This window comes from Lynx rufus, unplaced genomic scaffold (assembly GCF_022079265.1).
Source record: "Lynx rufus isolate CCGP_SWC_20201006 ecotype Redwood Valley unplaced genomic scaffold, mLynRuf1.p SCAF_12, whole genome shotgun sequence".
In the NCBI taxonomy this organism is placed as follows: domain Eukaryota; kingdom Metazoa; phylum Chordata; class Mammalia; order Carnivora; family Felidae; genus Lynx; species Lynx rufus.
Window position 1 is genome coordinate 3,777,654 of NW_025814826.1, and position 72,089 is coordinate 3,849,742.

The 72,089-nt window shown below is 44.0% G+C and overlaps 1 protein-coding gene and 1 pseudogene across 1 annotated transcript; both read right to left on the reverse strand.

Moving 5' to 3' along the window:
• Positions 1 to 6,529: 6,529 nt before the first annotated feature.
• On the reverse strand, positions 6,530 to 22,903 carry LOC124507940 (negative elongation factor E-like; annotated as a pseudogene).
• Positions 22,904 to 28,381: 5,478 nt separating this feature from the next.
• On the reverse strand, positions 28,382 to 30,895 carry SNAI2 (snail family transcriptional repressor 2). The gene is made up of 3 exons (XM_047073715.1): positions 30,817 to 30,895; positions 29,465 to 30,010; positions 28,382 to 28,563 (listed from the first exon to the last, which is right to left on the reverse strand). Exons 1-3 carry the CDS (start codon positions 30,893 to 30,895, stop codon positions 28,382 to 28,384), a joined length of 807 nt encoding a protein of 268 aa, XP_046929671.1.
• Between the last annotated feature and the right edge of the window lie 41,194 nt (positions 30,896 to 72,089).

Here is a 72,089-nt window from a genome sequence, read left to right on the forward strand (position 1 = left end):
GCAAGCTGTGATTGTTCCATATTATTCTTTTAGTAGGGACCACTTGGGAAAAACCATTTAGCATTACCTACGAAAACTTAGAAAGTTCTCTCCTTTGTATATGTACCGCACAGTGATGCTTACACATGGCCCTGGGAGATTTGTTCAAGAATATTCATGGCCACGTTATTTATACTAGCTCCAAGCTGGAAACAAGTCGGATGGCCATCACAGCAAAATAGATATGTGTTTTGTGGTTCATGTGTGCGATGAGCTCTAAAAAATGCTGACGTGAAGTGAACAATAGTTACATTCAGCAGCAGAGTGAGTCACAAAGTTGATGTTGAAATAAGAAGCCAGATACAAGAGAACATATACACTATGATTCTATGTATGTAAGGTTAAAAAAAACCAGACAAACTGGTGTTAGAAATCTGCACTGTGGTTGCTTTTGGTGAGAAGGGGGGTCAGAGTGATTGGACGAATCACGGCCGGAGTCTCTGGGCTCCTGAGCCCCATTCTTGATGTGGTCCTGGTCACATAGGTTCTCATTCTCCTCCCTCCTCCCCTCCTTCCTCCATCTCCTCCCTCCATCCCTCTTTCCCTCTCTCCTCCTTCCCCCCTCACCGTCTCCCTATCCCAATCTCTATCTCTATCTATCCATGTTTTTTCACTCATCTGTGCCTTATTTCAACAGGCCTTTTGAAAAGAGAATACTCTAGGGGTGCCTGGGTGGCTCAGTCAGTCAAGTATCTGACTTCATTTCAGCTCAGATCATGATCTCAGGGATCATGAGATCGAGCCCTGGGTCTGACTCTGCGCTGACAGCGTGGATCTGGCCTGGGATTCTCCCTCCCTCTCTCTGCCCCTCTCCTGCTCACGTGCGCTCTCATTCAAAATAAATAAATCAGCATGTAAAAAAATAAATTAAGGGTAATACTCTAGTGTTTTGTGCATATTTTTAAGATTATGAAAATAAAACATATATAGAATGTTAGAAGATTAGGAAAAACAGCCATAATTATCAAGCTAAGAGAATATTTCAACATTATAGCACAATATAAATTGTCAGGTCTGGAAGAGTCATGATGTGCTGTAATTACATGAGAATTTTAGAATTGTAACAAGACAACAGTGGGCTCCTATCGCTTTTATTTTTTAGACAGCATTCTTCAATAGAAAGGAAACACAGTGAACTGCCAGTGACTCTATTACTTTTTAAGTAAATGGAATAAAAACTATGAAAACTTTCATTGCTCAGAGCTGAGTCATACTGAACTCTTTCAATCTTTGAAAGTCCTAAAGGACACATTAATATACAGATCTATGATGTATACAATGTGATAACAAGGTCAAGGGTCTGTGCTATGTCACAGATACATGCTTATCAGCAAGTTTTGGCCTAGCTTCATGTAATTTTTGGCCTAAGCCAAGTTAATCGTGTCTAGAAAGGATAGCAGGATATTCATTTTGTGTAGCCAGTTTTGCATACACACACACACACACACACACGAACATATTCTCCAAATAAATGCACACATGATTCAAACATGAGCGCTTGTCAAGCACACCAAGATTCAGGCTTTGGAAGAGATAATAAACCCATAAAGTTTCTAGACAATCCACGTTGGAAACATGTCGGCTTCACTATGAAGGGTTTCTGTCTCCAAAACAGATTTGAGTTTTGAGACCTCTCAGACACAGTTGGTATTATCGGTCTTTTTTTACGGCCATTCTGATGGGTAGATGATAGCATCTCCCTGAGTGGTTAGTTTTGTTTGGTTTTGCATTATTTTTTAAATATTTATTACGGAAAATTTGAAAGAGACACAAAAAGTAAAGAGAAGAGTAGAATGAACCTGATTTACCTAACATGTAGTGGCAACAGTTCTCGGTACATTGCCCGTTTTATTTCCTGTACGTCACTACCTGCTTGTTGGCCCCTCCTCCCCCTCCAGGGTTATTATGAAGTGTCTCGGACATCAGGAGTGTCACATACTGTGACACATACTAGTGTCACATGTACGGCATGCTAGGGACGTGCTGGAGGCTGTGGTTTTGTTACTTTTAAGTAATCTAAGAAATATTTTTAAAAATCTCCAACATGCACAATTTCAGATCTATATCCACCTACGGGAAAATACAAGTCACAGAACTTTACAGACCTCTAAAAATACTGGGATCTTAACTTTTTTTTTAGATTTAGAGCTAAAAGATTTCAAAAATCTTTTTGGATTTTTGCTTGGAAACTTGATTGCTAAATTCCGAATGTCATGTCGAAGGGTATTCCTGTATTGTTGATATACTTTTAAAGTTTACATTTCTTTTCCCTAGGATAAAAGTCAACCATACACACTTTATAGCATGAAAATAACAAATTGCTCCCGGCTCCCTTTGGAAATATCCAGTGTTAGCTATTTATTATGATTCTTTTCAGATTTTCCTGTGAATACCTTTTACGTAGTTAAGGTCGTACTTAGTGTTTCAATATTTTTCAAACCTTGGATAATATCCAAGTTTTTCCTTTTAAAGGAAAAAATGTGAGCAACCCATGGTTTGCGGATCCCCCAGGCACCAGGACCTAATTATTTAAAAAACTAATTTGAGAATAATTTATTTAAGAAGGTATATTTTTTATACTAGGAGTATATCAAGTCAAAATTTCACTTTGACAGAGACGTTTTTATAACCGATAAGATACACATCTAGATTATAATTAAGAGTGAAATACGTTGCAGGGTTCTAGAACTCATATCTGCGAGGGATTGACAAAGCCCGTTTTGTAAAAACAAAACAAAACAAAACAAAACAAAACAAAACAACACTGGACTACCAGATTGATCGTTCATAATCACGGGCAATGAAACTCCTTTGAGCCTTGAATTGGACATTGCTGTCAAGTACCCCCTTATCCAGGAGGATAACACTTAGCAACAGGAAGGAGTGAGAAGGATGTGACCAGCCCTGGAGGCAAGGGGCAGGTGGGGCCCCCTGAGCTGAGTCCTGGAGGTGAATCGGGGCTTACGGACGGGGCGGGCCAGGTAGGAGACGGCGTGACCTGAGGCACAGAGGAGGGTCTTGTGTTCACATGGGAGGGGGTACTAGGTGAGTGTGTAGTGTGTGCCCGGCGGGGCACAGTGTCCCGCTCCTCGCCCTAAGCGGTCGGGAGCCGTTGAGGAGCTGTACGCAGCATTTAGTGGCACCGTCAAAGTCAGAATGGGCCTCCATGTAGCGGTCATGAGGAAGCTTTCAGCAGAACAGAAGCATCTTTTCCAGCAGACTCTGATGGTGTTAGCCTTCTTCCTATCTGGCCTTGGTCTGGCGGTTCGGACGAGTCTTAGGGCGTGGGCTCTGCTCTTCTCCTGTCAGGCGGAACGACAGGTGCACAACTGTCCGGAGGGCATGTCTGCGTGTCGGCACATCTCCGCCCCCGGCCTTCTCTCCGATGGCTGGTTTTCCCCAGAAGGCTCAGGACCGCGTTGTCTCAGGTCTTTCTGGGGGGCACACGCTGCCTTTTGGTAGATCACAGCTTCACACCTGGCCAGGGGCTGCCATGGCCAAGAAGAGCCCTGCTCTGTCCTGCCTGTCATGGGGCAACAGAAAGCTTTACTCTTGGTTTTCCGTCGAAGAGAAATAAATATTGTTAGTTTGTGCCTACAAAATTATAACCTCCCATATGTTTCCCCCAAAACATCTCCTGGGTTACGGCGTAGCCCTGGGGAAAGGAGGTCAAAGGGGGAGACTCTGGGTGGGGGCCACACCCTTGCCCCTTGGCACTCACAATAGCAGGTGGGAAGGAAGGGCTGGCCCGATTTCGGTGCTGGTTCTTCCAAGGTCCTGCTGGCCAGCCGGCCACATGGGGAGGGAGCCTGAGGTGCAGGGAATGGGGCTCTCCCTCTGCTTCTTCTAGTTGTTTTAGCTCCGTGGCCTGGCAAGTGACTCAGTCAGCATTCAGTTTACCCGTCTGTATAATGGACATAATACCAGCTCCACCTCTGAGGATTTTCGTGAGAATAAAGCAAGTCATTTTATTAAAGTGCTTTGAACCATGTTTGAAAATTAGCACATTTATTCCTTCTTTATTTTGAGGTAGCCCCTCCCTTCACACGTATTTGCTGAATAAGTGTTCGAATAGACACACGAGTGAATACATGAGTGGAACACATGGTTCCGAAGACACGTTTGGCTTCTGCCTTACTTTATAGTCCGTAACTGCACAGGCTGACACACTTTATCAGTACGCGGCATATAAACCCGCCCTCCCACACTCGCACGGATACCACACGCACGTCCTGCTAGAAGCAACCCAGTCACTTACTCGAGTGGGTAAGTGGGCACTCTGCCCCATTCTGACCGCTGCTGTGCTCTGTCCTGTGCTTCTGTTCTTAAATGAGCCCATCATGGGGAGGTAGCCGCCACTGTTTTCACCATAAAAAGTCCCTCGGAAAAAGACCACTTGCAGCGTTCATGCAAACTTAACTTGAAGGGTTCTGAGGGTTTGTAGAAATTGCTTTCAGTCGTATAAATCTGGAGTGTGTGCATCTGGGGTGGGGCGGGGTAAGGTTTGATTACTCTGCTTGTAATTTGTGGCTGAATGAATTGGCACCCACCTGTGTTGAATGTCCCGTTGGTGCCGAGTCGTCGATGTGACCCCCTTCCTGGCTACAGCCCCCGAAGTGAAGATGCTATGAGTCGGTGTGTGGGTAAGCACGCAAGAACACAGGCGGGTGGCTTGGAAGCTCAGAAACAGGAAAGCTTCCACTGGTTCTAAGGGGAGGAACCGTCCCTGTAGGGGGCTGGCGGGAGGGAGGGAGCAGGGAGTTGGTCAGAGATCTTTTCCCCTTCGAGGCAGGTTACTCTATCACTTCTAGATGAAGCACAGGGCTATACTTGATAATGCAAAATGTCGGGCTGGAGAATAAGCGACTCACTTTATGCAAACAGATTAGCATATCACGTATACAGTTAGGCCTTTGTTGTTTCAGGCGTGGGGCCCACTGTGGAAGCTCACCCATCACCGTCTGGCAGGGTGCTGCAGCCAGGTTCCAGCCTCTCTGGTGGGGACAAAACTCGTAGCTTGAACACTACCTTCCGAATCATTTTCAAGGTCGTTTGCTTCTGGAGACTTGAAAAAGGTCTTCTGTTAGACCACTGGGGTCATTTGATGCAAAATGGTGTCAGCAGAATCAGTAGCAGGGCTCTTTCTGTCCACGGGTAGCCCTCCTAGCGGGAGTGAAAGAAGTTCCCGGCAAACAACATGGTCATTGTAAGTGGGGCCCCTCTAGGGCCGCACGGTGGGGGATGACGACCACTGGTCACACAGTGGATAATTGAATCGGTTCCACTCACCGGTCACAGTGGCACGTGCTGGTCAGTCATGCCCCAGTCGGCAGGCGTTGGAAGTTAGGAACATCCGTGCCAGCATGCGCTATCTCTTGTCTTTTTGAGGATGGTCATCCTGACAGTGGGCGTGGAAATTGGTTCAACTATGGAAAACGGTATGGAGACCTCTCCAAACATTAAAATAGGAGCTGCAGCCATGTTCTATCATCTCTTGTGGGGACAAAAACCCTAGTGTGAGCACTGCATTCCGGATCATTTTCAAGGTTGTTTGCTTCTGTAGACTTTAAAAAGATCCTTGGTTGGATCCTGGGGGTGATTTGATGTAAAATGGTGTCAGTAGAATCAGTAGCAGAGTTCATTCTGTCCGTGGGTTTCTTTTTCACTTTTGGGAATATATGCAAAGGAAAGAAACACACGACTCCAACAAAATATCTTCACCTTATGTCACTGTAGCGTTTCCAACAGCCAAGACAAGGAACCAGTGTCCATCAATTTATGCATGGGTAAAGAAGTTGTGGCATCTCTCCCTATGTACAGAATGGAAGAGAGCCATCACAAAATGTGGAAATCTCACCATTTGCGGCAACGTGGATGGACCTTGAAGACACTATGCTGAATGAAATAAGTCAGACAGAGAAAGATGCTTTAGGATCTCATTATACATGGAATCGAAAAACAAAAGCAAAATGAAACAAAACCCCAAACTCAGGAAAAGAGATCAGACTTGTGGTTGCCAGAGTCAGGAGACGGGGAGAGGGGGAATCAGAATAAGGTGGTCAAAGGCACCAACTTCCCTTTGGAAGAAAACTAAGTACTGGGGATGTAATAGAGAGTGTGAGGACCACGGCTAGCACTGCTGTATGGTATATAGGAAAGTTGTTAAGTGGGTAAATCCTAAGACTTTTCATCATAAGGAGAATTTTTCTCTTTTCTTTTCTTTTTATTGTGTCCACATGAGAAGACAGATGTTAGCTGAACCTACCGTGATGACGATTTCACCATATATGTAAAGTAAACGCTCACCTCAAGCTGTAAGTCTTAAACATATACAGTGATGCATGTCAATTATTTTTCTGTAAAACTGGGAGGAAAGAAAGAGCTCCCGTATCTTTTTAATTTTTTTTTTTTACTTTTTGAGCTTGCATCTCAGTGTTTTACTGAGACCAGTGTTGGCACAGATGAGGCACACAGAATCCAGCTGAATTCCCTAGAAGCCATCCACAAGGTTTTCCTCGGAGCCGTCATCACTGTAGACAATCCTGACCATCTTGTCCCAGTGGCAACCCTTAAGGCTGTTCCGGACAGCGGGGCAGCCCCAGACAGACTTAGCAGTGGCAGAGTCCAGCACCGGCCGTTTGCCTGCGATGCTGACTTTGAGCTGTACCGACTCCCCCTGGGCCCATTGAGCCCAGCAACCGCCTGATCTGCTGGCTCCACCTTTTCCTAGATAAGGAAGGCACAGTTTCTGGATGGGTCCATGGAGAGGCCAATGGTGTTTCCAAAGGCAGAGAAGGTCCCACAGAAGAGGGTGGGCATCATGTCCTCTCTGTACACACACAGTATTCCCCTTCTGAGGGGCTCTGTGTTCAGGAAATGAGTCCCACCTGGGGAAAGGACCCTTGCATTCACGGTCCCTGTCCCCAGTGTGGTTCATCTCCAGATCATGGTCACTGTCCCCATCGTGCTTCCTGTCCCCATAATGGTCCCTGTCCCTATCGCAGTCCCTGTCTGGACCATGGTTCCTGTCCCCATCATGGTCCCTGTCCAGATCAAGGTCCCTGTCCCCATTGTGGCCCCTCTCCAGATCATGGTCACTGTCCCCATCGTGCTTCCTGTCCCCATAATGGTCCCTGTCCCTATCGCAGTCCCTGTCTGGACCATGGTTCCTGTCCCCATCATGGTCCCTGTCCAGATCGAGGTCCCTGTCCCCATTGTGGCCCCTCTCCAGATCATGGTCACTGTCCCCATCGTGCTTCCTGTCCCCATAATGGTCCCTGTCCCTATCGCAGTCCCTGTCTGGACCATGGTTCCTGTCCCCATCATGGTCCCTGTCCAGATCGAGGTCCCTGTCCCCATTGTGGCCCCTCTCCAGATCATGGTCACTGTCCCTATTACAGTTCCTGTCCAGATCATGGTCACTGTCCCCATCGCAGTCTCTGTCCCGGTTCCACTCACGACTAAGGTCCTGGCTGAGGCTTCGAGGTGGGGAGGCTGAGGAGCCGCCCCACCACACTTTTCAGAACCCCAGTCAAAGCTTCAAGGGGGACTTCACCAGCCCCTGGGCCCTGTGCCTCTTCCCCATTTGGCCCCAGTTCCCAAACCCAGTCACTGGAAGACACAGAACTCACGCAGAGGTTTCCCCTGCGGGTGTGTGCACGACTCCTGCAGATCACTGTTGCAGATATGCAACTTTGGAACAGCTGGTAAGTGGGCACTGGCCCCTTCTCAGGGTCTTTTAACTTCCCTCGAGGGTTTGAGAGTGCCGGAAGCCCGGGTTCTTGAGCTGCCAGCTCCCAACTTCAGCAGCCGCTTTGCTGGTTCTGCTGCGGTGGCCCTGTCCACCACGCTGCTTGGACAGTGAGCCTGGGACACCGCCTCGACTGGCTGTGCTGCTGCTACTTGGCTTTGTCAGAGCCAGCGATGCCTTTTTCTTCCTCTTGAATTTGCTGAATTTGTTCTGCAGAGCTGCCCCCTCCTTGCTCAGCTGGGGGTATCACCAACCTGGTGGCTCCCCAGGGGGCGGTACCAGGGGTCCCGTGGGCTCGGGCAGTGCCCGCGTGGGCCAGGAGCTCCTGAATCTTAAGCATCTTCCTGTGACATGTAGTGGCAAAGGCCTCCGCAGTCTTGGAGATGCCAAAGGCACCACTACCCCTCGATTTCCACACCACCCAGAGTAAAGCAATATAGAAAAGGAAGCTTGCTCTTCTGACGGCTTCCAGTCATCACTGTAGAGAAGAAAATGGCCAGCGTAATGCATAGTACAGATTCAAACTAGACTGCAGAATCTAAGGCCAGGGAAATCACTGGAGACTTGGGTATTATTATTGGAGAAATTCTTTTGCATGAGGTATGGTGTGAAGAGTCATTTAATATTTGCAAATGTGTTGACATTTTATAATTTCATCATCCTTTTCTTGTTTTGTTTTGTTTTGTTTTGTCATGGAGAGGTTTTAAGCTACTTGTGCATCAAGATATATAATTCAAAATTAAGTGGAAAAAAAAACCCTATCTTTTGGTATCTGTATACAAAGAAAGATCATCACTAAGTATTAACCTTTAGAGTATTTGTATGGAAAAAAATACATGTTATAAAGAACAAAAGTAGACCTGACTTGAGATTTTTCCCATTAGGTGAATAATATGTGAAACGTAGGGTGAACATGATGTCAGGATGGACACGGTGGTCTGTTTTTATAGAAAATGAAAGTATAGCACAACTTCCTTTTTAATGATTTACAGAGACAGAAGTTCAGTTGTTGTATTATCTTGAGCTTTGACAGCATTACTGCTTTGGGGGGGGTTATGATTTAATCCATGTCACATGTGACTGTGTGGAAACATGACATGTGAAAACAGTCTGTTGAAGCACTTTGGTATGGCTCTGTGCCGTCGCTTATTATCAGCACTTTACAGAGAGCTCACGTTCAAGGCGATCAGGTGAATGGAGGACAACCTCCAAACTTCTAATACCTGCTCGGAATTATGCTAGTCGAAAATTTCAGGAAATCCCTGAAAATTTTTCTCAGAATTCGAATGGAGATAAGAAGAAGGGATATGGTGATAATGATGGTAGATTTCTCATGAAGTTAGCTTTGCTCCTCCTAATAAAAAAATGCTCGTAAGGCGCTGGCTGTCTCCGATCAGCAGGGTTTCCACGTTAACATGGAGGCACCTTTGAAGGTTAAGGGTTACACACAGAGATTGCCAAACCCCCAAGCCCCCTGTTCTGTTTATATAGGTCCTTGGCGGGATAGTCAGTTCTGTTTCATAACTAATAATACCCCCCCCCACAAAAAAAGAACTAAATTACTGTGCAAAAACAACAGTCCTGTAAAAAATACTGACAGCAATAGGAATCTTCAGAAAACAGATTTTATTTCTTTCAAGTAATAACTGGGAGTGGTTGTGTATGTATCATTCATTTCTGAGCCCTTTTCTCAAATCAAAATTTAGATTTAGAGACATATCTCCCAGATGGGATGAACATTCAGCAGGTGTCAAAAACTCTCCATTATACTGAAGTCTCAAACTATGATGGTGAAACCTCCCACGGAGGGTTTTTTTGTTTGTCTGTTTGTTTGTTTTGCTTTTACAATTAGGATTTTTAACATGTTTGTCTCTGGCGCAGATCTGTTTGAACAAGGTAAGAAAATATTTCTCAAGCAAATCCAAATATTCACCAATCTGATGGGAAAATGTAAGGGTTAACTAAACCTTCTCCATTTGTATCTGAGGCAAAGCTTTGGTACATAATTAGTTTTTCTTTAAAATGTTTCCTAGAGATAATTTTCTCCTTCTCCAGCTTGTGTGGGAGGGCAACGTGGCCTTCAGGCGAATCCTCCCCACCACCCTGTGCTCCGCGGGGCAGGAGCCAGGAGACCACAGGCAGGTGTCGGGCTCACCCCCTGCCTTTGGTGGTGTCCCAAACTCCACAGGGTACAGAAGTCCAGGAAAAAATGTGAGATCAGCCACCCAAGTCGAATGGAAAATTTCAAGATGTTAGAAAATGTGGGGACAGCTGACGGCTGAGGTCATGGCTCAGAATGATTTTTTGGTTTACCTGTTTACCCAATGCATTTCATCCATTCCAAAAAAAAAAAAAAAAAAGAAAGAAAGAAAGAAAAGAAAAAGGAAATGAAAACTCACAAGAAGAAAAAAAAACGGTTGTTAATCTATTTTGACATGCAGGATAACGAGTATCATTTTGTAAAATTTATATTCATGGATTTAGCACGATCTGTGTGAGCCATATGACAAATCTCTCTAGAGTTTTTTGATTTTTTTTCACTCTTTGTTCTTTGTGTCATTTCTCAGAAATTACTTGAGTGTATATATTTGTAAGGAAATCAAAGCCATTATAGAGCTAGAATTAGACTAATAGATGAATATTTAAATTCATTTGAGAATTTTTTTTTTCAGAGAGGCAGACACCCCTCATTTGGTTGATATGCTTTGCGTCTATGCCTTAGGGTTTTCAAAGAGGTTGCTGAGGGCTCCTGGAGGAAATGGAAGAATGTCAGGAGAGGGTTCTCCATTGAATTTTTGGTCTACACAGAGAGAAACAGAGAGGATATGGAATTTATTCCACTTGACTTCATTTTTGGAAACTTGACCCAATAAATGCTGGTCCCTTTCTTCTTTACATTCTCCACTTCCCTCTCATGGGCCCCATTGAATTTGTGCCTCTCCACCATGCCAGGCCCTACTCAGCTCTGTCACCCTGTAGAAAGTAGTCAAATCGGTCATGTGGATATTCTCCCCAAGGGTCTTCCCCCAGTGAGTGTGTTTCAAGGGAATGAGGTGAAACGCCAGGGGCTGGCAGTCTAGAATATATGACAATGCCCTTGCCCTAAAGATTCCATGTGGTGTTAAATCCGTTAGTGTAAGATCTCCCTGGAGTCTTCCTATGTTAAAGTAAACTTTGAGACTGCTTGTGGCGGGGTGGGGGGTGGGGGTGGGGGGTTAGTATACACCATGTGACAGAATTCTGACCAAAAAAATCTTTGGGAAACATCTGAAAAGATTCATATTTTCTGGAGCACAGTTTGGAAACCGGAGCCGGGCACTGATTTTCAAACTTGCTCAATGAGTGCCTTGGAGGAAGTTTGAAAGGAAGCAAAGAGGCAGAATTCAGGCCTGTTTCAAGAAGAGTCTTTCTTACTCATTTCTTTTATATATCTGGCTTTTCAGTGACTAAGGTTTTCTTTGAAGAAAGGTCTCCTTGACCAAAAAAAAAAAAAAAAAAAAAAAAGATTCTAGAAATATTTGTGGATGTTCAAGACTGAATCTCAATGTCAGCTATTTTTTCCCCCTGGCTTTGCTACTCCTCAGACTTTCTTATGGTATTTTTGGAATGAAACCACATATTCAAACTTGAGTATGAAATCCAAAAGCCAAAAATGTCTGATATTTTTTCCCACAAGTGCGTTAGAACCATGAGCAAATGAAAGGACTCCTCTTAGTGGGAGATCACTGTGGTGGCTCAACAGAAGGAAAGAAAGATGAGGGCAGTTCTGTTGATTTATGTATAAATTCCTCATGTAGTTCATTAGCTGGACACTCTCAGCGGAGCACCAGGCTGTCCTGGGCAGAGGCTGTAAGTCCCTGAATTCACCACAATAGTCGCCTGCAGGATAAGGACGCTGCATTCCACGGGCTTGTTCCATGGACTTCCACAAAACTGCAGCACTGTGTGTGTAGATAAGGGAGGCCCATTAGAAATTGTGATTTTTAATCACAGGCCCAAGAAGACGAGCAATCAAATTTGAAATAGAAAAAAAAAATGATTCTTGAATATCAGCTTGTGACCTTATATTTATACTGCATTTTCCTAAATTTCCAGATCAAATACATGCATTATTAAGCACAAGTCTAAATTATTATTTAGATTTAGCAGGTGAAAAAACAATAGAGGCTGATAAATGGGCCTGGTTAGGGTCCCGTGGCCGTATTTGGCCCCTACTGTCCACAGCTCAAGATCTCCCAGGAGCCCCCTCACTGGGCTGGGGCAAGCATATTTGGAAGGGTACTTAAGGAAACCCCTGGTAGAATGCTGTAAAATCAGTTTCCTGACTGCTGGTGTTTTTTTTTTTTTTTCCTCTTTCTTTTTCCTTTTTCTAGTTTTTTTTTTCTTCTTTTTTAGTTACATACTCTATAACTTGCTCTGGGCAAAATTCTCTCATCGGGCTGTGGGATAAATTCAAAATGAGTAGCAGAAATGACAACTTATCTTTATTTCAACATGGAAATGTGGTTTCTCCAGATGTTTCTAATGTTCCAAATAGGGATTTTCAAAGGCTGAACATTGCATCAAGGCTGCCAGCCTGAAGGACTGTACACAATCATGTTGCTTCTGTGTGTGTGTGTGTGTTGGGGGGGGGGTGTTCTGTCTGTCTCTCTCTCTCTCACACGCACAGAGCACGCATACACATCGTAAATGTAGACAGTAACATAAATCAATGCGTAAATAAAGATCCATCCGAAATGAATCACCATTTTTCTTCTTTGACATAGTGACTGATCACAATTAGACACAGATAATAGGCAACTGCCTTATTGGTAGAGCTGTTAAGGGTATGAAAGGGCCTTAAACAACCCAGAGCATTGAGTGGTGGCTGAGTCACTCTGAAGGGTGGTTTCCAAGACCGCAAGAAATCAGGAAGGCAACCTACAAGAAACATCGAAAGCACACACCACACCATAGGAAAATCCCATCTATGTCCCCCTCCTCAACATACAGGGGAGAGAAAAAAGGGAGAGAGAGACGCGCGGAGAGAGAGAAAGACAGAAACACCGAGACAAAGAAGTTTCACAAAGTTGGAAATATGGTTCTTGTTAGAATCACTGGTATTGCTGTTTTAATCGCGCCTTTAACTTTTCTCTGGGGAGAGGTGGAACCAGTGGCCGGAGCATAAGGATTTGAAAAATGCATTAATGTAGTGACGCTTTGCCTAACTGCTGCCGAGGAAGGGCTATCTGAGTGTGCGTAGATACACAACGCAACGCATTGTTTCAGCTTTGAGGTGCTTTATGATACCTTTAAATGTTTACAGTGAGACATGAAGTTATCCCCACAACCAGCTAGGTCGTGTCTACTTTGGGTCATTCATTCAATGAAAATGTTCTGTTTATCTTTTCGGTCCTGGGATTGTGCAAGGCACTGGGGGGGGTAAAAGTGTGATCCCTGACTCTGCATTTACATTTAGAATTCATAGTCCAGTGAGGAGCTAGGCACATAGGCAAACAATTGTAGCACAAATTATGTATGACGTGCAGTGAAATAGAGATAAGAAACTCGATGTAGGTCTGGGAAAGTCAGGGAGGCTTCTTAGGGGAGGTAGCAGTTGAATGAGATTCTAAGAATATGTGGGAGTTAGGTAGACAGATAGGCACAGTATGTATAAAAATGTAGTTGGCTCGGGAAACTAGAAATTGTTCCGTATTTCTGGAGTATGCAAAAATATAAAACAGAACAAATTATTTATTTATTGAGGGAATCAACAGAAGCTTACAGGTTTGAGTTCATATCTTAACATGTACGGACGTTGCCTTGAGTATCATGTGCTAAGAAAGCATTTTTGTTTAAGTTACTCTATTGTGCTAGATTAGAAAGATAGAAATATACGTTTGCTGTATTACAAAGAGAGAAAGCCAAAGCTCTGTTTGGTGACTTTTCTGCTATCTTTCATCGTGGCTGAAAGAGGATGGGATATTTGCATGAAGGCGATGCAAAGGCCTGATTGTTTATCCACTAATATTATGTTTCCCTTGGAGTTAAGCCAGTGGGCCCCAAATTCTCTCATATTAATTTTGCCTCCTTCATCAAGACTCAGCCTAGAGCCACAGCCATACCATATATTCTTACTCAGAGAGGCTGAGGTTTGGTCAGAATTATTTGAGAGTCTACACAATCCCCAAATAGGCACTTTCTGAATTTGTAAGACCCATCGATCCTTCCCACCCTTTCTGCGTGTGCTGAGGCATGAATAGCCCACCAGGGAACCGAGTATTTAATGTGGCTAATGAATTGGCCATGGTGTTTCTGTGGTAGACAAGTCAGCTTCTTGGGTTCTCCTTGCATATATTTAGGAAAAAGTTATTTGTAATAGGAAAAAATTAAACAGAACACCAGAAACATCATCTCTTACCTTCCTCATAGTCTTCTGAGTGTTTACCTATTACCTGACCAAATACAGTCTTGTGATTACTAGATATAAAAAGGCCAAGAAGAACAATGTGGACGTTTTGATACAGCTTACTGAGGTTTTCTTTTTTTCTTTTTTTTTTTCTGATGCCCTCCATAGGTGAATTAGGTGAATTAAATTGGGGTTTGGATCCCATTCTCTGTTTGCTGGGATCTATGGTTGCTGGATCCAAAAGCCCAGGTAATTGTTTTATTTCTTCTTTATTTTCATATTTTTGTTTGTTATGGAAAAGAGAGTAAATAAAACTTGGCACCTTATTAAATACAAGTTTATATTTTTCTCTTTCCTTTTGTAAGTGATAAGGGTTGGTACTTTGGTCCTTCACTGGGTTAAATGGGCTCATTTATAGGAAAGGGCCAAGGTGGGCTTCCTGCCAATGTTCAGCTCATTTTTTTTAAGTTTATTTATTTATTTTGAGAGAGAGACAGAGAGAGAGAGACAGAGAGAGAGAGACAGAGAGAGAGCGTGAGCAGGGGAGGACCAGAGAGAGCGAGGGAGGGAGAGAGGGAGAAACCTTAGCAGTCTCTGCACGACCAGCACGGAGCCCCATGTGGGGCTAGAACTGTGAGATGATGACCTCAGCCAAATCGAGAGTTTGCTGCTTAACTGACTGAGTTTTAACTGACTGACTGGGGCCCAGGTGCCCCACAGTTCAACTTTTTTTGTTTGTCTTTAAGTATTTTTAAATTTGGTGCTATTTTAAATTGAGTTAATACAAAGGTATTGAGGAGTCTATGTTTAGAAACTAACCCGATTACTGTGCAGAGTGGCTCTCGAGAGCTATGACGTCTGCGTGTTTGAGTCACACACATAGGTGGTAAAGAGCTTTCATAACAAAACCTACATGCTCAGCACTAATGGGACACCATCTTCCAAACCAGCTCCCACTCAGGTAGACCAAAACCCCGTCTATGTTCTATTTAAACGCTAAATACTATTTTCAAGAAAATGCCTCAGTTTGGTTTAGAATTTATATTTTTCAATTTCCTGGTTTAAGAATTTTAGACACCAAGTGATTTAGAATTTTAAGTGCTGTAATTCACACAGGGATGGACTTATGTCTTATGAAGAGCAAGAGGCTATTACTGCATTTTAAAAGTTCTTAAATGTGGTCTTTTGATCTCACGTGACGTTCAATGCGACACTTTTGAAGGGTCTGCTTGACTAGGGAGAAGGACTGTGGTCCATAGGTGACATGTAATCCATTCTCTGGAAGGCAAATGTCTCAGAGAAGCAGGCTGAGACCAGTCGCACCACCCATGCCTCCTCTTGGCTTGGGTTTTCTGGCACCTAAATAAATAAGGACGTTCTCATTCTTGTGGACGACCCCTGTCAGCCAAGCACTTATTTCGCTGTCAACAAAAGGGTCTATACGTTCTAGTAACTTGTTGCCTTTGTTTAGCGTCTGGTCACAAGGGAGAATTTTGACCGGCAGAGTCCAGGGGCGTCAGAGGCAATTGCATTTACCAAGACAAAAGTGAAAATCCTATTTCTAATCTTCCTTTTCAACTGGGCTTCAAAATCTTTTTCTTCTGCATGTCATTTGAACCCTCCTGATTGAGTGAAAGTTATTTTGGTTTTTCAAATTACTTGGTCTTTGATATAGACCCAGATGATAGGTAAAGGATATAGGGAGAGAACAAGACTTTGGGCATCGGATGTAAGGTAAGCGAAGTATTTTGTCCTGTGATTTTTTACTTTTTTTTTTCTGATTTCAGAAGTAATTTATGATTACTTATAAGTATGTGTGTTATATCAATGCATCATATAGAGGGTGACGTTTTCAAAAATCTTTCCAAACTCATTGGATGATGAAGCACTTCTTGAACATTTTAGTGGCTTGTAAATATGAGAAACATCATTCTGACTTTTTTCAGCTGTCTGCATGGTTCTAGGTGAGACAGCAAAGCTTATGGGCATGCTGCCTATATGCTTTAATCCATTATGATAACATGGTTGATTCTCTGATCATACCCACCACAGGGGATTTTCTATTAATCCGTGCCGGGGGGGTAGGTGAGAGAGACCGCCAGTGGAAGGAATGTGTCTTTCTGGTAGGCAAAGACAAAATAATAAAATGGATGAGTATGTATAGATTGCAAGCTGGTTTTAGCTTTAAGAAAACAAGAACATACTGAGGGGCACCCGGGTGGCTCAGTAGGCTAGGCATCCGGTTCTCGATTTCTGCTGAGGTCATGATCTCATGGTTTGTGAGACTGACCCTGCATCGGGTGCCATGCTGGGCATGGATTCTCTCTCTCTCTCTCTCTCTCTCTCTCTCTCTCTCTCTCTCCCCTCCTGCCCTTCCCCCACCTCGAAGAAAGGAAAAAAATATTGAGCTCCACAGCGTGCACCCCTGTGACGTGTGCTTATCATAGATTCGTTTAGTATCTTTGCCAGCACCTGGACTCAGGAATTGTCCCCAGTATACACCACATGAGACTGAACACAGCTCTCCCCACTGACGACCTAGGCGACAAAACTGCACCTCGAATCCGGATCAGTCCGATTACAGCCTTTGTACTACCCTCTGTGCTCATGGAACAAGACCAGAATGACCTAGACTGCAGCACAGCAGCATTGATTAGTACTTCCTTAAAAAATTCGATCATCCATATTTTGATTACTCACCATTATTTCAAATGGCCCCGACAGCAATTTTTGCAGGACACATGAAAATGCGGGCCCCTTCTTGTTTAAGATTTGCAATTGGGGAAGAAAAAAAAAAAAAAAGAAGAAGAAGAGTAGCTGCCTTTAAAATCAATCAGGACACCTCCATGGAAAATTCCCTGGGCTGTTTCGCGGTTGGCAGGAGCAGAGGAGAGAGCTGGCATCCCGGGAAGAGGCACACGCCCGGCCCTGGGCCGGCCAGAGCTCAGCCCCGGAGTTGTCAAGATTTTCCTAAATTGTAAAAATCTAAAAGTTACATTTCAGAGTCGTCTTTTCTTCTAATTCTTTTTTATTGCCTTCTTATTAGGAAAGCCGTAACACAAAAGATCCTTTTACAACGTTTGATTTAAAATGCAGATTCCGAGAGGGGTTTGCCTGGCTTGCTCAGGGAGGAAAATCTGTAGGTGATGGGTGTTCATCCTGCAAGTCACAGCCCAATTATGGCAAACAGATTTGTTGATTGTAGCTTATGAATTCAAGAAAATGTTTGCAAAGTTCCTAATATATTAAGAAAATTGCCCTGTGTTCTCACCCAATTTAACTTTATAAAGAAATCATTCTAGCTATGAAAGCTGTAATTTCTTCCTCTTTTCTTTGTTTTTAAGTCTTTTTAATGTTTATTTATTTTTGAGAGAGACAGAGTGTGAACAGGGGAGGGACAGAGAGAGGGAGACACAGAATCTGAAGCAGGCTCCAGGCTCCGAGCTGTCAGCACAGAGCCCCAAGCGTGGCTCGAACTCCCCAGACCTTGAGATGGTGACCTGAGCTGAAGTCCTATATTTAACCAACTGAGCCACCCAGGTGCCCCACTTTCTCTTTTCATTACATAAAATAGTTTTTCACTCTTCAGGGAAGCTCCCAGCCCACACCTTTTCACCACTCTGTATTTTATAGCATATCTTTCCAAACTCTTTAAAGGCCCCTATGCTGTAAACTAATTTGTTACAGGAATTTGTAAAAAAAATTGGAACCCGTAAAAAGATTTGTGCTTTTGCCCTTTACATTTTTTTTAAATTTTTTTTAATGTTTACTTAGTTTTGAGAGAGAGAGAGACAAGAGACAGAGCATGAGCAGGGGAGGGGCAGAGAGAGAGGGAGACACAGACTCCGAAGCAGGCTCCAGGCTCTGAGCCATCAGCACAGAGCCCGATGCGGGGCTCGAACTCACAGACCGTGAGATCATGACCTGAGCTGAAGTCGGACGCTCAACCGACTGAGCCACCCAGGCGCCCCTACATTTTTTTCACTAGGAAGTCTTACTTAGTACCTCTTTCCATCGAGTGCTTAATACGGTGACAAGAAGGCAAACAGTCCAAAGCAATGAATAGTAGTGAGGAAGAGAAGGGACTCTACACTTGTGTACGGCTCATGATTTATAGCTTGTGAACTGCAACAGCTGAGCCTCAGCGCCCTGCCCCAACCTCCCATGGCTGCGATTCTGTCCTTCTCAGAGGGTGGTCCCCAGACTGTATCAGCCTCACCTGGAATCATGTTAGAAATTTGAAGTCTTAGGTCCACTACAAATCTTCTAATTCAGAAACTCTGGCGGTGGAACCCAGCAATTTGGGTTTTAACCAAGCTTCTAGCTGATTCTGATGTTCTCCGAAGTCAGACCCACTGATGCAAGCCCGCACTTGCCACGTTGTTTTCTTTTCCCCTCACCCTTGGCCTCTGGAACCTCCCCTCTGCTCTCTGGTGGCACCCAGGTTGCTTCCATCCACCTAATCCCCTCCGCTCGAGAGAGATGGGCTAGGCTTCTCTGTTTCTGCTTCTGTCTTCAGAACACAAGAAGACTGGAAGTGTCTTTAGTCTCTGCTCGGCTAAGGAGGATCAAGGACATAATCCTCACTCTTGCCGCAGTAGACAGATGGGAAGGGAACCAGCAGTCACTAATGCTTGAATAGTTGTGTTGGCCTGTACTCGAAAGAACGTCTTTGTCGGTGAGTGTGTATAATGTACAATTATGATCAGTTTGCTCCTAAAGCAGAACGCAACCCAGAACTACATGGAAAGGCACATCGGGAGAAGGGCAGAAACACGTAGCTCCACGGGCAGGCAGATACCACAAGTTCCATCACTGCCTCCTGCCTATAGGTCAGTCCGTGCTGCTCTACACTACTCTCAGTGCAGCTAGATCTCCTGTTAAACATCCGGAAAGGTGATGACCATGTCCAAAGGAAGCATCAGATTAAGCAAGTCTAGGCTAATTGAACTTGATAGATGGCCACATTGAAAAGGAAGTCCACACGAGTCTAATCTCCACACATAGAAACAGATGCCAAGTGATGCTTTGTGGCATTTTGTACTGTCATGCCTCCAAAGGACTTACATTGTCTCTTACCTTTTTGGTGAATTCCTGCTGAATTCCCTTCATTATAATCCACAACTTTGCTTCATTTAGATTTTGTACACTTAGTATATGGTGATCTCCATATTATTTTGTTTTAATAAACATGGTTTAAAATAGGCTCACCTTGGGGCGTCTGGGTGGCGCAGTCGGTTGAGCGTCCGACTTCAGCCAGGTCACGATCTCGCGGTCCGTGAGTTCGAGCCCCGCGTCGGGCTCTGGGCTGATGGCTCAGAGCCTGGAGCCTGTTTCCGGTTCTGTGTCTCCCTCTCTCTCTGCCCCTCCCCCATTCGTGCTCTGTCTCTCTCTGTCCCAAAAATAAATAAACGTTGAAAAAAAAATTAAAAAAAAAAAATAAAATAGGCTCACCTTGGGGCTCCCAGGTGGCTCAGCCGGTTAAGCGTCTGACTTCAGCTCAGGTCATGATCTCGTGGTTCGTGGGTTCAAGCCCCAAGTTGGGCTCTGTGCTAACAGCACAGAGCCTGGAGCCTGTTTCAGATTCTGGGTCTCCTTCTCTCTCTGCCCCTCCCCCACTCGTGCTCTGTCAAAAATAAATAAACATTTAAAAAAACTTAAAATAGTCTCACCTCATAAAGTTAGAGAATATGATGTGATCAGTACACTGTTAATAAAATGAAATAACGTCACCAAATTGTTCCGTAATATAAGAAATAGGGCAATCCTTCAACAACACACTTAAAGTGACACTCAATTCCATAATCAATTATCCTTTTATTGAATTTTGAATAACTTCAACTATTATAAAATAGAAACACTTGAAAGTGAGGAAGAGGTCCTGACGACCCTCACCCCAGCTCACTCACAAGAGGAGGTTCTACACTGAGAGAGACAAGGCCAAGAAGACGAGGCTACAATCCTCCCCGCACCTCCCCACCAAATCCTTGCTTGTAAAGCAAGGGTGTCAGTCTGACAAAGTGAGTTACTGTCCGCACCGCCTACCATAGAGCAGTGGCTCAGAGATTTTGCCCAGGGGGACAGGGAAGCCATAAGAACAGAAAACTTCCAAGGTCTGCCCATGACTTTATTAGGAACAGAGTGTAGGGAAGCTCAAGCCTAAGGGTACTCTCCAAATCACCCAGTAGATTTTGATAGTAAGTGATTAACAGGACACCGGTAGTTTCACGACCGCAATAAGCTAAGCTAGCTTACGAGAGAGAACCACAGAAAAAGGCGGGCATGGGGAACCCACCTGGGGTAGGGACAAACCTCAAAGACTAGTTTGACAAACTATCCCCGAAAAGGGATCCTGCACTTAACCTGCAGAGCAGTTTATATCCCAGGACATTGTTGAAAGCAACCGAAGAGCCATCCAGCCAACAGTGGAGCCTAACATATGGGTGTGATACCAACAAATGCAGACAGCTCACAGAGAGATGAAGGAAAGAGACGGTCGAGGAAAGCCCTGCCAAAGCTACTGTTATCCCAGGATGATTGTGCATGTGTCCAAGGCTGCACATGTTGAGGGGCAACATCAGAGGCTCACACATGTGCACGCAAGCACACACACACACACACACACACACACACAATTGAGAGAGAGAAAGAGAGAAAGAAGATTTACTTGTCATCAATTCAGAGAAAATAATTTTCATCTAAGAATTCCTATTTGCAATTTCATAGGAATAGTAATAAATAAAATTATGAAATGAAAATGACATGAAAAAAATTAACCGAAGAGCTGGAGAAAAAAAATACATCAGATAACTCCCACCTGGCAAAGTGTTAAATATTTTTAAAAGATAATAGAGCGGGAAAAGCCTAAGCAGCTTGCTCGCCCAAGGTGGCCATAGACATCCTTGTTCAGGGGGGATCCCACCTGACACGGACAAGGGAAGCCCACAGATCCTGAGGGACAATGGAGAGAAGGAGCCAGAGGCCTCTCAGCAGTGGCCCTCCCCCAATCACTGTCAGCTGCATCAACATGGGTAGTCCTTTCAGCTCAGACAAAAATTACATTTTTTAAACAAATTTTTAAGTAGGCTCCATGCCCGGCATAAAGCCCAATGTGGGGCCTGAACTCACGACCCTGAGATCAAGACCTGAGCTGAGACCAGGAATTGGATGCTCAATTGACGGAGCCACCCAGGTGTCCCTAAAAAGGCATTTGATGCTTCTCTGGAGTGAGGAGGGAGAAGTCTCCTTGGTGTGAGTTGACTAGAAAGAGCCAGCACGCATTTGCGGGCCCTCCAAAGGTGGGTGAGGAGTGACCAAGGCTGGAGACATCCTCAAAACTTGGAGCAGAAATTCAAACACCCAAGCATGGACCTGGTTAGGTAGATCCAGGATCATGGCATTGGGTGACTTATGGGGAGCAGAGAGGTCAGGAGAAAAGTAAGCTGACTTTGATGGAACTCCGTCTTGTCCTGTCTCCCCCTGCCTCTGCCCTCAGTTAGGCAAGCTTGGAGCTCAGGCATGTTCTAGACCCCACCTGCTGATGAATCTACCTGCTGCTATATGGATGCTCTCCAGACATTTGTGCTTACTTCAGATGAGGAACTAAGGTTGGGCAGATGAGGAGCTCGGGTTGGGTGGAGAGAAAGGCATGGGACTAAGAGCGGCGCTGGGGTCAAAGCTTAGTTCATTGGCGTGAGGTACAAGGATCAGCAGCACGGACATGACCAGGAGCTGGCTAGAAGTGCTGACTCTCGCACCGCGCCCCAGACCCACCAAACCAAGAAGTCAACTGGACGGACAGGCAATCCTGTGCACATGGAGAGCAGGAAGCCTGGGCCCGTGATAGGACCTCAGAGCCTACGTGTTGGCGACACGGTGTATGGCTGAAGGTGATAGCCGCTTTTACTATCCTTTCTGACAAATCTAAAGCAAAGTCTTAGCACAACGCAGGAGAATTTTAAACTTCCTACTCAAGTGATGGATAAATAGGTAGACATGTTGGAACTCATAGGAGATATCACTGTCATTCATTTTCTCTGTAAGGGAATGTGGCACTATTTTTGCTTTCAATCGAATTCTCTCCTTTCCACTCCTTAGAATTAAACATCGCTACCCCCTAACTGAGTGGTGGAAGAAATAGAACAAGTGGTGTTTCCTACCTGGGACGGGGTAAGTTCCAGCCCCAGAATGAATTTGTGGAGAAAGTCCCCCAACTCAACCGCTACGGTGTGTGAATGACTGGTTGGTGTCTCTGGCCATTGTCCAAGGAAACTGCAGAGCGATAATGCGGAGGGCCTTACGACCGTCTCCCAAGACTTCCCAAAGACCTAGTGGAAGGGCTTACCCCGACCATCCTAACCAGAGGAGCCGGCTGGATTAGCTGAGCTGGCACTCAAAATACACGAATGCCCCCTCCTTAATTCACAGCCGCCCTCCCGCTCGCTGCTATAAATACCTTCCAAGCCCCTTTGGAGTTGGTGGACCTTGACACGCTGCCCTTTCCTCCGCGAGCCGCTCCTTGTTTGGGGTCTGGCGAAGCGCCACGACGGAAAAGCTACCATGCTTCTTGCTTTCCACACGCACGCTTTCCACAAAGGAATTATTACTTCCTGGAGGGCTGAGGGGCTCACTCTGACTTTAGCCAGAGATTTACTCCGATGGTCGCGGAGTCTCCGCATTGGCGACGAAAGATTGAACGACAGGTCTTTCCCTCCATACGTATCCATCTCAGGTGAAGGGAATACTTTTGTGCTTCACGTGTCTCTGATGAGAAGACAAGGATGATAGAAGAGTCAGCCTGTTTGAGAACCGTCGCTTCCCCCGATGACAAAACGCCCCTTCGCAAATTAGTTGTGCTCAAAATGTTTCCCATACCTGAAGCAGGGGCAATTTCTCGGATGTGGCTCGTAGCCAGGGAAGCCTTAGACTTTGCAAAATTATAATTGCCTCGTTACACCAGAGTGTCCACATTTTAGTGGTGAAAGGAATGACTGTTTAGCTTAGAAGACTTTTTAGGCTAGGAAGATAAAAGCCAGGCTGAGGAGTATGTGTGTGTGTGTGCGTGTGTGTGTGTGTGCGAGGGAGTAGCAGTGGCCTTCAGAAGATGAAGTGTTAATGCACAGAGGATGGAGACCAGCTGCTTTTCATCGCCACAGAGAGCAGACCGGAGGAAGTGGGCTCGCAGTCACCGGGAGAACTTCAGGAGGGGGGGCTGTGAACGAGCATGTCATGACAGGGAGGGTCAATACTGGAGGAAGTAGGGCCAACAGGATTTCTAGAAGGAAATTGGGAAATGGCCCTGAAGATTGTTGCATGTAATTGCATAATCCCTGAATAATGATCGTCCCTAAATTCACCCTTAAAATATTTAATCTAGGGGCACATTATCGTTGTTCTTTTCAACAACTGTCCCGGAATGCCTACAACTTATGAATCACCATGCTGAGTGTAGTTCAGTGGCCTCTCTATTCCCTTGGTGCAGTGGAAGAGGTGGGGTCTTTGGAGCCAGAAGAATCCAGGTTTGATCTCAATTTTGCAGCTTACCACCTCTGTCGTCTGAGCTTCATCATCCAAACTCTCTGAATTTAATACCCTTATCTGTAAAATACCGACTTCAGAGAGAAACGTTTCCCATTGAAGGTGACACAAGTAGGTTTCCTAGTACCAGAGCAGATACAGCCTCAGCGTTTAATAAAACATTGGGTACTTGATAGCATCTACAAGGCCTCTTCGTGTAAAGGACCGTGTAAGTACTCCCTTGTGATACTCCAGAGAATCTATTCCTATTTTACACCCAGGAAGCATAGACACTGAGGGGTTAAATACGTTGTGTAAGGACGTAAAGCCAGTAAGTTGGAGGCAGTGATTCCGTGAACGCACACGTTGCCTTTAAAAGCTGGTGCTCTTTTTACTAGACCACGCTGTCTCCTGTCATAGGAAACGAATTAAGGATACAGAGAACCCTTATCAGCATATGTGCCTATGATTAAAATCCACAGTTTCCAAAGCTCAGGCCCTCAGAAGCCCTAACAGACCTGACCCGCATGCACCGTGCTTGTCCCTCTTCACTTTTGTTGAGCAATCAACCTGGTGGGGGGAGGCTGCCATCACTAAGTTAGTAGTAGCAGTTAGTAGTAGAAACTAAGTTAGTAGTAGAGACACTAGTAAATTTGTTTGGAGGGTCTCTCAAAGACCATCAGCTCTCTTTGTGGTAAAGGGGGATACACTGAATTTAGTTCAGATCTGCAAGCTATTTTTCACCAATTTCCGTTCTTGTGTCCATTCGTTTGTTCAACAACCATTTGTGGACGTCTGTGTTCCGGATGACGTGTCGGGCACCGAACATTTACGCCTAAAGGATGCTCTGTCTGGCGAAAAAAGGAAAGGTACCACCACACAACTGCAATGTGGGGAGAAGATAAGTACTACATTATAAATGGCACAAAGCGGGGCGCCTGGGTGGCGCAGTCGGTTAAGCGTCCGACTTCAGCCAGGTCACGATCTCGCGGTCGCGAGTTCGAGCCCCGCGTCAGGCTCTGGGCTGATGGCTCGGAGTCTGGAGCCTGTTTCCGATTCTGTGTCTCCCTCTCTCTCTCCCCTTCCCCCGTTTATGCTCTGTCTCTCTCTGTCCCAAAATATTTATGCTCTGTCTCTCTCTGTCCCAAAATAAATAAAAAACGTTGAAAAAAAATTAAAAAAAAAAATAAATGGCACAAAGCTTCCAGAAAGAGCACATTTGGAAAAGTGTTTCAGAGTCAGTAACATTTGAGGCAGGTCTTACTGGTGCAGAAGGTCAGCTATCTAGTCCATCCTAGATTTTGGTAGAAACACTCAAGATGCTATGGGGCACTCGGGTGGCTCTGTCGGTCGAGCATCCGACTTCAGCTCAGGTCATGATCTCACGGTTTGTGAGTTTGAGCCCTACTTTGGGCTCTGCACTGACAGCGCAGAGCCTGCTTGGTATTCTCTCTCTCCCTCTCTCTTTGCCTCTCCTTCATTCTCTCTCTCCCTCAAATTAAATAGAGGTGTCTGGGTGGCTCAGTCAGTTAAGCATCCAACTTCATCTCAGGTCACGATCCCACAGTTTGTGAGTTTGAACCCCGCGTCGGGCTCTGTGCCGACAGCTCGGAGCCTGGATCCTGCTTCAGAATCTGTGTCTCCCTCTCTGCCCCTCTCCAGCTCACACTTTGTCTCTCTTTCTCTCTTAAAAATAAATAAACATTGGGGCGCCTGGGTGGCTCAGTCGGTTGGGCGTCCAACTTCAGCTCAGGTCACGATCTCGCGGTCCATGAGTTCGAGCCCCTCGTCGGGCTCTGGGCTGATGGCTCAGAGCCTGGAGCCTGCTTCAGATGCTATGACTCCCTCTCTCTCTGCCCCTCCCCCATTCATGCTCTGTCTATCTCTGTCTCAAAAATAAAATGTTAAAAAAAATTAAAAAAAATAAACATTAAAAAATTAAAAAAAAGAAACACTATAGATGCAGAACAATCACTGAGCTCTATTTACAGAAAATCTTCACATCTGATGTACTGTCATTCAAACTCATGTTACCTTAATGAAAGTAAAGTATTTTGATCATGAAGTTAGAACGGTGAGGGTAAAGTGGAAACACATTACAACATTATTGTAACTAATGCTTCACTGAGGAATTAAACCAATGAGCAGACTCTTCCTTTTAGAAAAGTATCTGTTTTACATTTGGGGCACCAAGAAATGACCAGCCTGCATAGCGCCACGACAGAGGGACATGTGGATAGGTGTGGTTCCTGGGATCACCAGGAAGATTGCTCTGAGAATGCTCGACTCACTCCCATTTGCCTTTGCAAGACCCTTCCACATATTAGCTGACCTGGAAACTTTCAAGCAATCATTTTTGTACCATATACACTAACTAAAGTGGTCTTTTTACAACCTTAGAATACCCCATCAAGCTATTGGCCATTTCTTTTACATTGATAATTTGCAGCTCTAAATAATTGTGTCTTTGAGATATATGTCCTGAGATATCCAAAAAAAAGTAGAATGTTAAATTAAAAGTTTTTCTTTCTTTCTTTCTTTCTTTCTTTCTTTCTTTCTTTCTTTCTTTCTTTCTTTCTTTTTCTTTCTTTTTTTTTTTTTTTGTCAAATGCACACCTTTTATATGTTGGCTAAAAATTTAAATGTAACATACAGTGGAGTGTGTGTGAACATTAAGGGAATAGTATTGGTATTTTCAGTCACTTGTTAATGGCCTGTAACTAATATCTTCGAGATACCGGTTCTAGTTTTCGTTGTATCACAAGCACACGAAAAGGAAAAGTCATAATTCTGCAGGCTCTGAGAATCCAAGGGAGAAGTGATTGATGGTAGAGGGAACTATCCTCATAATGGGTTTGGAGTTGGGGTTCAAATACACTGGTAATTGCCACAGTGCCTGTGAAGGTTAGTATTTTTCCCTATGAGTTAGGAGCCAAGCATTTGGTGAGCATGTGCTTGTACATGGAATGGCTGGTCATGCTATAATTTAAGTACATCTTGGGTTTGGGGAGGGGCTTGTTCAAAAAACTATAAAGGGAGACCTTCACTCTCTATTATCTAACCCTGCTCCCATCAAACCTGTCCCTTCTTTTATGTCACTAACTGTGGGAGCTGCTTTCATAGTTAATTTTCCAACTCGTGTGAGTTTTGATTAATCCACTTTTTCCTGATTTTTTTCATGCAGAATTTTTATTTTTTCTCTTACACCTTATCAAGTGATATTTCTTCTAAAAATCTTAAACTGTTCCAGTAGCTTATGCGATCATCACTCAATACAATGAGTGGTTGTGATTTGGTTTCATAAAGCAATATAACAAAGACATCATAGGTAACGAGTTGTGAAAAGTATTCTTAAGCATTAATAATATAGATATTTGTAACACTCAGTGTGATTTTTGTTAAAGGGATATACTAACAATCTACCACTATGACGACGTTGTCCTTTTGAACGCGACAGTATTATCTTAAGAGTAAAAAAAAAAAAAATACTGGCGGTATACTTTATTATAATCTAATACATAAAATAACACTTGATATTCATACAAATGCTATTCACTTTTTCTTATTAAGAAAAAACAATTCTTTGTATAGCAGTTTGACACTAATCACGAAGCGAAGTCTCTGAAAATAGTATACAAACAATAGATTTTAAATCAAAAATGTTTATTGTAAAAAAGGACCTTTAAAATTGTTTTTTAAAAAAGAAAAATTGATTTCACAAGTCTTCAGGTTGTTTATAGACATCAGCTATAGACAACATCTCACTTTCATACAAAACTCATTCAGTCATATAAAAATAAACACAAATTTACATTGACTCATCATCTATACAATTAGTTTAAAAAGGCACTTGGAAGGGTGCTGTATGGATGCATTTAAAATAGTTTAAGTACATTACTGAGTTTCTAAGAATCCTTTCTTGCACTTATTCCCATCTTTAATTAATTTTAGAAAGTCATTAAAAATTCTTTAAAAAAGTAAGACATGGGGCATGCACCAGGAATGTTCCAAGCTAGTTTTCCCTCCTCCCCCAAGGCGCATACCCTTTATTGGCAAAAACAAAAACAAAAACAAAAACTAAACACTCTTAATACATTCTCTTGTGTTTCGTTCCTGTTCTTTTTTTCTCTCTTTCTATGTCTCCTAAAAATACCGTTTAAAGCATTACAGGTAATCACAAAGGCTTCAGTTCAACAATGATAACCAGATACCAGACATGTAGTGAAGTAAACTTGGAATACTTTATAAGGCACCTGAGATAGCGTCTGGCAAATTCGCTTCCTATAGAAAATTCTATTACAAACTCTATGACAAAGCAATACTGTTCGTTTCGGTTGAAATGATTTGGCAGCAATGTAAATCTTTGCATTCTTTCTTAGTGAGAAAAGATGCAGTGTGCTTTTTGCTTCAACTTTTGAAGAGAAAGACTCTTGTCTTTTATCCTCTCAATCTCGCTGTCAGTAAATATATAGTAATTTTAAACTTCACATGGAAAGGATTAACTTGGAACACATGGATTTCGTGCTCTTGCAGCTTTGTGTGTGTGTGTGTGTGTGTGCGTGCGTGTGTGTGTCTATACACATTATTTGGTCGGTAAGCACAAGAGAAAATGCCTTTGGACTTTTATTTGTCATTTGGAGTCGGAGTGAAGAAATGCATTCTGTTCGAGTAAACATTGATTGCGTAAGTCAGTGTGCTACACAGCAGCCAGATTCCTCATGTTTGTGCAGAAGAGACATTCTGGAGAAGGTTTTGGAGCAGTTTTTGCACTGGTATTTCTTTACATCCGAATGGGTCTGCAGATGAGCCCTCAGATTTGACCTGTCTGCAAACGCTCTGTTGCAGTGAGGGCAAGAAAAAGGCTTCTCCCCTGGGGGTGGGGGTGGGGGGGGTTGAGAAAGAAAGACAGTCAGTGTTTTTAGAGGAAAGGTAAAGTCAGATAATGTTCACGAACAACAATCACATTTTGTCGCCAAAAAACTAGACTAAAACTCCGCAGAACAGATCCCTATGTCCGTATCTGGCCCTCGAAGATAAATCCGAACATTGCGTTAAAAAAAAAACCCACCACACCCAGAATCTTGCTACTGCTGCCCGTCACGCAGAAGTAATTCACGTAGTTCTAGGACTTCCACTCATGAAAGCTTTCTGCTTCAGCAGGTGCAGCTAATGTTGAGCTCCTCCCAACATTTCCTAATATCTCCCCTTCCCCTCCTTCTGTATCATGACTAAGGCTGGATAAATGCCTTGGCTCCCTGCAGGGTGATTTTGCGCTAGGAATAACATACTCAGCAGCAGAACAGACAACATAACGAGACAGCGAGAGTCAACTCGGTTCTCCCCGTCCAGCTCGCTCTGGGGTGACAGCTATCGCAAGAATGGGACCGACAGACAACTAGGGACAGACCTTCTTCGCCTACCTACCTGCCAGGCCCATTGATTAAGATAGCGACGTCTGCGTTTGCCGGTTATTGGGAGCAGTTTCCCAGAACACACACTCAGGTACGTCTTTCCTGACTTTCTAACCGATCTATGAGACCCGACCTTCCGAATCTACTTTCCAAAGTCTAAATGCTGTTTGCGGTGTCTGGAACGGAGCGCTCCGTGCTCTAGCAACTTTTTGAGTCATCAGGAAGTAGCTATAAAGATCATCCGTCATTAAAAGCACCGCGTCACTACTTAATGCAAGTCCGACAGCCCGACCGGGGCTTCGTTCTATCACACAGTAACATTCCTGTCTACGTTTTGTTTGTCTGGCTTTTTTCTCTTACCAGTGTGAGTTCTAATGTGTCCTTGAAGCAACCAGGGTCTGGAAAACGCCTTGCCACAGATCTTGCAGACACAAGGTAAAGTGTGGGTCCGGATGTGCATCTTAAGGGCGCCCAGGCTCACGTATTCCTTGTCACAGTATTTACAGCTGAAGGATTTCCTAGACTGGGCGTCGCAGTGCAGCTGCTTATGTTTGGCCAGCCCGGAAAAAGTTGAATAGGTTTTACTGCACAGATTGCACTGAAACTTTTCAGCTTCAGTGGCATGGGGGTCTGGAAGCTTGGATTGTAGTCTTTCCTCTTCATCACTAATGGGGCTTTCTGAGCCACTGTGGTCCTTGGACGAGGTGTCGGACGGAGGAGGGGGGCTCACGCGCCCCAAGGATGAGGGGTATCCAGAAAGAGGAGAGAGGCCATTGGGCAGTGGGGAGTGGAATGGAACTGCCGTAGTCCACACGGTAATGGGGCTGTACGCTCCCGAGCTGAGGATCTCTGGTTGTGGTATGACAGGCATGGGGTAACTCTCATAGAGATATGGGGAAATAATCACTGGGGGAAAGAAAAGGAAAGGAGAGATTAAGGTAAAAAAAAAAAAAAATAACTTGCGCAGCACAGTGAGGAGCCGCTCGGCCACACGCACCGGGGCTTTGCGACCAAGTCAAGCGACTCCTTCCGGGCAGGCGCAGGCCTTGGGAAGCCGGTTCACCTCCAGCCTGGCCGCTACGCGGTCACCCACCGTCCTGGGGCGCCCACGTTCGCGCCCTGCGTACAGCGGGTGACAGGAGCTACAACCTGCGGTGCGGCTGGGGAGTGCAGCCCAGGGAGGGCCCAGAGCCCGCGAGGAGGGCAACCTTGGACATCCCTTCAAGGATGCAGAAAAGGCGTCTTCCCTGCCTGCCTGCGCTGGGACCGCTCTGGGGACAAAGATACGCGCCGCGGGGCCTACCCCGTGCGGGGCAGGAGCCTCATCACCCGAAAACAAAGCAGCCACTCGGACCCTCGCCGACTTGCTCATCCTGCCCGTCCTCATGATGCCTGCGTCCGCCAGCTCCGGAAAGCCAAGTGGCCGGAGCTGGATGTGAAGGTGGCCCTGTCGGGGCGGAGTCCCGCCGGCTCCGAATTGGAACTTACCCCGACGATCGAGGGAGCCTGCACGACAGTTCGGGACACCGTGTGCAGGGAGAGCAACGGGCGCTTGGGTTCTCCGGCGAGGCTATCTGAGCTCGACGCCCACCAGTACGTGTACAGACGCAGAGAGAGAGAGAGAGAGAGAGAGAGAGAGAGAGAGAGGAGAGCGCGCGCGCGGGCATCCCCCCCCCCCCAGGTTCTCCTGACTTCGGGGCGCGCGTGTCTACCTGTGTGTGTGTCCAGTTCGCTGTAGTTGGGCTTCTTGGAGGCGTTGAAATGCTTCTTGACCAGGAAGGAGCGCGGCATCTTGCCGGCGGGCCCCGCGGGCGCGGATAACGGTCCGGGGAGGACGCGGCCGGTCCCTAGAGCATCGCGCCGGGCCGCGCTCGGGCTGGGGCCGCTCAGGTGCGGCGGGCGACGGGCCGGCGCCTCTCGCGTCGCCGGGCTCCCTGGCGGACTGAGCCCGCTCGGGCCGGGAGGGTTTTTTTTCCTCGCTTTTGCAAGAAGGATCCAATCACGGCGGAGAGGTTCAGGTTTCAGCTCCTCCCTCTGGGACAGCTGTGAACAGAGGAAGAATCTGTTGTCAGACGAAATTACCCTGGTCCAAAATGGGCCGAGCTCCGGGACTTCGGGGGGGGGGGGGAGGTGGGGGGGGGGAGGTGGGGTGGGGGTTGGGGGGGGCGGGGGGGGGTGAAGTTCTTTCCAGGGAGGTGATGTTGCTTCGGCGGCCCCGCCAGCGACTCGTGCGCTCGGAGAGGCTCGCTGGGTCCTGGAAGTGTGGCTCCCGCGGAGGGCCTGGCCTCCAGATGTCGCAAAGCAAATGCCCCGGGACACGGCGTCCGCCGGCGGGAGGGAGGGTGGCCTGCGGCGCCCGGGGCCGGGAGGAACGCGCCTATATTTGGAAGTGCGTTCGGAGAGCTCCGACCGCCGCGGGGACCGGACGGCCCGCTCCGGGCCCCGGACGAAGGGCGGGGGCAGCGCCGGGACAAAAGCCCCGGAGGGCGAGGCGGGCGCCCCCGGCTGGGGGGCTTTTCCGCGGCGCGCGGGGGGCCGGGCCGCGGGCGGCGCGCGAGCCGGGGGCGGCACTTCCTCCTGGAAACCGGGTAATCCTGTCGGCCTAGGGGCTCGGCCGGCCCCACAGAAGGGCTTGGTGGCCCCTGGAGGGACCGCTCGTCGGCAGAGCTGGGACGCAGCAAAGCCAGCGAGAGTGGCTGCGCACACAGAGGGGGACACGCCGCAGACGTGCTTAGGGGCCGTGGGAAACGTCCCCCCCCCCCCCCCCCCCAGCTGCCGTCTGTCCGGCCGGCCGTCTAGCTGACGACCGTCTATCACCCACCACAAACGGGCCTTTAGGGACAAGGGTGTCATTTCAAGCATTGATCTGCTCTGTAGAGCGCTAGTTTCATCAGGGTTCACCTCGGGATCTGCCAGGCCCCTGGATTGTGCTTGCAAAGAGGGGGTGCCCTCTCGTCTGCCGCCTGCTTCAAGTTCTAAGGAGCTAGCTCAGGGACCAGCAAAAATACTTCCACTTTTTTTTTTTTTTTTTTTTTTTTGGTATCCGGTCCGGAATCTAAAAGTCCGCTAAGGTGGCTAACTTTGAAAGTAAAATTCCAACCGTCATTTCAAGCATCTCTGACCATTCCAGGCTTTTCTCCCCATCTTCTGCTCAACGACCCAGGAAAGGACAGATTTTCAACAAGCACCCTAGCTTTGTTTCTAACAGGTGCTAGAAGAAAAAAGTGAAAAAAAAAATAATAATGGTGGTGAAGTCAAGACTTGTAAGAGGAAAACGCATTGTCAGGCCGCATAACTTCTTAATCTTGGGAGGAGAAAACAAGAGTGTGTGTGCCGGGGGAAGGAGGGGGAGGCTGGGAGGGGGCACTCGCAAGTTTCTGAGCCGATTTCAGTGCTTCTTTTTTTTTCTTCCAGCAGTCATAATTTAAATGCCAGGGAAACGAATTTAGATGAATCTTTATGTTAAAAGGAACAGTATTTGTAGGAGACAGGAAGACATGAATATGTATTACATTCCCCTGCACACTATGAACCAGAGTATAATTCAGGGCAAGTTTTCTGAGCTTGCTACCTCTTGCGAGGGTTTGTTGAGATCCAGACCCCTGGTTTACCGCACAGCAGTCCTCCCTGCGCTGTCCACGCCACTCCCTGCAGAAGGCACGTTTGGTTAGAAATGCGACACAGTTGAGAAAACATACATCATTTGCCCCTCTTCCTTTAACCCTGTCCAGTCCACTGACAGTGCTGACGAGCGCCAGAAAGCATTTTGCTTTCGACTCTCTTGCTAGCTAGGACGGCGACCTGCTCACGCGTGTCTTGAAACGAACCCCTTCAAAGCGTTTGACAGTCATTTCCTCAGCTTGAAGAGAAAACGCAAAACGTGAATTTGGCTTCCAGACGCGTAACTGGGCCGAGTTCCCCACCACATGTGCAGGGGGGCCCGTGGCACGTGACACAGGCCGGAGTCGGGACGCGTTGCCGCACCTACCGGGAGGGGCAGGTAGCGTTCGGGATCGCGCGCGAGGCATGTCGTTACACAGGGCTGCGTGGTAACTGGCTCCACGGAGACCCGTGTGAGGTCTGGTCCGCTGTCAGGAGCAGGGGAGCTGCGCGCTGATGGCATGAGTCAGACTGCACAGGTGCTCTGCTCAGACACAGCAGAGGGCATTCGGTGCCAGAGCCGCGCGGTGAAAACAGGGGAAGGGAGGTCAGGTCCCCACCCGAAGGCCAGCTGCTGGATTCGGCTAAGACCAGACGCAGGGCTCGTGTCCCGCAAGCCACAGGGATGACGCGGGGACGTCAGCTTTGCTCACGGGCTAAGAGGCCCTCTTGCCAGGGGACGGAAATCTTCGCCCAGGCCAGGACGGCAGCTTCAAAATGTTTCACTTGGGCACAACAAATCCCGGGGGGTTTTGCCAATGCAAGGAATTAGTCCTAGGCTCGCGTAACTACACTCACCGCCACAGGGAGAAGAGAGGGCTGTGCGGACACAGCCCAGCCAGGGTGAAGCCGGCGGGCCCGGGTCACCCGCAGCACAAGGAAGGCACAGGCTCGGGCCTCAGGCTCCTGAGAGCTGAACGTGGGGAAGGCGGGGGCTTGAAAATACCCCTCCCCGATGCGGAGCGCCCTAGAGGGCCCCTTCCTTTATGGATCTTCCGGGGGGTACGTGGGGCGTGAGAAGCCCACCCAATCTAATTTCTTAATCGTTCGTGGGTTTTATGAGGATGTGGCTCGATGTGACTTTATCTTATTTCCTCTGTGTTCTGAAGAAGCTCACAGCGGTAATCGGTGGAAACTCCGTGAATTAAAGGTCTGGGCCCTCGGGGGGAGGCCGGCCCTTCTCCGCAGGCTCCCCTGTACTGGTGGGTTTTCTCCTGGACAGGTCTTTTTCATGAAAGACGTATTCTTGCCTGGCCAGATAGGAGAATAAATTAGATCTAGGAGGCTCGGGAATGCACCTCAGACTTGTTCACTTGGCCCAGAGATGTGTGTGCATGCAGATATTTACGGATGCGAAAAGCAGTGCGGACTACTTAGTTTAGGCAGTGGAGTAAATCTAGCACCAGAAGAAACCGTGGCTTGGCAGAAGCAGAAACTGTCATCTTGTGCTGCACTCTGTCTCCTAAAATGAATGGCCTCTCCTTCCGCTTCCATCGTGGCCTGATGGCGCTGGAGTGGCCAGGGCAGGAACTAACTCCCCCGACTGATATGATGTTGTGGAATGTCATTGGTTCGTGAAAGCTGGAGAATATTAAAACACATTGCTGCTTTTTCAAACGATTTACAGAGAGCCAAGTGTTTGTGATATGTAACTTTGAAGTGTGAATGACAAAGACGTGATGTCATCTCCCGACGTTGTGTATTTGTTTCCTAATCGATTTGTATTTATATTCTTAATTCATAATTTAATTAAGCCTCAGCTAAGACAAATCGACCTCCCAAAGAGAAGTGAGTGCTTCCTTTTAGTACCTGGGCTTCTCTATCTGTAAATTATGTTTAATACCCTTCCCTTATTTCCTTTAGAATGACTTGGGGACAAATATTTCCCAATATAAAAGGGAAAATAATCAGACTTAGCACAGGATTCTGCTTATATATTCTGAACTTCGTAACAAGGAGACAGACCCCTTTTCTCTGGGAATGTGGGTGAAACTCACATATGCACTCAACATACTTAAGTGTATCTACTCAGTGATGTCAACAGAGTCATATGTGAAGGTGTGTGTGTGTGTGTGTGTGTGTGTGAGAGAGAGAATTGGGGTGAAAAACAATAGCAAAAGTGATGTCAGGATGTCCCTCTCCTGCTTAAGAATTTCCATCATTTCCTGTGTGCTCCCAAGGCCACATTTTCCAGGTTAATAGGCATTAGCATTGTGTGGAGTTAGTTCTAATGCTATGCGCTTGGTAAGTGCCAATCATATAAAATCAGTCAATATTTAAGATAACTTCTAACAGAAAGCCATGTTTAACATGGGACTAGCATTTGGATGAGATTTATTTTGTGTCAAATCACTTGTATTCAGAATATTCTTTCTAGTTATGATTTTATAATCCTATTTCCCTTTGGGTGGCTATAAGATATTCATCTCATGAGTGTTCTGTTTGTACCTTGTGGAAAGTGTTGATGATCTTATCTGTTAGATGAGCAAGAAAGACTGTACAGAATGTTGACTTTATAGTTTAAGCAACAGCTCAGGGATATGTGGTTGCAAAGAGACACCTATTGGTCAACTTTGGGAAATTCATTGCTTTCTTTTTTTCTGGCCTTCTTTAACGTAACTCTTTAACAAGGTCTGCCACCTTGTGGAAGATGGATGATTTGACTGACTCTGAGAACATTAATCCATCTCATGTAATTGCCCCAGTTTCAGGCGAATGCCATTTAAGTGTTGAATTTTTAATTTTTTCTTTTTTTTCTAATTTTTTAAATATTTATTTATTTTTGAGACAGAGATAGAGTACAAGCAGGGGAGAGGGAGAGAGAGAGGGAGACACAGAATTTGAAACAGTCTCCAGGCTCCGAGCTGTCAGCACAGAGCCCGATGCGGGGCTCGAACTCACAGACCGTGAGGTCATGACCTGAGCCGAAGTCAGACACTTAACCGACTGAGCCACCCAGGCGCCCCAATTTGTTCTTAATTAGTAATGACTTCTATTGTTTGTAGAAACACGAGTGATACTATCCAACAAATTACGTTGGCTTTACAAAATAGGTGAGTTAAGGCAATTTGTGGTGTTCCTCGATGTACAGTTATGAATAAAGAAGTAGCAAAAATAACAGCGTTATATTCAAAACTTAGTAAGCACCTCCTGCGACTTATTTCCTATCTCGTCATAACGATCTCTACAAGGTAGAGGGTTGAAGGTGGGGAACAAGGCATCCCAGGAACATTCCGAATGACGGGAATGGAGTCAGGGATTTAGGCACAGTTGGCTTGCCCAACACCTTCTTGCGGGGCTCTGCTACCCCGCTGCGTTTGTAGGCTACCCAGTACCGGGCAGTTTGTGGCATTGTGGGTAATGACACCAGCTACCATTCGTGAGTGCTTAACGTGAGCTGGCCACTATGCTAAGCACTCCACACACATTGCTGTCATTAATTCCCCAGAGTGGCTGATCCCGCAAAGCAGATATTTTCATCCCTGTTTGCAGATGAGGAGACAAAGACGCAACTGAAGTGTCTTGATCAAATCACACTGCTGGTGAGGAACAGGTGGAGGTGGGATTTGCACCTGGTCTGTTTTGTTTCAAACCCTGCTCACTTCTCTTTGCTGTGATTGTCATTTCCCACCATGGGGGTGAATTAGACTCACGACCAACTGCGAAACTTGTCCTCCTTGTCAATTTGCCTCCCCGCTTTCTTCCCCGCCCGGAGAATACTTACACGTGGTGTTTAGAACCTAGGGTGTGCAGAGCTTCTGTTTCCGCCTCTGTCCCATCCCCCACCGTCTCTGCTGCGTCTCCCTTTCTTCCTAAGTAACACGGGGTCATGGTTGCTTGATTGCAGACTTGCTACCGTTTACCTCCGTGTGTCGGGTGTGACTTCTGGGAAGACGCTTGGACTGGAATCCTCTGTGTTTCAACAAGTAGCTGCCATGGTCTTTGGGTGGGCCGAAAGAGGCGACGGCCACTTGTCACTTGTTCTTGTTCTATAAGCGTGTTCTTATAAAAATATGTGAAAAGTAGAAATAGGGTAGCCAACAATAGAGTAGAAAAACCATCATGTGGTTTTTCAAAGTGGGTGGTGATGACCTTTGTTACTTCAGTCTTCAATGAGATCATGTGGGGGAAACAAACCTGTGGATACAGAACCGATATGTACCAATATAACGGAGGAGTTCTATCATCTGGAAGTGTCTCTCTCTCTCTTTTTTTTATGTTTATTTATTTTTGAGACAGAGGGAGACAGAGCGCAAGTGAGGGAGGGGCAGACAGAGAATCTGAAACAGGCTCCAGGCTCTGAGCTGTCAGCACAGAGCCCAACGCGGGGCTCGAACCCACGAACCGTGAGATCATGACCTGAGCCGAAGTCGGACGCTCAACCGACTGAGCCACCCAGGCACCCCTAGAAGTGTCTCTTTATCTATGTGTGTGTGTATGTGTGTGTGGAGTGTGTGCATGCATGTACGTGTGGGTGCATGTGGAGTGTGTGCGTGCGTGCATGTGCGCGCGTGTGTGTGTCCGCGTGTCACATGGCTGCCTCGTTCCCGGCTGGTAAACCTGTAGGGTGGGTTGTCCACCTTGGTTTACAAACAGGACCTGAGGCCCTTCCTCCAGGGGAACAGGGAGTCAGGCTCGGCAAGCCTGCCCCTGTAAGGACCCAAAGAGGTGAGCTGCTTCTGCGTACAGCTCTGCACCTGTCACGGCAGTGTGTCTTTTGGCTAAGCACCCCAAGGTGCTGTGGCTCAGCCAGGGTAGACCCTGGAAAGTGGATTTGCTAAAACGCTGTGAGCCTTTACAGGCTAGACACTACTGTGTTGGCATCTTTGAGGCAGAGACGATAAGAAAGAACATGCAGAGGGCGGCTCACGAGGGAAACGCTACCAAGTGTTGATGCCTGAGGGGGGCAGGGCACTTGCTTTAGTGGCAGCCAGGCCGACAGGTACCGGCGGGGCCCGAGACGTGTGGGTCCCCGTGGGAGTGGACGTGCTGCCCTGTGAGACGCAAGGGCCTGCCGGGTGCTCCGCTTCTCAGCGCAGTACCGGGAGCGCCTGCACGGGAGTAGTGTTTTCTGGAACACACGACAACGCGTTTCAGAGCGAGACTGGAGTAGTCGGAGGGAGCACACCGCATCTCCTACAGGGATACTGAACCCTCGCCCTGAAGACCATAAGGGACAGTTTTGTGGGACTTTCCAGGATGCTCAGGTCCTAAGTCACTGGGAAGGAGACAAGGTGTCCCTTACACACTGAGCTAGGGACAGGGAGAACGAGTGGCCAGTGGCGTGAGTGTGCTCATTTCACTGCTCGCGTGGACGCCAAGTCAGAAACGACTTCACTTTGCGTCTTGCCTCTTTCTTTGCCTCAGATCTGAGTCATCAACACGTCTACATGGACGTGAAAATCGAAATCCTGTAAAACAGCAGACTGTGAAACTTTCCAAGACAATTGAGAGAAGCAAACTCTGAATTATGCTACGTTTATGATTATCTCCCTCGCTCAGGTCTTGGTTCATAAACTTGGGGCGCCTTTTTCCAAAACCATATGTCTGTCAGAGAACACAGGGTTTGTGAGAGCTTTCCAGACATCTTCAAGAACTTTTCTACGTTTCTCTGCTCCAGAGACATGGCTTTTACCACCAGTCAAACCAGCGACAACGTTTGCAAGTCCTCAGAAAGAAAACATCAAGAGCCTGGTCAGGCAGACCCTTGTGGGTGTTTGGAATCCCCACCAGTATATAGAAATATCCAGATTTCTGCCTAGATAGAAATGCCATTTCATATGCTGTGATTTTTTAAAAGTAGACATCTTCCTAAATTATACCATGGCCGTTTAAAAGAAACATACCTCCCCCGCACACAGGTAGAGTGATATTTTCTAGAAATGCTCTTTGGCTTGCATTTAAAAATTAAAGTTTTGGGGTGACTGGGTGGCTCAGTTGGTTGAGCGTCTGACTTTAGCTCAGGTCACGATCTCACCGTCCCTGAGTTCAAGCCTCGTGTCGGGGTCTGTGCCAACAGCTCAGAGCCTGGAGCCTGCTTCGGATTCTGTGTCTCCCTCTCTCTCTCTCTGCCCCTCCCCTACTCATGCTCTGTCTCTCTCTGTCTCAAAAATCAATAACAAACATTTAAAAAATAGTAAAATAAAAATTAAATTCTTATCTTAAGGTCGGTACGATGATGGGAAATAAATATTGTGTTCACTCATTCCTTTGGACCTTAATACTCTGTCCTTGAATGTAAACCTCATGTTGGCACTGAAGGACAATCGGTCCCCAGTGCCCAGTTGACAGGTGAGGTGGCGATCCAGTGTGGCTGGCAGCAGACGAGGATTAAAATCTAACACGGAAGTCATTGTTAATGTAACTCTTGCCAGTGCTGAGACGTAATGGGCTGACTACAGAAATGTAAGACCTTCTAGGAACTGGGCTGGTGGTCTCCTTTGTCATTGTGGACCCCAGACAGAGATGCCTTCCTTCCCTCTCCAGCCCTGCCACGGGAACCCAAACTCTACTGAGGGATGGAATTCATTATTGCGCTTTCAGAGAGAAAGCTGAAGACGCTGTGAATCATTTGGAAGTGATCATGGATGACAGTGAGGGCATGAGAATAATCCTAAATCTTCAGGTTCTCTTGAATCTTTGGAATTGCACTGATGATGAGTGAGTGATGGTCCAAAGCCCGCAATTATCCTTCAGAGAAGTGTGAAGGGATTTGAGTCTTTAGAGGAAACTGAGACAGAGTAAAATCGTCCACCGCTAGAGCTGGGGACCTTAGCAATGCAGTGCAATGCTTTCTCTTTATTTTTTCACCAGGGAGGGCACGAAGAGGCTTGCTCAAGGGTGTGAACCTTCTCAGCATCACAGAGGATTGGATCTGAACTGTTCGGACTTCTAGTGTGAGGCACTAGGGGACAGCAACACTAGCCGGGGTGTGCCCTGCGGCGGGTTGTCTTTTATTCGGAAGTGTAATTGATCAACTTCCGCAAACTCTCTTTGAAGGCCTTTGAAGAAATCAAAATAGAAAGAAGGGCTAGATCTCTATGTCACAACTCTAATGAAAGTAGTCCCCTGTCCTGCTCTGGCCTCCCCGACCTGTGACGTGGTCCATATTTAATTTTGGTTTTCATTCTTACACTCCCACACCTGGCAGAGAACCAGAGCAGGTGCCCTCGTGCCACGTTGAGGATTGTTCAAGCAGCAGGTGTCGCCTCACACGACAACTGCACTTCCATCTTGGGAGATGTCAGCTGCTGGTGAAAGAAAATAACAGAAGTTTCAAGATGCCTCGGTTTTAATGATTTTAGACCAAGGTGTGAAAGAAGACTTTTAACCCATAAAACCCAAATGGAATATCCTTCGGGATCAGGGAGATGCAACGTTCAACATGATATTCTGCCGCCCGGTTTTGGTTTTCTCTGAATTTCCGTTGGCTATAAGCTATGATTTTGCAATGGCTTAGTTGGTCTAATGCACAGATACTTGAATTTTGACTTCCAAATATATGAGTATGGTGGTGTTCCCGAAGATGGGTTGCAAGTTTTTTAGTCCGTGACATCTACCACAAAGCCACCAAAGAAACATGTGACCGAAACGGGACAGAGAACTTGCTAAGCAGCTACGGGGCAAGTTCTCTAATCAACCAGAGCCCCCCCCCCCCCCCCGACAAATCCCTCTTGTAGAGACTGTAAGAGTACGACTGTTGGGCACAAAACAATAATCCTGACTCCGCCACATACAAAAAACATTTCCTTCATTTCTAAATATGATGGTGAACATTTATCGAGTTATGATAAGGAAGAGAAATGAAAGATATTTATGGTAGCCAGTTATCTTTAAACATACAGGCTCTGGTGAGGTTCCTTCATATAGGGAGGTCTCAGAGCCAAATTGTTCGTATCATTCCTGTGACACAAGTCGAAGTGACTCTTGTATCTGTCAGAATAGAGACTTGATACTGGAGGAGAGTCACCCAGAAGCCCCAGGGAAGTCACTGATTTGACAATGATGTTGAAAACCAAGAGGGCTCAGCATGAAACGCCTGGGTCATGGCGACAGGATTAGGTATCGGTGTGACGAGGATGGGTGTCCCACAGTAGGAAGGCTGCCAGAATGCGGAGCACACAGGGAGCCCTTCTCCGTCTGTGCACTTATTAGCTTTTCTGAGGACACCTGCTGGAAAAATAACTGAGCTCGAATACCTACAGATCTGACTCTCAAATGGAACGGAAACTGAACAGCTGTAGACTGTCAGAGGCAAATTAGATTTACCACTCAGTGAACGGTCCTGTGTATTGTGTACGTCTCTTTTGAAAATAGGATTGAGCGGCTTTTTTCTCCTGTGTACTTGGACTAGAAATGTTGGCTGTTTCCACCAGCAGTGGATTCCTCATGGATTCCAAAGTAATTTTTTTTAACTAATAATCTGGAAATTTTAGGGACTGTCATGCTCTTCGTCATCATCATTTCTTCATTGGACACTTAAATGTGTGTATTTTCCAGATGGTTCGCCAGATAAACCTATAGTCAATTCACGTAGATGAACCACTCAAGAGGTTCAGCATGATTGTGAGTACATTTAGGTGAAGAATGGCTCCGTTTTTGATGTGGAAATTAAAGCTAAAACTAACATTATAAATCCTGTTGTTTGTAGGAAGCAATGTTTCTTAAGCTGTACCAGCCTAAGGACTAAACAAGAAGGGGCAGTGAATAAAAACCCTTGAAGAGTAGCTCTCCTGCTCTGTCCCACCAGTTTTGTACAAAGACCTCCCTTCTCAGATCCCGTCCAACTCCTGCCCGGAGTCCTCGGGGTGCCTCCTCACTCATCCATCTTGGTAGCCATGTTAATGTCTATCCCCTTTCCTGGTCCAGAGTCAGGGCTCCCACAGCCACCAGAGGTGCTGAACATGCTGTGCAAGTTATCAATGCCATCGCAAAATGTCCCTGAAGTCCCTGAAGGGGAATGTTTACTCTGATTTCCTTTCCAAAAGCAAATGCGCCTTGCTCAGTTCCCGTGTCCGTGCTCCATGTGCTCCAGCCCTCAGCAGGGAGAGAAGCTCTCGGCCCGCACTTGTTCTGTTTGTAGCTACACAGATCCTTGAATATATGGTTTCAAGGTCTTTCAAGGTCTTTCTTACAAATCGTCATATTTTTTTCTTATACTTTATTTTAGCCCCCATTCTGGAACTTAGGACCAAGAAATGAGGCCATGGGGGTTTACCCAGAGGACAATATAAGTGACACATACTGTGTTCAATGCAAACTAACCTTTCCTCTTTGACTCGGAACCAGTTGTCTTCAGATTTCCACCCTTTGTGATTCAGTTTCGCATGGAAGGCTTCTTGGTCTTTCAGGCAAATAGACACCTGTTGGGTGATCTCCCCCCACCCAGCAGATATTCCCTGATGGTTGAATGCCAGGATAAACCTAACGTAGGACCTTCATTTAGAAATCCTGTTATATACAGATTAAGACAATGAGAACTATTGCTGGTTGGTGAATCCCCAGAAGAGTAGACCCTCCCCGGGACACACTCAAACCACCACCAGTGATGTGACCTTCAGCTCTGGGATTAATGGAGTTTAAAAAATATACACTCTTTTCCCCTTCACTTTATCATCGCTAGACATTCTGAAAGGTAATACAGTTACTACACAGCCATACGGGTAGTGCTTATAGTTTATTCGAACCAGGGGCATTACATAGATTTTTACGTAAGTTAGGAAAAGAGCAACAAGCTTCGATGACTGAAAAGATGAAGGAGTGCAAATAAGGGTGAAGGTGGACTGTACTTTCAGTTTTAGTAGAAGTAATTATTCTTCAAGTTGCAGGGACTTCCACCTCTTCCTCCCTCCCTCCCTCCCTCTCTCCCTCCCTCCCTCCCTTCCTCCCTCCTTCCCTTCCTTCCTCTCTCTCTCCCTCCTTCCCTTCCTTCCTTCCTTCCTTCCTTCCTTCCTTCCTTTTTTTTTGCCTTTTTGTTGTATATCCTTAGAAGCACATGAATATATATGGAATGTACGTAATATCATATAGGTAACATTTTTTCAATAAACACTTATTGACTGGCTCCTTTGAACCAAGATTTGCACTGACTGTACATATGAATCTTATTTAAATCTTGTGACAACCCTTTCAGACAGGTACAGTTTATTGCTTTGCAACTGATGCCACGGAGACCTAGAATTCACATACATGACAGTCATTCTAACTCTTAGTCTACTGTTTTCTTAAATGATATTAACACAACAGCCATTTATTGACGTCCAATAATTTGCAAATCAAACAATAACGACCCCTATGCAGACTGGGGTAATCATGTTTGGTTAAGGATATAATAAAGAATAACATGGCATGGTCGAAATGCCCTTTTTTTTTTTTTAACATTTTTATTTATTTTTGGGACACAGAGAGACAAAGCATGAACGGGGGAGGGGCAGAGAGAGAGATATAATAAAGAATAACATGGCATGGTCGAAATGCCCTTTTTTTTTTTTTAACATTTTTATTTATTTTTGGGACACAGAGAGACAAAGCATGAACGGGGGAGGGGCAGAGAGAGAGGGAGACACAGAATTGGAAACAGGCTCCAGGCTCTGAGCCATCAGCCCAGAGCCTGACGCGGGGCTCGAACTCACGAACCGCGAGATCGTGACCTGGCTGAAGTCGGACGCTTAACCGACTGCGCCACCCAGGCGCCCCATCGAAATGCCCTTTAAATTACGCAGTTTTAGAGTCCCGTCATGATTGCAGACTTTGAAGTTCAACAGGATTGGATTTAAATAGTGACTAGTATGATTAGCTGAGTGACCCCACGCTAATTATTTAATTCCCATTTACTCACTGATGAAATGGGAATATGGATGACTTCCTTGCAGGGTTGTTCTGAGGACATGAGATGATGTCTGTAAGGTGCTAACTATAGTACCCAGCATATAGCAGTAATAAAAGGAGCTATCCTTTATTACATGCTTACTATGTGCTAGGTTCTGTGCTAAGCAACCTAACGTGTTTTGTTTTATTTAATTCTCCTACAACCTCTTTAACTCAGTCCTGACAAAACTGCTGTTTTGTACATGGATTGCCCACATAATCACACAGGTTCTACAGACAAGAGTCAAATGCCTTTAGCCTGGCTCCAGAACACTTGTTTTCATGTGTTTAGTTCCAGAGCCTCTGCTACTACAAGACCGTTAGCAGAGGAGCCAAATGAATGATAGCTCTTGTGTCAGCAATCCTACGACACCCTTAAATGACATCGCTTTTTTGTTACAAAAGCATTTTTAAGAGAAACTATCCTAACAATTCGAAAATCCAAACAGCAGCAGTTATATTTCAGAAACATCACAGTTGATGTTTCCGTGCTATGATTGTATGGTGACTCTTGGTACCTTTGTTTCATCTTGCTTTGAAGCATCTTAAGACAGGTTGGAGTAGAAGCAACTTTAAGACTTGTTTTAAATCAGGTCCTGCCTCTACTCTGGCGGCTGTTCTCAGGTTGGTGTCGTTTGTTACTTACTGCACAAGAGGGCAGTGGATCTGAGCCAAGATAAGCTATTGGGACCTTCTGTCACTCACCAGCCAAAATTTAACAGTACAGTAGACCCTTGTTACAGCATGACTCATCTGCAGATTTGGATACATTGCCGGTCAACCTACGTCTTCCAAACATAACAAGGACACCTGCCAAAGTCTCAAATAATATGGTTAGTCTATAATGCGGTATTAGTCCTATTTCTTGGGACTAGAGTTATAAAGTATGAAGGGTCATAACTCTGGGTGCATTGCTGGAATCAAGTTTGTTACACTGCAATGGTTTAAAACCTATTGAAAAGCAGATGACTGAGGTAAATGGAGTGTGGGAGAGAAGAAATAGATTGACTTTCTCCCTTTACTCTTACCTTCAATGATGGTTACCTGGAATTTATGCATTCTGAGCAAGGAAGTGTACAGGGCTTTAGAAAACTTGATTTACATATTAGTTCATTACTTACTCAACAAATGTTTATCAACTGCTCAGTATGTGCAAGATGCTGGGGGAACCGTATTGAGCAAAACAGAGCCCTGAACTCATGGAGCTTATAGTTTAGCAGGAAAAGGGGGAGTTACCTGCTTCTAAGAATATGAACTACAGATTCAGGGCATTGTAATGAGTGGAAGACACCACAAAATCAAGATGTCAGTTCTTTGGAGTCAGGATACTTCTCTGATGAAATAATATTTGAACTCAGCTCAGAGAGTTGAATAGACGTGGACTAACTATAAGGTGTTGGGGGAAGCCATCCCAGGTAGAATGATAAGTGGATGGGAACCCAATTAATACCCAGAAGCCGAAAGAGGCCCCTGTGGTAGCACAGAGGGGACAGAGGAAAAGCGTTGCTGACAACATGAGGTTGAGGAGGAGAGGCTGAGTCTAGCAGGCCATCGCTCGCCATGTTGAAGACACCATCTTCATTCAATGATAGATGGGAATATCAGGAAGGAAATTCTGTATATAAATATGTATGTTGACATTTCACGAGAAATATAAAATATTCCTAGTGACAAATACATCACATTTCAAGCAGTCTCACTTGATGAAATATCAAAAGTAAAATTCTTCAACCTTGCTACTGCTCTCTAGTCTCATTCCTTGGAGACATCGGTGTTTACTATTTCTCTAAATTATTGGGCGTTCTCTCCATGAGTTCAAATGATAGTCCTTGCTTTATTAATGTTAAGCAGTATCTATTGGTGCCCCACCAAGAAGCTGGTGCTAAAGGGGTACGGAGTTACTTTTCTTCCTCCTTCACTCACCAATTTTTGATGTCGGAATTAAATTTTTTGTAGTTTCTTTTACAACTTTGTGTTAGACACTTACATGCAGTCTTGATTTTATAGTCAAACTTAATAGGTAGAGTGACTTCTTCTACTTTATTCTTCAAGGTTGTTTGAACTATGCCAGGGCCTTCCCATATAAATTTTAGAAAAGGCTGTGCTGTGTCTACCCAATACCTTGTTGGGCTCGGAGACCAAATCCTGGCTCCTTGGGCCCACCTCCTAGTTTAGGGGACACACATAGAAAGGCTGCTGCCTATCCCAGTTCCTTGTTGCCCTGAAGCCTGCTCTCATGGGATGTTGCTAGCCTTGCCAGTCAAGAAGTGCTTCCTGTTAAGTGCCTGATTGCTTGCTGAACGAGGCAGGATGTACATGAGAGCTAACACCACTTCCTGCACCGGTTTAGAGCTCCTCCTCAGAAACTGCACTAACAAACTCACTGGCCATCTCTTCAGAAGTCTGGAATCAAGGTCAACTTGATATGGTTCAAGCCTATGAACGAGAAGAGCCTGCATTCCTTACCAGGGACAAAGAGCCTAAGACCCTGATGGCAGGAGGTTATCTTAGGACAAGAAGGGACTATGGGCGTTCACTATATTCCAGCTCTCAGTGCATGCCCATAGTCCCTTCTCCTTGTCCTAAGATAACCTCCTGCCATCAGGGCCCGAATTTTGCCTCATTATGATGTTAAGTCTGCACTGAGATGTAAGCAACAGGATGTATATTACATATATGTTTACTTAAAGCACATGCTTCATCTGTCCTCATGACTAATCATAAATTTCCCCACCTTTTTATCAAGATGTATGTAAAAGATTCTTTGGATTTTTCTCCTATTTAAGTCTATTCCAACACCGCATTGGTTCCTTCAAATTGTGCTTATTGGAATTCTTTTATTGTTTGTTCTTGTATGTTTGTTATAAATGCAAAACCGGTCAATCTAAGGTAAGCAAACGTACCATGTTCATTCATTAATTGGACTTATTAGAGAATACATACCACTCTTTTTTTTAACATTTATTTATTATTATTGACAGAGAGAGGCTGAGCATGAGCATGGAAGGGGCAGAGAGAGGAGACACAGAATCCGAAGCAGGCTCCAGGCTTTGACCTGGGGGTTCAATGTGGGGCTTGAACTCACAAACGCGAATCATGACCTGAGCTAAAGTCGGACGCTTAAATAACTGAGCCACCCAGGCACCCCTAGAATATATATCACTCTTAAGCTTATCACCATTTACATTACAATAAGTTCCCACAAACAGGGAACCCTAGGTTATATATATATATATATATATATATATATATATATGAAAGGGTTCCATATGTGTGTGTGTATATAATCACCTTGGCACTCAAGCACATAAAAACATAAAGTTGAGCATCAACACTTTGAGAAAAGATTATTGATCAAAGGGGAAAATGATAAAAGAAGTTTCCAATATGTACTGTTTGTGGGCCCTGCTCCTGGGCTCCCAGGGAAGCTATACTTATATTTATGTAGGTTGAAATGACATGACGAAACCTCAAAGCGTCAGTTATATTCCTTCTCTGAGCACACATTGTGCATCTGGCTCATAAAAAAAAATAACCAAAAAGGAACATTTCAAACATAAAGATAAGAAAAACATATTTATCATATTAAAAATTATTTTTTATTCCTTTTCTTTTGATGGGCATTTGTCTAACCTATCTTTTTGCATCCTTTTCTTTTAATACATATATATTGGGGCGCCTGGGTGGCTCAGTCGGCTAAGCGTCCGACTTCGGCTCAGGTCATGATCTCACGGTCCGTGAGTTTGAGCTCTGAGTCGGGCTCTGTGCTGACAGCTCAGAGCCTGGAGCCTGTTTCAGATTCTGTGTCTCCCTCTCTCTCTGACCCACCCCGTTCATGCTCTGTCTCTCTCTGTCTCAAAAATAAATAAACGTTAAAAAAATTAACACATATATATTAATATATATTAAGATAAATTTATATTATTTATATATATTAATATTGAAAGTATCAACTAAGTTCTCGCTTTTTTTTAAAATCCAATCTGACAATTTCTACCTTTTAAGTTGGCTTTCTAGGCCTTGAGAACTTAACACAATTTGGGTTTATAAGTTGAGTTTTAATGTGCCATATTGATGGTTGCTTTCGACTCCTGTTCTCTGTGGAATTGTCACACTTCTTTTCTAGACTTGCTACCATCACAATACATTGTTATTATTTTTTTCCTTTCAAATGTCAGTTATAAATTAAGGAGATGAAACCTGAGATAAATTAATTTTTAAATTTGCTCTTACACTCATGCTTTCCTTTTGCTTGGGAAAATTCCTTCACATTCCTTGCAGTGCCAGTGTAAAGGCAAATCCTTTGGTTACATTCCAACATCATTTATCGTTGCCTACTATGTAGCAGACACTCTACTGGGATTTTTCCCTATCTGTTAATCAGGGTTTTCTTTTTTGTAATTTACATATAATTGGCTTATGACGTTGTATTCGTTTCAGGTGTACAACAAAATGACTTGATATTTGCATATATTGCAAAATGATCCCCACAATGTCTAGTAAACATTGGTCACCATACACAGCGACAGACATTTTTTCTCGTGGTGAGTACTTTTAAGATCATCCCCACGACTGATTTATTTTTTAACTGAAAGTTTGTACCTTTTGATTTCCTTCAACCATTTGGCCCACTCCCCACCTCCTCTTTGGAAACACCAGTCTGTTTTCTGTGTCTATAGGTTTGGTTATTTTTTTGGTTTGTTTCCTTGTTTTTTAAATTCCATATATAAGTGAAATCATATGGTATTTGCCTTTCTCTGTCTGACTTATTTCACTTAGCCCAATGCCTTCAAGGTCCATTCATGTGGCCACAAATGGAGAGTTTTCATCCTTTTTTATGGCATATAAAATTCATCTGTTTCATGTACATTTAGATTGTTTCCATTCTTGGCTCTTGTTAATTCTACTGTAATGGATATGGGAGTACAGATATCTTTTCAAATCAGCGTTTTTATTTTCTTTGGATACATCCCCAGAAGCAGAGTTGCTGAATCTATGAGAGTTCTTCCGTTAATATTGTTTGGAACCTCCATACTATGTTACAAAGCGGCTGCACGTGTTACATTCCCACCAACAATGCGCAGGGGTCTCCACATCCTCACCAACAGTTATTATTTCTTGTCTTTTGATAATAACCGTTCCAGCAGGTGTGATGGGGATATCTCATTATAGTTTTGATTTGTGTTTCCCTGATGATGACTGATATTGAGCACCTTTTCATGTGTCTGTTGGCCATCTGGATGTCTTCTTTGGAGAAGTGTCTGTTCATGTCTTCTGCCTAGTTTTTGATCAGATTGTTTTTTTGCTATTGAGTTATACAAGTTCTTGATATATTTTGGATATTCACCCCTTAGTAAAAATTTTCTCCCATCGAGTATGTTGATCTTTCATTTTGCTGATGGCTTTCTTTGCCATACAGAAGCTTGTCAGTTTGATATAGCATTGCACGTTTTGTTTTTGTTGCTTTTGTTTTTTAAGTCAGAGCCAAAAATTTATCTCTAAGACTGATGTCAAGGAACTTACTGCCTATGTTTTCTTCCAGGAAGTTTTTGGTTTCAGGACTTACACTAAAGGCTTCAGTCCATTCTGAGTTGATTTTTGTGTCTGATGTAAGATAGTGATGCAATTTCATTCTTTGGGTGTGTGACTGCCCAGTTTTCCCAGCACCGTTTATCCAAGAGACTGTCCTTTCTTATTGTATATTTTTGGCTTTCTCAGGATTGCTTTGGCTATTTGGTATTGTTAGTGGTTCCAAATAAATCTTGTGATTTTTTGTTCTATTTCTATGGAAATTGCCATTGGCACTTTGATAGAGATTGTATTGAATCTGTAGATTATTTTGGGTAGTATGGACATTTTTACAATATTAATTCTTCCAATTCATAAGAATGGAATATCTCCATTTATCTGTGTCTTCTTCAATTTCTTTCATCAATGTCTTATAGTTTGTAGTATACAGGTCTTTCACCTCCTTGATTAAATTTATTCCTAGATGTTTTACTCTTTTTGATGTAATTAACTTAACTTTTTTTTTTTTTTTTGAATGGCATTCGTGTTGTGCGTGGAATTCTGTGCCGAGAATGGTTTTCTCTCTTAGTTACTTAAAATTGTCTTTTTTTAGGTAGTTAGAGAAAATTAAATATCTATTATGTTGTTACTTTTATTTTTAATACATAAAACTAAACCTAATCTTAACTAGTACAGCAGATATATTAGTGAAATAATGACTCATGACAATTCAATTAGAAGAAGAAAATAAATGAGAAGGCCGGTAGAAAGGAGAACTCCAAGAACTCAATTAGTTGAAATCTTTTAAGATTTAAGAACAGATCTAAGGAATCAGATAAGCAAAAAGTTGAATTGGTGGAAGTCTGTAATCAGAGAGTGGGATGCTGGAATTAGTGTTTTTGGAGGTGGGGCAGTTTTGAGTAAAGTGGCCACTCCATGGGAGTCGTGTATGGACGGACATAACCTTGAGGAGAGGAGAAGCTGGTGTGTGATAGGTTTTCATATGCAGCAATAAATAACAAATAAAAGAATGGAAAATGACTTGAAGAATTTCACAATTTTTTTTCCATTGCTGTTTGTTATCTTGTACAAAGAATTATATATACTCTACTAGGCAGACATTTTGATCGATTTGAGTTTTATGCCATTACTTATTTTTTTCTTTTGTTAGTCAGTTGCTTCACTAATTAACTATTTTGAAAAACAAATCTACCCTTATGCATCATAAAGTACCCAAGGGAATGGCTATAAACTAATTATTGCTGATTTGGGCTACATTTTCTTTCTTTCTTTTTTTTTTTTTAGAACAATATTTTTAGAGGGAGATACCTAGAAGTGAGACTGTAGGGACTATCCATCTTTTCATAGATATAAGTAGGTTAAAAAAAATAGACTTATTGAGGTACATTCTACATTTCATGAAATTAATTACTTTAAAATGTACAATTCAATGGTGTTTTAGAAACTTTAATGAGTGCTGCAACCATCATTGTAAATCAATTTTGGAACATTTCCATGCCCCCAGTAAGGTCTCTCGTGCTAACGTGCAGGTGATATCTTTTTGTACTCCTAGCCCCAAGCAGTCACTAATCTATTTTCTGTCTCTGTAAATCTTCTTTTATGGACCTTTCATATAAATGGAATCATACCATATGTTGTCTCTTGTATCTGGTTTCTGTCACTTTACATAAATGGTTTTGAAGTTCATCAATCTTATAGCATGTATCAGAACTTTATTTCTTTTTCTTGCCAAATAATATTTCATTGTAATGATACAACACAATTTAGCCATTTATTGACATACTAAAAGAGGCAGCTTAGATTATCGATTTGAGATCATTCTTCATTTCTAATACAGACATTTAAAGCTGGATTAGAAAAATTAAGCACTGCTTCAGTCATATACTGTAAATGTTGATATGTTGTATTTTGTTTTCATTCAAATAGAAGTGTCTTACCTCCCTGGTAATTTCTTCATTCTTTTTTTTTTTTTAATTTTTAATGTTCATTTATTTTTGAGACAGAGAGACAGAGAGAGAGAGACAGACAGACAGAATGCAAGCAGGGGAGGGGTAGAGAGAGAAGAGACACAGATTCCGAAGCAGGCTCCAAGCTCTGTGTCATGATGTGGGGCTAAAACTCACGAACCGTGAGATCATGGTCTGAGCTGCAATCACACCTTAACCAACTCAGCCACCCAGGGGCCCTGATAGTTTTTTCTTTCACCCATGTGTGTGTGGTTTGTAGCTTAGAAAGCTACTGTTTAATTTCCAAATATCTATGCTTTCCCCAAATTACCTTCTGTTATTGATTTCTAATTTGACTCTGTTATAGTCTAGTCAGGGGATATACTTTGCATAATTTCAGCCCTTTTATCTTCATTAGGACTTGTTTTATGGTCTAGTCGAATAGTCTATACTGGAAATATTCCATATGTATTTGAGAACCCTACACTGGGTATTGTATGGAAACCAATTTGACGATAAATTTCATATTAAAAAAAAATGAAAACCCTATGCATCTTGCTGCTGGCTGGAATGTCTCAAGGTGCCTGTTAGTTCAAGCTCATTGATAAAAGTCTTCTTCTACGACTTGGCCAACTATTATTTTTACTGTGTGGGAGCCACAGTGTCCTATTTCTTTGTGTGTCTTAGAATATTTTGGTGGAAATTGGGCAACTGGAGAACATAATGTTGTAACTCTGGAAACTAGATTTCCATATACCCCGTCCCCCAAGGTTTGTGGTTCTTGCTCTTTTGTTATTATTTTTCCTTATTGACTTTCTTGGACTAAGTCTGTAAAGTCTGTATTCCCTATCTTACGTGATCACTGAAGTGTCTGCTCAGTTAGCCTAGTTTTTTAGCTAATGGTTGGTCAGTGATTTTCTTAGATGCCTTGGGCCAGTGAGTCTTCCACTCTTTTCCAAAGAGGTGTGTGTGTGTGTGTGTGTGTGTGTGTGTGTGTGAGAGAGAGAGAGAGAGAGAGACAGAGAGAGAGAATGACATCTTTGACATCCAAGTATTTTCGACAATTCCTCCTTAACTTTCAAGTTTCCTTGCACCAAGCCTCAAGGTCAGCCAGAGGTGACTGGGCCCCCTCAGGTCTTTCTTGCATATGCACATGACCTTCCATACTCCTGGAATAGTCTGTGCTTTTAAAAGCCCTCTTTGAACATCTCTTTCCCCAGATCATTCTTTATAATTTTTGGCCATACTCTTGTTTGCGCAAAATGGTATCACAGACTGAGGCAGCTGCCAGTGTTAAACAATGGCTGCTGATTATTTTCAAAAATTGCCTTGGGGGTAAGGCTTTTCAAAAGGGCAAAGCTCCGAGGTCAATTCATGAAAATGCTGTATGAACGTGGCTTTTCCAAGGAGCTTCAACAGGTCAAATAGTGACAATACTCTGGGGATTTTCTAGAAGCTCCGGGCTTGGCCTGTGCCATGCTATGCTACCAGACTGCTAGTTCTCGAGGCTGCTTAAGACCAGGGAGAAGGGGGAATGGGAAGAGAGCAACTTCAAATGCCATAAACCCCACTGCTCTTATTGAGGTTCAGTAGTTTTTCCTGTATAAATGCTCTTCAGGTTGTTGTATGCGTTTGGCTAATTTCCAGAGTTCTATAAAAGCTGATTTTGTTGATTTACTTAGTATTTTTGTTGCTTTTATGTGAACGCATATGCATTGAGGTTTTTATTCCTCCATGCCAGGAGTCCTGTCCACATGAAGTTGTTAAACACAATATCAACCTATTTTCTTGCCAGTATATTTAATATTAGTAATCTTCTGCTAAGACTTCCTATTACATTTAGGATTCACATATGTTTAAAAATAGGGGCACCTGGGTGGCTCAGTAGGTTGAGCGTCCGACTTCAGCTCAGGTCATGATCTCCTGGTTTGTGAGTTCCAGCCACGCGTGGGGCTCTGTGCTGACAGCCCAGAGCCTGGAGCCTGCTTCGGATTCTGTGTCCCCCCTCTCTCTCCACCCCACCCCTACTTGTGCTCCGTCTCTCTCTGTCTTTCAAAAATGAATAAACATTAAAAAAAAACAGAAATAAAGATCACGGCTTTAAAACCACAGCGACTGGAAACATGAGTAACCTTAACCTTAGGAATACCTTCTTTTAATATTGGACAAATACATTTTGCAACACCCTCAGGAGAGACTAAGAAGAATGAAAACAAGATGAACATTAGGTGAAAAAAATAGGAACAGTTATAAGGCAAACAATGCAAATGCAAATTTGCTGACTGTTAAAATAAATAATTAAAAATTTGTTGATGGAAAATAAAAAAGAACCCTCTCAAAATAATGTATGATAGTTCTCAAAATACATTCAATGAAACAATGGACAGGAAACAAGATGGGCAATTGAAGTAGAATTATTTCAAATTGAAAAGAATAATGATCATGAAATACAACATGAATATGGGAAGAAAAGGGTTTTAAGTGCGTTTTTAGACAGGTAAACATTCTGGATTTAAATAGAAGGGGGAACGAGGGAAGAAAATGCTTCTACATTTTAAAATTTTTTTTTTTCAACATTTATTTATTTTTGGGACAGAGAGAGACAGAGCATGAACGGGGGAGGGGCAGAGAGAGAGGGAGACACAGAATCGGAAACAGGCTCCAGGCTCTGAGCCATCAGCCCAGAGCCCGACGCGGGGCTCGAACTCACGGACCGCGAGATCGTGACCTGGCTGAAGTCGGACGCTTAACCGACTGCGCCACCCAGGCGCCCCTTTAAAGTATTAATTCAGGGACCAGACTAACTCATCTTCGTCTGTTACCTGACTCATTTCAATCATTTTCTCACCCCTACCTATGCTAATTTCTCTTCATAATCTTGCTTCTGAGACCAGGCGGGTAAGCAGTTGGCCACCACACATTTGGAATGCCCAAAAGATTTTTAAAAGAGTTTGAAATCTGCAGACGATGCAATTGTTTTGGATGTTCGTGAGATCGTGTGCCTTAAATACTTCCAAACACAGCCTGCAATTGAGAGGCACAGCTTTAGGGACCCTTTCTCCGTATCACCAGGCATATCCCACCAATGTGGAGGGAAGTGAGTGAAGGGGAGACAAACAAGGTCATGAGTGATAGCGCATCATCCACATCTAGAGTTCTACGGTCACGTGTCCTATAGTTGCACGCTTTCGGCCTTCTCTTTGTAGCCTCGTTGTGTCCTCAGTGGACACTTGGCTCAGGCCTCCTTCCTGCTATCCGACTGATGGGATGTGTATCAGGCCTCCATCCTGCTATCCGACTGATGGGGTGTGTAGTTGCAGGGCTGCTCCGCCGGAACTGGCCCCGACAGGTTCACGCGTGAATATGGAAGTCTTTTGGGAACCAGAGTGAGGAAGAGTTTATGGGAGACCGCTGTGCCTCACCAGGCTGAAATGATACTTCAGAAGGATGGAATAGCAGCTCTAACTAAACTTAGTTAGAGGAGGAGCAGTGCACCTTCACACGCAGCTGGGACCACGGCCCGCGGTCACAGAGATGCCATCGTTGATTTGAACACCGCCGCTGAAGTGTGCTTTTTCTACCTATTGGTAGGAACCTGCAAGAGCCGATACAAAGGACAAAGAACACACTGGGAACCGCTCAGTCTGGCTCATGTACTCCTCCCTTGGGAGAGGGAGTGATGCCTTCTTCACAACTGTGTATAGCTTCCACGGGATACAGCATCAGGTGAATTTCTAAAGACGGTGCCATCTTCCGGTTAATGTATTTTAGAACTGTGTAGAGACAGTTTATAAATGATAAGTTGTTTTGTTACTCCTCTGAGCACCAATCCTTAGGAGGACTATTCTAATTCTACCTTGAGTAGGGAACTTTACTTATGACAGTTTTGTGGTAGTGGCTGGTCTGCACTTCTGGGTGTGACAATCCAATTCGTTTTCATATTTTGACTCCTGGCAGGTCACGTTCGTGTGTGGTCAAAAAGTTTAGGCAGCTTTCCAAAGTAGAAAGACTGAAATTATCTTGCTAGCTATTCAAACAGTGATCCTTTGGTATAAGCACCGATAATTCTGATGCCCAGTAGGGTCTCGGAGGGCTGTTGTGGACACGTGACCATGTGAATTAAGCGAAAGGAGGGTTTTGTTTCTAAGTGCGTTGCCTACAAATGCTTGTAGTTTTACTCTCTTTGTACGGCTTTTTGAGCTTCTTTTTAAAAAATCTACTCAGGAATGAGTACTTTGGGAACATACTTAAATCTTGTTTTCCAATTAGCTTAGACACATAGCACAGCGATCGATAATTAAGCAATTCTATTTCCGAGTTGAAAAATTCTTAGAAGTCCTCTCACAAAGATAATGCTGCTGTTCTACACAAGTGTTTCTTGAGCATAAAAATTCATAAAATTATTTTAAGTCTTGTTTCAACCGAGTTTAGGCTTTTATGAAAGCACCCCTCCTGATATTCTAAATCTTTGATCAGAGCACCCATAAAGTCCTTCTGACCAATCCCTCCCCTTTCCCTACCCAAGACTTCTTCCCTGCTCTTCTCCACACCCTAGAAGGCTAGCCCATGTGGAACGTATTTCCTGGACCCTTGGCTGGCTGGGTGTGAAACAGTAGGTATGGTAGCAGGAGAAAGAAATTTGGTGTTTCTTTCCTCCTCCCTTGCTTCAATCATGCCTCCTTCTGTAAGAGAGAGGCCCCAGGCAGCCCTCCTTCTGAGCACTGGCTCCTACCTGGTTTCAGTGTCTCTATTTCCTCCCCTTGTCCCTTCAACCCCAAGTGTGGCGACAGCTTCCTGCTCTCACTAGTCTTGCTGTGCCTCATCATCTCTTACAGTTATTTTTTGTCATTTTATTTTTTTACATTTATTGATTTTTGAAAGACAGAGACAGACAGAGTGCAAGCAGGGGAGGGGCAGAGAGAGAGGGAGACACAGAATCCGAAGCAGGCTCTGGGCTCCGAGCTGTCAGCACAGAGCCCGACACGGGGCTCGGACCCACGAACCGTGAAATCATGACCTGAGCCGAAGCCGGACGCTCAACTGACAGAGCCACCCAGGTGCCCCTCATCATCTCTTGTTTGAACGTTTCCTCCATACATATCTCTGTGAGTTGTCCCCACTTTTAAATACTTTAGTTTGAACATTTGAGGTGAAATCTATTTTCTTCTGGAGTCCTGACTCATCTATTGACTGACATGTGTATCCTGCTACCCAGGTAAAATGTCCTTGGAAGCAGAAGGCTTATGATCATTTGGGATAGAGTAGATTGGAATGTGGAAAAAATAATTTAAAAAAAATGACTGAATATTGCTAACTCAAACACATAGGTTTATTTCTTGCTTATGTAAGATGCCCATTTTCAGGAGACATCTGGAGGCCAGGGGATGGAGTGAAGGGGTTTTGACTCCTTATAGACATCCAGGGTCTCAGTTGCCCATCACAGAGAAAAGAAAAACAAAAGTTCCAGGGAGCTTGCAAGAATAATTAAATGTCCTGGTTTCACAGTAACACACATTAATGCTTCTCAAAACCATTTGGCCTTAGAAAGAGTCACATGAATTCACTCAACCAAAAGGAAATCCAATCCTATCATTTTCCCTAAGGGCTGAAAGCTAAAACTATTTGGCAAATAGCGCTAATTACAACTAAGTCTGTACTGTCACCACATATTGAGCTCATTGTCCCTCCCAAAAGCAAAATATTCCTACCTCTTCTTAAGGGACAGCCCAAGGATAATGTTCCTTGGGGCAGACATTTTGGAGCCCCCCCACCCCCCAACCCAGGAGGTGGGGTTGTGTCTTGTTCAGGCTTTAATTTTTCTTCCTGGAGCACCTTGCCTTGATCTCCATGGTCCTGGCCTCAATATGGGAAATTCCTCCTTTTCCTTTATCCTTCTTGGCTACATCTGAACTAGACATTGGGATATATTTCCTCCATGGGGACGAAGCAGCTTTCCAGGCTTTATTTCTGCCCGTAGAAAGCTAGGAACCAATGGTTCTTTTATTTCTTACGTGGTCACATTCTCTTCTGGTCCCAGTGGATGGGTTTTTTTAGGCAATAAAACTCTCAAAGACTTGAGTAGTTTCCCTATATTTGATTCCAATCAACTCCACATATCAATAACCATACGCACACTTATTTTCTAGGCATGCGTTTTAAATTTGCTGTATTTCTCAGCTTTCTGACCTCATGTCTTTCCCTCTGTTAATTTTAATTCTGGTTTTGGAAGCTGAACACACAAGTGATCTTATTTCCCTAAGGGATTTGTTCCACTTGAAAGACGTATTTATTGCCAACACCGTAACCGGTCATCGCTCCCAAACACCTCATTCCATCCTGATAGTGTAACGGTGCATGTGGCATCTGAGCATTGGCATGTCTTTAGTGCTTTTAAGCTGTTCCAAAATGTGGCTTCATCAGTGATTCAGATTAACGTTTTGGTAGGAATACTTCAAAAGCTGGTTTGCAGCCTTCCAGTTCAAGTATCCAATCGGCAGAGACAACCTACCAGTTTGTTCCCATTTGACAATCATTTTGCCATTTAAAAACACCTTTTTCACTCCCTAGGTATCTGCAGGGGTGCTTTGTACGTCCCTCACATGACCCCACCTGTTACCCTGACTATCCTGACGGAGCCCTGACCCAGGAACTAGTTCCAGGGGCCCTGGCTGCCAGGTCAGAGCGGCCAGCACGTGCACCCTTGGTTCCCTGCTCCCGCCTGCCCTCAGTTTCCAGGACCTCTAGGCCGGTGTGAACATGGGCCACCTCATCCTAGCAGGCCACCCTCCTGGAGCCGGGGGTGCCCCTCGCTGCATTCCCGCTGCGGAGACGTTTGTGACAGGGTGATACTCAGTACTTGTGTGGGAGGCTGGTCTCCAAGGTGCTTCTTATCAGCGGACTTTCTGGCCGTGCCCAGGATGGCAAGGGTCAGGGGTGCCCGGGACAAGTGGCTTCAGGGAGACAGGAAACGCTTTCTGGAATGGGATGGAATTGGGCATTGCTGTGAGTCCCCAGCTACCCCCACCAGAAGCCGGTCAGTCTCACAGGTCCCGGTCCAAAAGAACCATCCCGCGGTGCCCAGAGGCCGAGTCTCAGTGGAGGAGAGCGGCTTGCCCCTCCCACCTGCCAGCAGGCCTCAGGCCCTCTTGGCGGTTGGAGAGGGTCCGTTCTGGCCCAGGCGGCCTTCTGTCTGGAGCAGCGCTTCCCCGCACTGCTGCCTTGAGGATGGTTACTGCCAGACCCCGTATCGTCCTGCCATCCTTATGGGACAAGGGCCTGTCTGGAAATCATTACTCCCAGGTGCGTCCCATCCCACCTGACAATGGTCGGGCTTGCAATAGCGTCCAGGGTCCCTCAGGTTCTGGCCAGAGACCCCCAGAGATTCGCTGTCCGGGAAATGAACTGCTCTGTTTTGGAGAGGAGAGCCCCTTGTTTTCCCTAGAGGCTCCCGCTTGTGGCCCCAACTATCCCGACACCCCCCTGAGCCCGGGACCAATCCATCCTGGGGAGCCTGCCTTCGGGATTGGAGGGGCCAGCTCATACACGCGTGCCTTTCACCAGCCCCCTGCGCTCAGGTTTCCCCGACCTCTAGGCCTGTGTGAACAGGTCTCCCCGTAGCCCAAGTCCACCCTCTTGTTGCCAGGGGTTCTTCGTGCGGCACTCGCGATGGCAAGAAGGGCAGGGCGTCTGAGTGACAGCCCCCATGGTGGTGTGCCTGGGCGTCCACGAAAGGGGCTCCCATGGGAATCAGGTCCCCCGGGGGATTCTCATCAGCGAGCTTCCCTGCTGGCTTGGGGTGGCAAGGCTAAGCAGTCCCCGTGAGACCTGGCTTCAGGGGAGCTGTTAACTTGGCTTTGGAGCGGAGTGTCCCTGGGCATCCCTGTGAGTCCGGCGCGAGTCCCCAGTGGGGCGCCTGCCCGTCCCCACGACCCTGACGCAGGAACTGGGCCCAGGACGCCTGGATGCTGAGTCACAGTGGCTCCTGCTCTGCAGCTGGCTCTGTGTACGTGCCCCAGGCATCAGGCCCACACCCAGTGTTGGGTAGAGCCCACGCTCGCTCAGCACACATCCTTCCCGAGGCAGCCTTTCTCCCGCTGACCCGCCGGAGAAGAGACTAGAATGGTCGTTATCGTTATACCCCACGTGGGCTTCCTGGATAGAGGCCTGTCCAGCAACCATGATTTCCAGGTTCTCACAACTCAGGTAGCCCTATTCAGGCCCAGAAGGGCTTCTGAGATCCCAGGAGGTCTGGCATCAGAAGGTGGCATCCTCCGCCCTGTTTGGGAGCAGCAGGGGCCCTTTCGGGATGTAGGGTCCCTACATCCCAGACGGTCGGTACATGCCCCTCAGTTGGGAGCCACGCCCAGGGATCCCGCTGCAGCTTTGCAGCACCCGGGCCTATACACGTGGCTCCGGACCCCCATGGATCTCTAGGCCTGTGTACCGGGGGCAGCCCGGCCTAGCAGTCCACCTTGCCGGAGCTAGGGGTTTCTCATGCTACACCTGGGATGCAGAGACGGCAAGGTCATTCGGGGCAGACCCCTTGAGGCCCTGCGTGGGTGGGTCTCAAGGCCTCCGTGGGAGTCAGTCTGCCAAGTGTCTCTCATCAGTGAGCTTCTGACATGCCCAGGATGGCCAGGTCAAGGAGTTTCCATGAGACTGGGCTTCAGGAAAGCAGAGAGGTGGGTCTGGGAGTGGGACAGACCCACTGTCTGGGGAGTCCCCTGGAACTGCCCGCTGTGGTCCCTTGATCTCTCTACAATTCCCGGGCCAGGGGCCTGAGTCACAGTAGTTACATGCAGTTAGCTCCTGCCAGCCTGTCCCTATCGGCCTTTGGTTAGGGCCTGTGTCGGCCCACGCTGTTGTCTTCCTGGAGCACTGTGTCTCACGCTGCTGCTTCGGTGAGGAGGTGCGAATGTTTGCTAGGGAACATCATTTGAGTTAGACCCCTTGTGGCCCCATGCTGGGGGGATACTCGGTGCCTCTGTGGCAGTCATGTCTCCCAGGTGTCTCTCATCAGTGGCCATCCCGGCCCTGTGTGGATTCGCAAGGCTAAGCTGTTCCATGAGGTCTGGATTTAGGGGATGATGAAGGTGTGTTACGGAGCGGGGTGGAATCTGGCATTGCTGTGGGTCCCACGGAAGTCCCCACTGAAACTCGGTCTATCCCCTCAAGTCCCAGACCTGTGGACAGAATCTAGGGTGCCTGGATGCCATCACAGGAGCTCATCCAAGAGCATTTGCTCTTATGTACCTGCCCGCAAGCATCAGGCCCTCTTGGCCCATTAGATGAGGTCTATCTGTCAGACAGTGGTCTTCCTAAAGCAGCATTTCTCTGCACTGCTTTATTGATGAGGACGTTTGAAACTTTGCTACTGTTAGACCCCAGATAGCTCTCCGTTCTCTACGAGACTATGGGCCCGTCTAGCAACCCCGATTCCCAGGTGTCTCGCTTCCAACGTAGCTAAGGTGAGACTGGCTCCCAAGATCCTGGGAAATCTGGCCCATATCCCAAGAGATCTTGTGTCAGGGGAATCTACTCTGGAAAAGGATGACCCTTCTAGGTTCAATGGCTCAGGATTTCTAATCCAACTGATAAAAGGTAGGTTAACAACAGAGGGTAGATGCAGTTTTAACTATGTGTGTTTGCAAACTAACTATGTTTGCAAAGGGAGGGAATCTCAAAGAGCAACGTGGCTTCACAAGGCAGTCAGATATGTGGTGCTTATAAACTGACTTAGTCTGGGCAAGGGAAAAGGAATTTTGGACTTCTAGTAGGAGGAGGTAAGTTACGAGAAGAAAATTAGGAAATATGTATTAAACAAGAAAGTTTTAGTAAGGTTTTATAACTGAACTAACATGATGAGTTTGCTCCTTGGTGAGTCACAGAAGCTACACCAGGTTAGTTGTCTCACAAAGGAAACCTTATTTGTAGCAAGCAAATAAAATAAATAAACCCGTTTTTTATTTGAGATGAATATAAAGATAGGGAAGCTTTGTCATTGTATGTGGAGGTGGTTTTAAGACCCCCCCATGTGCCTTAAGGAAACATGCCTGTACATACGTTCTATGGTATGTAAATGAGGCTTGTGCTTCTCCTTGGGCAGAGAATTTAGTATTATAATGAGAAAAAGGTAAGTGTCTGTTATCCCAGTGGTCACTCCATGGTCCATCTGAGAAGACCTGAGTCAGGGGTTAAAGTCAAACTGATCTGGGTGTTCTGGGCCACCAGAGGTCTTCCTCTGGGCGGTTAAAACTGCTTGAGGTTTCCATAACGGAATTGTGCCCATAGGATCCTTTGCCTGAGTTAACGGATAAGCTGGAAAGAAGAGTTTAAGGAAAAAATGTGGGGCAAAGTTTGGTGGATATAAGCAGGTGAGCAGTAAAGATTGGGTCTGGGGGTCTATCTGGTAACAGTTTGTCACGCAGATTTAGGTCGCTTTCTCATTTGTAAGAGTTAAGGCCTCTTCCTTTTTGATACAGAAGAGGGAGACACTTTTATCATTGGAAATTTCCCTTACTAATGTAAAATTTCCATACAGAAGGAAATTTATGCTCTGTTTTTAAAGGCTTCTCCTGAATCAGCAGATTTTTCAAAATAACGAGATAAAATTATTTCGCAAAATAATCCTTATGCCAGATGGGCATTTTTGGAGTGGCGTATTCTGGCCCCATTCATTAGAAGATACTCAAAAATTCCCTGTGTGTGGGTTTCCACGTGCATCATCCATTGCTGATCAGTTGTGGGCTGATTGATGTGGAATAATCTTGATTACAGTACTGTTCTCCTGCTTGTGTCTCTCCCACCCATTCAGCAGGCCAGCCCAGGTACATTTCGTGACAGGGCAGAGCCAGGAGTGGACATTTATGTATACAACTGCTTTTCTTTTTTTTTTTTTTTTAATTTTTTTTTTCAACGTTTATTTATTTTTGGGACAGAGAGACACAGAGCATGAACGGGGGAGGGGCAGAGAGAGAGGGAGACACAGAATCGGAAACAGGCTCCAGGCTCCGAGCCATCAGCCCAGAGCCTGACGCGGGGCTCGAACTCACGGACCGCGAGATCGTGACCTGGCTGAAGTCGGATGCTTAACCGACTGTGCCACCCAGGCGCCCCTACAACTGCTTTTCCAAAGCTCTGTTCGGGTCTAGTTTCCTATGTGTTTCATAAAACACAAAACTAGAATGGTGAACGTATCTAACTATATTAAAGCTAACATTAAATATGAATGGATTAAACAATCCAGTCAAAAGGCAAAGTTTGCCAAATGGATCAGAAACGATTTAACTACATACTCTTTATAGGAGATGCACTTTATTTTTTTTTAATTTTTTTTAACATTTATTTATTTTTGAGACAGAGAGAGACAGAGCGTGAGCAGGGGAGGGTCAGAGAGAGAGGGAGACACAGAATCCGAAACAGGCTCCAGGCTCTGAGCTGTCAGCCCAGAGCCCGATGCAGGGCTCGAACTCACGGACCGCGAGATCATGACATGAGCCGAAGTCGGACGCCCAACCAACTGAGCCACCCAGGTGCCCCAGGAGATGCACTTTAGATTCAAACATGTATATTTAAGCTGAAATAAAAAAGACAGAAAAACATATATGATGCAAGCAGCAGCCATAGAAACACTGAAGTGGTTACACAGATATCAGACAAAACAGACTTTAAAACAAACTAACAAAAATGTTACCGGAGACAAAGAGGGAAATTTGATTATGACAGAAGTGGTTCATCTATTAAAAATCTGCAAGAATTATAAATATACATGCCCTACCAACAGAGACTCCATAGATACAGAAAAAGCACTTGATAAAATCCAACATCTTATTATAATAAAAACATACCACAAAGGCATGGGAGAAATCTACGCTAAAAGTGGTAAAGAAAATCTATGAAAAACTCACAGCGAATATAATACTTAATGATGAAAAATTACACAGTGTCCCCCTAAGCAACACAAGGATGTCCACTCTTACCACTCCAATTCAACATTGTACTGGAGGTTCTATCCAAGGAAATTAGGAAAGAAAATGAAACAAAAGGCATCAAGATTGGAAAGAAAGAATTAAAACTATCTCTATTTCAAGATAACATGATCCTGTTCATTAAAAAATCTTAAGGAATGCATTAAAACTGATTAGGACTATTAAACATAGATAGCAGGTTTGCTATATAGAATATACATATACAAATATCAAATGTATTTTTGTATTCTATGAATAAACTATTCAAAAATGAAATTAAGAAAACAACTTCAGGGGCGCCTGGGTGGCGCAGTCGGTTAAGCCTCCGACTTCAGCCAGGTCACGATCTCGCGGTCCGTGAGTTCGAGCCCCGCGTCAGGCTCTGGGCTGATGGCTCAGAGCCTGGAGCCTGTTTCCGATTCTGTGTCTCCCTCTCTCTCTGCCCCTCCCCCGTTCATGCTCTGTGTCTCTCTGTCCCAAAAATAAATAAAAAACGTTGAAAAAAAAATAAAAAAAAAAAAGGAAACAACTTCATTCACATTAGCTTCAAAATGAGCAAAGTACTGGGGCACCTGGGTGGCTCAGTAGGTTAAGCGTGGGACTTTGGCTCAGGTAATGATCTCTCAGTTCATGAGTTTGAGCCCTGTGTGGGGCTCTGTGCTGACAGCTCAGCTTCGGATTCTGTGTCTCCCTCTCTCTCTCTGCCCCTCCCCAACTTGTGCTCTGTCTCTCTCTCTCAAAAAATAAATAAATGTAAAAAAAATTTTTTTTTAAAGAAAATAAATAATATAGATAAAAGTTTTTCTTTATCTTTAAACTCCAGTAGATTTACTAAAGGATGTCTTAGAGTGAGTCATTCCAGGTCAGTTTTCCCAAGTTCCTCATGATCCCTTTGAATATTGTGGATCAGGTCTTTTATTTTTGGACAGTGGCTTTGGATTAGAAGTTAATAAAATGGAAACAGAAAAACAGTTGCACAAGTGTTAACTCAAAAAGCTGGTAATTTGCGGGGCACCTGGGTGGCGCAGTAGATTAAGCTTCCGACTTCAACTCAGGTCATGATCTCAAGGCTCGTGGGTTCAAGCCCTGGGTCGGGCTCTGTGGTGACAGCTCAGAGCCTGGAGCTTGCTTCAGATTCTGTGTCTCCCTCTCTCTCTCCCCCTCCCCTGCTCATGCTCCCTCTCTCTCTCTCTCTTTCTCTCTCAAAAATAAATAAAAACATTAAAGAATGAGTAAAGTACTTGGTAATAAATTTAACAAAAGCTGTACCAAACTTTGAAAACTTCAAAAAATTGTTAAAAAAATATAAAAGCCCTCACTAAATGGATAGGCATTTCATGTACAACAACTGAAAGAAATATCTATTTGTATGTTATGTCCAGGAAAATATCTAGAGACAGAAAGTAATTTGGTGGTTACCTAGGGCTGGAGGGTTTGGGAGGAAATGGGACGTAAGTGCTAATGAGAATAGAATTTCTTTTTCGGATGATCTAAAATTGACTGTAAATGTACTAAAAACCATTACATGGTATACTTTCAATGAATGAATTCTATGACACATGAATTATATCCATAAAGCTACTATATTTTTTTTCTATATTATAAAAAATTAATCACTCTAAAAATGTTTTAGTGTGGAAATTTTATATATAGACAAAAGCACCATTGAATGTTTATATATAGGGTTAAAAACTCACGGTGAGAAATGTTTATTTTATTTAAAATTCTGTTGAAAAAAATGAAAAAAAATTAAAAAAAATAAAACTGTTGAAAATTTGGAAAATACAGGAAACTTAAAGATGATAAACATTAATTGCTATTGCTCTCTTATTCTCTGCACTTCCCACAACAAATGAGGTTTCAGGCTTAGGGATGTTATTCTGTCTCAGGGAGTCAATGTTTGAATTATTTTTCTTTAATATACAAATGAATTTAAAAACAAGTGGGAAGAGATATTTGAAAGTGAGATAACACCCAAAATTACAGCTATGTTGCCACTACAGGAATTGATGAAAATAATGGGAAGTGACATTTTGACAGATTCTTCAGGGATACCTACAGTTGTGACAATAATAAATAATATCAGAAAATATAATTGATAGTGTATTGTATGACAGGTATTCAGATGTAAGCACCACGTATATTATCTAACATAATTCTTATTTTAATACTACGAGATGGTTTTTACTAGGATACCCTTCGTATACACGGAAATTGGAGTTTAGAAATGGTGCAACTATTAAGTGTAGGCTAGAATCCTATTGTGCCACAAATAAATGGGGGTGGGTTAATAATAAAAAGCCATTTAGGAAAAAATAGGTAATTTCATCAATTTTTACCCCATTTTGGGGTTATTTATAGAGCTAAAAACTCAAGATATAGGATATCTATATCTCTATCTATCTCTATATCTATCTGTCTCTATCTATCTATCTATCTATCTCCATATATCCATCTACTTTCATTTCTAAATTCATACGTATTTAAAACATACATTTTGGTAAATTATGTAGGGTGTATAACATATATGGATCGATTTTTTGGAAAAAAAAACTTTGCAGTAAGAAACTAAAATTAAGGGTAGCATCTTATTTGTGAAAATTAAAGTTGAGTAAAGTTATATTCAAGAGCATTTGTTTTTCCACATTTAAAAAAGTAAGGAAGATTACTGATTAAAAAAATACTTACCATTCACTCATCTTAAGGCCATAACAGTGTACGTGTTTTTGTGAAGTAATTTTTGGAATGGGAAAAGAACCTCAGCTACATTATTTCTGCTCTTAGAAGGGAGATCTTTTAGGAAGAATCAAGGATGAGCACATTTAGTCATCTGTGAAAGTCATGGGTTTGAACTTTGAAAAAAAAATCCATTACTGGAAGATTATAGGCTATGTTTGTCTTACTGTCTAAACTTGTTACTGTACCAGGTAAACCTTGATATAAAGTCACTCTCACATATGCTTAATAAAAATTTACGGTAGGTCAGACTTCTGTTTGGCATATGAGATTCAGAGAGATTCATAAAGCGTTCCTGTTTTAAGGGATCCTATCCTTTAGAAGAAGCACTGGGTAAGAGAAACAGCCAGCTATGTTGAAATTAACTTGCCCCAAATCTTTGATAGGTCAGATTCTAGAATGTGAAGATGTTCTATAGGATCCAGACTTTCTCTTAATATTTATGATAGTGATATGTTGCCTACGCACATTACATTACTTTAACTAACCAAGTTTTATTTCTCAATTGAGGACCATGTTTTACAAAGTTTTTGTTTACTTCGTTTAAGTCACCTTAGGAGAGTGGATGATTAGAGTTCAACAAAATCCCTCAGATCAAAATGTTAAGTGACTGCTTACTCGGAAACTCACCCATTCCAGAGCCTTGGCCTCTAAGTCTTTGAGATTTGAATCTGAAGTTCAGCAAAATTACAAATGGCTGCATCTCTAGTCTTTGTGTCTCTCAGCAAATGGTTAATCTGTGAGAAACAATATTCCACTGAGATATTTTAACACAAATGCATATTTACCTTTGTCTATGGTAAAAATAGAGTGGGTTCTGATAAAATTTGCCATGCTCTATTTTACAGGCAAAACAGAGCTCTTGGGGGACAGTATGCAAGAAATAACCCAAGAGGAAAGCCAGAAAGAGACAAAATTCGCATGAAATGAAAAGAAAATGCATCTCTCATCTTCAAAAGAATGACATGAGGCCTCCAACAGACCATCTTTCTAGCAAAACAACCATAATTAGTGAAAATTATAGGAAAAAACCCCTAAAAGCCTTGTACGTTGTCTTAAGGGCATTCGGCAAATGGAGAAACGTTTATTCAAACTTACTAAGTCTCACTAAAAGCAGTGAGTGAATGTAGCATTTGAACCCTGACCTACCCCCCTCTACCCATCTGCTCAGCATGACAGGAGCTCTAGTCCTGGCCAGTCAGCTCAGGACATAGGGCTCCCTCTCCCAAGAGTGCTGAGATATCCTTCCTTCACACAGCCCTCACTGAGGGCAGAAAGTCTATCCCAGGAGCAGTAGGATGAGAACAGGCCCCATCCCCCTCTCCACATTCTGCTCACAGAATATAGACAAACCAAGAGGAACAGCGGTGCCCCGCTCACAGGTCTACTCACAAAGACAGGCATCACTCAGAAGTGGGCTACTGTCCCCATGCCCTGGAGCCATGCCTTAGAGACTTTGCCCAGGGCAGGAGGCAGGCTGTGAGAACCCAGATGTCTCAAGCTCTCCCCAAGGGAGCCAACTAAATTTGGAAAAGTACGGGGGGGGGGGGGCGGGGAGATCAAACCTGAGAATGGTGTTAAAAACAATAGAGATTTTGGAGGTAAATAGTTCAGAGGACGCTGGTGGGTCTGCAAAAGCAACGAGCCAGACCACAGTCCGTTAGTGGTCACAACAGAAATCCAGGCACGAAAAACCATCCTGGGTAGGGATGAGCTTCAAAAACTTGCCTAAAGTCTACCACGGCAAAGAAACTTGAACTGAATTGGATCAGACCGTGGACAGATTTATGTTCCGGGGGAATTGCTGAAAACAATACAGCAACCAGCCAGCAGTTAGTGGAAGCCAACAACTGGTGTGATGGCGTCACAGGCAGCCAATTTAACAGAGAGATTAGGGGACGGGAGAGGCAAAGAGAAAGAAAAAATGTCACGCCCAAGTGGCCGTGCCCACATGCAGGGCTGGGTCTTCTCGGGAGCGACATCAGATGCTACGCACTCTGGTGGCAATAGAAGCCACTGAACAATTCAAAATACGAAACAGTTCAAATAATAAACCAAACAACAAGCAGATAAACCAAATAAACGAGTGAAGAAAAGCAACAAAAATCCTCAGACATAAAAAACACAGGAAAAACCACAGACCAGCATCTCCTATGCATATAAACAGAAAATCTTCAACAATATAACAGAAAGCCACATTCAGCAGCATATAAAAAGTATGGCACATTCCGATTAAGTGGGATTTATCCCAGGAATTCAAGGTTAAACATCAAAGAATCAATTTAGGTAATACACCTTATCAAAGAACAAAACCACCTGATCATCTCAACTGATGCCAGGAAAAGCTTTTGACAAAATCCAAAGCTCATCAGGATAGAAACACCGGACAAACTGGAGTGCAATAAAACCTCCTAACCTCATAAAGAACATCCACGGAAAGCCCACAGCCTGCGTATTTAATGGTGAATGACTAAAAGCTTTTCCTCTTGAAAGATGTGCATTCTTTTTTTTTTTTATGTTTATTTATTTTTGAGAGAGACAGAGACAGAATGCGAGTGGGTCAGGGGCAGAGAGAGAGGGAGACACGTAATCCGAAGCAGGCTCCAGGCTCTGAGTTGTCAGCACAGTTTGACTTGGGGCTGGAACTATGAGCTGTGAGATCATGACCTGAGCCGAAGTCAGACGCTCAACCGACTGAGCCACCCAGGCGCCTCGAAAGATTTGCATTCTTAGTAAGCATCCAAAACGATGCTGATGTAGCTGGTCCACAGATCTGCATTTGTCAGTCTCCGTAAAATGAGAAAAAGTAGTTTCCTATCTGATGCAATTAGAACTAGGGATTAGCATTAGCTACAGAGGACAAGCCCTAAATGATATGCACAGACCTTAACCGTTTCATGGACTTGCCTTAGCTCAGGATACACCAAAAGTAACAAGGCTTTTGGTACAAGTAGTTTATTTAGGGGTGGGAGGTACTTCTAGGGAGCGGAGGTGCAGAAACAGGATGACTATAGCACCAACACAGAAAGAGTAAAATGAACACCTTGCTATGGGAGTCGAGGGCTCTATTCATCCAGGGTCTGCATGGCTCCGTCCTTTGCCCTTGTGCCTGAGATCAGAAATGGGTGGAAAAATGCGAATTGGAGCCCTAATGACATCTACAAATATTGACCTTGTTCCATAACATAATACTTTGTCTTAAGTCATACCAGTATTTATCCATTCCTCAATCTTTCAATGTTGAATGAGCACCATACAGCTTGGCTTAAATGCAATTTATTTTGGGGGTCCTTTGCGGCCAACTTAACTTCTCTTTGCTTCAGTTTCTTTATATTAACCTGAGGATAACCTTAGTAATCCTAGTAACTTGTATTATTATAAGGAATAAGTAATTATTACATATGAGTTAAGGAAAAAAACTATGATGCAATTAGAATTCTCAGTAGTTGTTATCCTTTTGTTTTATAAGACTAGCTGCATTTACCTGTGGTTATTGTATTAAACACAGCCGTAACGATTTGCACTTTTACTTATGTTAAAGTGGATCAAACTTTAAAAGACCCATGGGGGGATGAAACTCAGAATGTGTTTTGGTTGTTACGATTTTTCTTCAATCCTTTATGTTTGTCCATAACACAATTTAATATTAGTAATTTGCCTTCATTGACTCTTTCAGCACCATTTTTTAATCACTGTATTTATTTGTATTTTTGAAAGCACAATATGCATAATGTACATTATTCAAAAGGGACAGTGACCAGGCTCTCTCCCTTCCCTGTCCTGGATCTTTCAGGTTAATCCCCAGACTTAGCAGCTTTTCTCATTTTCTTGCATTTCCTAGTAGAGATAATCTATGCTTCAGAAGAGTTTTGTTTTGTTTTCTTGTTCGTTCTGTTTTTGCTCCACATAAGTAAAACTTAAAATTTGTGTCTCTTTATACCAAAGGTAGCATAGTATGTATAAGTTCTGTCATTCATTCCTTTTTTCTCTTAGAACTTGAAATTTTTTTTTTGGTTTAATATAATTCTTATTGAGATATAAAACACCAACCTGTATACAGTTGAATACATTTGGAGAAATGTATTTACCTGACAGAGAAACTACTATAACACAAATCAGGTTTTCCTGTTCTTAAGTTTTCCACACGTGCAAGCACATACAATGCTCTCCTGGCTTATTTTGTTCAGCAAATTGGCAGAGATTCATTTCTCTTATGATTACATATGTCAGCAGTCTATTCCTTTTTATTGCTGTACAGTCTCGTGCTATAGGAATACATGAAAATTTATCTGTTCATGTACCGATGAATATGTTTTTGAAAAATCAACTTTAATGAGATATAGTTTTTATATAATAAATGCTCCCTTTTAAGTGCACAATTCTATAAATCTATACATTTTGACTGTGTGTGGGTGTATGTATGTGTGTATAATCTACATATAGAACAGTTCCAGATCAGAACCCCGGAAAGTTCCTTTATTTTGATCCACAATCCCAGCCCCTCGATGGGCAATCACTATTTTGAGTTCCATAATTATAAAATTGCTTTTCTCAAATTTCATCTAACTGGGGTCCTAGAATATCCACTCTTTTAAGTCTGTGGCTTCTTTTGCTCAGTATATTTTTTGAGATACATCCATGTTGTGTGTTCATGCCTATTCACTGATGAGTAGTATTTTAATGAATGGATATACTGCAAAATATTCACCTGTTAATAGATATTTGGATTGTTTGTAGGTTGGGCTGTTATAAATAAAGCTGCTATGAACATTTGTGCACAAGTCTTTTTTGTGTACCTATGTATTTAGTTATTTTTCATAAATAACTAGGCGTGGAATTGCTGAATCATAGCATAGATAATAGTATGTTTACCAAATTTGTTGATGCAGAAAGTCAGGTGCTGGAGCTAAAGTTATGGTTATAGGATCAGACTATTCAATGAATTTCAAAAAGTGAGAAAATAAACTGAAAATTACAGGGTGGAATTGTTTCAGGTAAAAATGTAAAGGTTAAATACACTTGGGAAATTAACTACACATAGAGAGATGGGGATACCCACTTATGTCAATACATGCTTATGATTTTGTTGCCACGAGAGGTCAAACTATACTTTCTCGTGGCAGAAATTTCTTGTCAGTTTTGATATTTTTATAAACCTAAACTAAACTAAAGATCATGTAGCACTACGTCATAGCCAAACTTAATTGTTCTTTTTTCATATTACTTGGTAGAAATGAGTCTCTGGGAAGAAGTGTTTTAATTTATGAATTAGTTTCAGGCAGAGGATTAAAATTGGTAGAGAAGGCATGTGAGCAAATCATTTCTCCCATATCATTTAAGTTTTAGGAAACTCTGCAAAGAGTATTATTATCAACAGTGTTCAGGTGAGGGAGCTTAGTGTATGAGATGTTAAGTAACTTCCCGAAGGTCACAGAGCTGAATTTGGACACTCAGATCTGGTTTCATTCTTACTCTTTTCCATATCTGACTTCCCCAGTAGGTAGTAGTTGCTGGTCATTGGGAATGTCATTAATGAGTTACGTATTGATTCTGATTGTAATTTATTCACATTCTACCAAAATTCTGTCAGGAATTATTTCCTAAGAGAAAGTCAGATAGATTCAGATGAAGATAGTTATACATTTGTTTCTGCAGTGTATTAAAAGAGTCCCTTGCAACCTGAACTTGAAACCATAATTCATATTTCTAACTGCCCTTTGCAGAAAGGCTAGCCGACACATATTTCAACTACTGGACTTTACCAAAAAGAATCGATTTCAATCATTCTCTTCCATAGTTAAACTAAGGTTTATTTTGAGCTTACTTTGAACTTAAAAAAGTCTTTCTACAGGAATAAGACCATACTTTGAACTTAAAAAAGTCTTTCTACAGGAATAAGACCATGTTACAAATGCAAATATTATACCCAGATAGGTGTTTTAGAACTGGTGACAAGAGAATTAAAACTGTTTAAAGTTAAATTGAGTAAACTTAACCGTTCCTATTGTTAGACCTAATCCTAATACATCGTCCGCTTTGATGGTTGTTCAAGAACTGAAAGTCATTAATTCTTTGTATATATCCCATTGGAAAGAATATAAGTTTTATGTAGAAAGAATGGACTCCCCAAACTTTTTTTCTAATTTATTTTCAAATTATCAGTTGAATACATGGTAGGGTTTAATAAAATCATTAGCACTGAGTTTCCCTCCTTGTCTTTTAAACAAATAAGTAAACTACTAAGTGGATTTCAGCCAGAAGTCACTTCGTCTGTGACTAAAG

Excerpts from the sequence above, each read along its gene's own strand:
- SNAI2 (XM_047073715.1), bottom strand. The coding sequence starts at position 30,895 with ATGCCGCGCTCCTTCCTGGTCAAGAAGCATTTCAACGCCTCCAAGAAG. Across the intron at positions 30,011-30,816 it reads CGAACTGGACACACACACAG|TGATTATTTCCCCATATCTC; the intron begins GTAGACACGCGC and ends TCTTTCCCCCAG. Across the intron at positions 28,564-29,464 it reads ACACATTAGAACTCACACTG|GGGAGAAGCCTTTTTCTTGC; the intron begins GTAAGAGAAAAA and ends CCCCACCCCCAG.